Source organism: Mesoplodon bidens (assembly GCF_964165515.1).
Source record: "Mesoplodon bidens genome assembly, chromosome: 11".
Taxonomy (NCBI): domain Eukaryota; kingdom Metazoa; phylum Chordata; class Mammalia; order Artiodactyla; family Ziphiidae; genus Mesoplodon; species Mesoplodon bidens.
Window position 1 is genome coordinate 27,426,312 of NC_138167.1, and position 72,089 is coordinate 27,498,400.

General features: G+C 43.7%; 1 protein-coding gene across 2 annotated transcripts; it reads left to right on the top strand.

The window, feature by feature from the left end:
- Positions 1–20,441: 20,441 nt before the first annotated feature.
- ALG10B (ALG10 alpha-1,2-glucosyltransferase B) lies at positions 20,442–41,323 on the top strand (the record flags this gene model as incomplete). Of its 2 annotated transcripts, none has more annotated exons than XM_081248545.1 (3): positions 20,442–20,741; positions 21,941–22,138; positions 24,051–31,989. In XM_081248545.1, 3 exons carry the CDS (start codon positions 20,442–20,444, stop codon positions 25,104–25,106), a joined length of 1,554 nt encoding a protein of 517 aa, XP_081104671.1. In that variant the 3' UTR covers positions 25,107–31,989. The 2 variants fall into 2 exon arrangements, with proteins under 2 accessions (XP_081104671.1, XP_081104672.1); XM_081248546.1 differs by lacking the exon at positions 24,051–31,989 and adding an exon at positions 40,780–41,323 and having other exon boundaries at positions 20,471–20,741.
- Between the last annotated feature and the right edge of the window lie 30,766 nt (positions 41,324–72,089).

The window sequence follows — 72,089 nt, forward strand, 5'->3', positions numbered from 1 at the left end:
AGTCTCATAGCATTGTGGTCGGAACAGATTCTTGATACAATTTCAATTTCCTTAAATTTACCAAGGCTTGATTTGTGACCCAAGATATGATCTATCCTGGAGAATGTTCCATGAGCACTTGAGAAAAATGTGTATTCTGTTGTTTTTGGATGGAATGTCCTATCAATATCAATTAAGTCCATCTTGTTTAATGTATCATTTAAAGCTTGTGTTTCCTTATTTATTTTCATTTTGGATGATCTGTCCATTGGTGAAAGTGGGGTTTTAAAGTCCCCTACTATGATTGTGTTACTGTCGATTTCTCCTTTTATGGCTGTTAGTATTTGCCTTATGTATTGAGGTGCTCCTATGTTGGGTGCATAAATATTTACAATTGTTATATCTTCTTGGATCGATCCCTTTATCGTTATGTAGTGTCCTTCTTTGTCTCTTCTAATAGTCTCTATTTTAAAGTCTATTTTGTCTGATATAAGAATTGCTACTCCAGCTTTCTTTTGATTTCCATTTGCATGGAATATCTTTTTCCATCCCCTTACTTTCAATCTGTATGTGTCTCTAGGTCTGAAGTGGGGCTCTTGTAGACAGCATATATATGGGTCTTGTTTTTGTATCCATTCAGCCACTCTGTGTCTTTTGGTGGGAGCATTTAGTCCATTTACATTTAAGGTAATTATGGATATGTATGTTCCTATTCCCATTTCCTTAATTGCTTTGGGTTCGTTATTGTAGGTATATTCCTTCTGTTGTGTTTCTTGCCTAGAGAAGTTCCTTTAGCATTTGTTGTAAAGCTGGTTTGGTGGTGCTGAACTCTCTCAGCTTTTGCTTGTCTGTAAACGTTTTAATTTCTCCATCAAATCTGAATGAGATCCTTGCTGGGTAGAGTAATCTTGGTTGCAGGTTTCTCTCCTTCATCACTTTAATTATGTCCTGCCACTCCCTTCTGGCTTGTAGGGTTTCTGCTGAGAGATCAGCTGTTAACCTGATGGGGATTCCCTTGTGTGTTATTTGTTGTTTTTGCCTTGCTGCTTTTAATATGATTTGTTTGTGTTTAATTTTTGACAGTTTGATTAATATGTGTCTTGGTGTATTTCTCCTTGGATTTATTCTGTATGGGACTCTCTGTGCCTCCTGGACTTGATTAACTATTTCCTTTCCCATATTGGGGAAGTTTTCAACTATAATCTCTTCAAATATTTTCTCAGTCCCTTTCTTTTTCTCTTCTTCTTCTGGAACCCCTATAATTCGAATGTTGGTGCGTTTAATGTTGTCCCAGAGGTCTCTGAGACTGTCCTCTGTTCTTTTCATTCTTTTTTCTTTATTTTGCTCTGCATCAGTTATTTCCACTATTTTATCTTCCACCTCACTTATCCGTTCTTCTGCCTCAGTTATTCTGCTATTGATCCCATCTAGAGTATTTTTCATTTCATTTATTGTGTTTTTAAGTGATGCTTGATTCATCTTTAGTTCTTCTAGGTCCTTGTTAACTGTTTCTTGCATGTTGTCTATTCTATTTCCAAGATTATGGATCTTGGATCAGCTTTACTATCATTATTCTGAATTCTTTTTCAGGTAGACTGCCTATTACCTCTTCATTTGTTAGGTCTGGTAGGTTTTTATCTTGCTCCTTCACCTGCTGTGTGTTTTTCTGTCTTCTCATTTTGCTTATGTTACTGTGTTTGGGGTCTCCTTTTTGCAGGCTGCATATTCGTTGTTCCCGTTGTTTTTGGTGTCTGTCCCCAGTGGCCAAGGTTGTTTCAGTAGGTTGTGTAGGCTTCCTGGTGGGGGGGACTAATGCCTGTGTTCTGGTGGTTGAGGCTCGATCTTGTCCACGTCTGGTGGTGTGTTTTGGGGTGCCTGTGGCCTTATTATGTTTTTAGGTAGCCTCTCTGCTCATGGGTGGGGTTGTGTTCCTGCCTTGCTAGTTGCTTGGCATAGGGTGACCCGCACTGTAGCTTGCTGGTCGTTGACTGAAGCTGGGTGCTGGTGTTGAGATGGAGATCTCTGGGAGATTTTCGCTGCTTGATATTATGTGGAGCTGGGAGGTCTCTTGTGGACCCGTGTCCTGAAGTTGGCTCTCCCACTTCAGAGGCACAGCACTGACTCCTGGCTGCAGCACCAAGAGCCTTTCATCCACCCAGCTCAGAATAACAGGGAGAAAAAGTAGAAAGAAAGAATTAGTAGAAGAAAGAAAGAGAGAGGGAAAGAAAGGAAGAAGGGAAGAAAGGAAGGAAGGATGGAAGAAAGAAAGAAAGGAGGGTGGGAAGGAGGAAGGATGGAAAGAAAGAAGGAAAGAAAGGAGGGAGGGAGGGAGGAATGAAAATAAAAGGAAGAGTGAATGGAAGAAGGGAGGGAGGGAGGGAGGAAGGAAGGAAAGAAAGAAAGACTGGAGGGAGGGAGGGAGGAAGGAAAGAAAAAGAAAGTGGAAAGAAGAAGGGTGGGAGGGAGGGAGGGAGGAAAGAAAAAGAAAGAAGGAAAGGAGGAGCGGAGGGAGCGAGGGAGGAAGGGAAGGTAGGAAAAAAACAAAGAGCAGGTAAAGTAAAATAGAATAAAGTATGAAATATAGTAGCGTTATTAAAATTAAAAAGTAATTATTGAAAAAAAAAACGGACCGATAGAACCCTGGGACATATGGTGGAAGCAAAGCTATACAGAGAGAATCTTACACAGAAGATTACACATACACATTCACAAAAAGAGAGCAGGGGGAAAAATCAAAAATCTTGCTCTCCAAGTCCACCTCCTCAATTTGGGATAATTCGTTGTAAAAAGAGGAAAAGGGCGAGAAGTCTGAAATCTTGCTAAGTCCACCTCCTTAATTTGGAGTAATTCGTTGTAAAAAGAGGAAAAGGGGGGAAAGTCTTAAATCTTGTCCTCAAAGTCCACTTCCTCAATTTGGGATGATTCGCTGTCCATTCATGCACTCCACAGACGCAGGGCACATCAAATGGACCGTGGAGCTTTAATCCGCTGCCTCCGAGGCTGCACAGAGAGATTTCCCTGTCTCTGCTCTCACAGCTCCCGGGTCTCAGCCTTGGACCTGGCCCCGCCTCTGCGCGTAGGTCGCCGGAGGGCGTCCGTTCTTCGCTCAGACAGGACGGGTTTAAAGGAGCCGCTGATTCGGGGGCTCTGGCTCACTCAGGCAGAGGGGAGGGAGGGGCGCGCAGTGTGGGGCGGGCCTGCGGCGGCAGAGGCCGGCGTGACGTTGCAGCAGGCCGAGGCGCTCCGTGCGCTTTCCCGGGAAAGCCGTCCCCGGGTCCCGGAACCCCGGCAGTGGTGGGGTGCACAGGCCCCCCGGAAGGCGGGGCGGACAGTGACCCGCGCTCTCACACAGGCCCCACGGCGGCGGCGGCAGCAGCAGCCCCAGCGTCCCACGCCCGTCTCCAAGGTCCGCGCCTGTCTCCGGCGCTTCCCCAAGCAGCCCTATTAATGCCCTCTCCTCGCGCACCAGGAAACAAAAGGGAAAAAAGTCTCTTGCCTCTTCGGCAGCTCCAGACCCTTTCCCCGGACTCCCTCCGGGCTAGCCGTGGTGCACTAACCCCTTCAGTCTCTCTTCCTGCCGCCAGCCCCAGTCCTCTCCCTGCGCTCCGCTCCGACTGAAAGGCGATACCCGAGCCTCAGCTCCCAGCCCCGCCCGCCACGGCGGCCGAGCAGACAAGCCTCTCGGGCTGGTGTGTGCCTGAGGGCACCGGTCCTCTGTGCCCGAATCTCTCCGCTTTGCCCTCCACACCCCTGTTGCTGTGCTCTCCTCCGCTACTCCGAAGCTTTCCCCCTCCGCCACCTGCAGTCTCCGCCCGCGAAGGGGCTTGTAGTGTGTAGAAACCTTCCCTCCTTCACGGCTCCCTCCCACTGGTGCAGGTCCCGTCCTTATCCTATTGTCTCTGTTTATTCTTTTTTTCTTTTGCCCTACCCAGGTATGTGGGGAGTTTCTTGCCTTTTGGGGGGTCTGAGGTCTTCTGTCAGCATTCAGTAGGTGTTCTGTAGGAGTTGTTCCACGTGTAGATGAATTTCTGATGTATCTGTGGGGAGGAAGGTGATCTCTGCGTCTTACTCTTCCGCCATCTTCCTCCGGGGGTCCACACTCCTTTCTTTTACTTCCATATTGTTTGATGAGTTTTTATTGTACTGTGTAGCACAGGGAACTCTACTCAATATTCTCTGATAACCAACATCAGAAAAGAATCTGCTAGTGTTGGAGGGTCTCCTGCAGAGTTGGGGGGTGTCTCTGTCTCACTGTGAGGACAAGGACACTGGCAGCAGAAGTTCTGGGAAGTACCCACAATTATTTTTATTGGCAGCCCAGTCACATGTTTGGCACCTCAAGAAAAAACAATCTTGCAAAATAGGCAGAATATAAGTACTATAGCTAGCATTAATAATAGTATTATAAGTAAATATTTAAGCCAAGAATTTCTATTAGTTATGGCCGAGTATACCTCAAACTCATCTGGCCTTGTCTTATCACTATCTTAAAGGTAATTATATATTGCTATTGTTCATAAGGCACCCAGCCCAATTTCTTAGTGTTATTACGTTGAACTTCTTAATGTTATTAGGTTGATTATCCTTAGTATGATTTAATTGTTCCCAACATAAGGGCCTTTAAACTTAAATGACCTGGTACTAGCCATATGAATCCAACCCCAAGTTGAAGGAAGTTATATTCTTTAACCAAAATTTAGCTCATTGTTCTGATTGAGCTTGAGTAACTTTAAAAGAAAATTCATATTTATGGCATGGTCAGAGCAAGTATGATTCATTGGCTAAGTGAGGGGGTCTCATCTAGTAATATCAGTAGTGGCCTAAACAGAACTGTAACTTCTTTAGTCTAGGATAAATTTCCTAAGACCATCCAGTTAGAGTCTTAAAGAGGAGAAATCCACAAAGGTAGAGAGGTAATGACCATAAATCCAACTACTGAATTAATTTTTAAACTCTGCATAGAATTTGTGCCCATGATAGAAAAACATTGATTTTCTTGCAAGAGTCCAAGATATTAAAAAGACATTAATAATCATACAGTTCAGTTCCGGCATCTTGGCAGGTCTGTTTACTTCTGATGTTTTCTTCTTCTTGTCCTGGTGTGGGTGTAGTTTCTCCTCTGAGCATTGTTTTAAGGGGAGTTTGAGGTCAGCAGTCCTCTCTATAGACCAGTCCAGTGCAGCACCCTATCTAAGTGGTAAATATGAATCTAAAAGTCAATTTCCTTCAGTTCTTCTGTGCGTGAGCTGGTTAAGAGTACCTGATAAGTTTCCTTACATCTATGTTGAAGATAGTCCTTTAAATGATGCTTTTTCCAGTATGCATAATATCCTAATTGTAGGTCATGGGGCATCTGATCTTCATTCAAGGTAGATTACTGTGATAAGCTTCAGAAACAAACTCAAGAGTGTCCTTTTAATAATTCAATTAACATTTACAATAATGTAATGTAATAACAAGGAGCTATCTAAGAAGTGAGTTTTAGGCAGTAAATACAGACCTCAGTTAACAACTAGAATTTAATATCCACTGAAACATAATTTTTCTCTCTAAAATTACCTTCATTTCTATCAAATACAGCCAAATTAAGATTAATTTGTTTGCAGAAATAAATGTGGCTTCAATAAACTTGGCCAGATTATTTACATAAGTGTAATTGAACATATAAGATTTTTTTAATTGGCTTTGCTGGAAATTTTATAAGGAATCTCAGACTGAATTTTTAAAAGGCCTCTCAAGGCCAGAAGGCCACAGCAAGGACTTGCCATCAGATCCCACCTGTGATATCTAAAGATTTAGGTGAGTTCCTCTCTTCTCTAGGTCCAAAAGTATCTTTAGATTCCTGCACCTGTTAGGAGTCTGCTTTCTGGTAACCTGAAAGTTTCCAATTTCTCTTCCAATTAGATAGAGAGAAAAGTTAAATATTTCAGTTCTGCTAACCAAATTGCTGTGTGCCATAATTAGCTTCAGGGAGAAGGTTTCCTTACATCTGGAAAACACAGATTAAAAGCCAGTAATATTTCAAACCAAAAAAGAAAAGAAAACATAAAATTTGTAAGCAAATTCATCAGTTCACTCAGTCCTATGTAACTAATACTTGAACTTTTGTTAACAGTTGTATGAAGCCACCAAGATTCTATTAGAATTCTTTAATTTCTTACCCAGTTTAATGGTATGACCTGAAATTTATCAGAAACCTGTACTTGTCAAAAAGTTCTGTCTATAAACCTTCTTGAAGATAAAGCATTTTTTCAAAGGCATCGGAGTAAAACAATAACTGTCTATGAATGACAAAAGACTTAAAATGACTTAAAAGGTAAAGAAAGTTTACAACCTGTAAAAAAAGCAAATCAATATTCTAGGAAAACTTTGTCCTCTTAACAGGGAGAAAACCCAATTCAGGTTTTGCACCACTTTACTTTTAATGTTGAAATTAATTTGCTCAAATGTATTTTAATATTAGTCCTGACCACACACAGAATTCCTCTCTAAAGATTTTTTTTTCTCACAAATCTTCGACAACATTCTATATCCATATTAATTTGTCCCTTATTTTCTTTCCCATTTAGAAATAACTTGCTTTAGGACAAAATTACCTTCTTTATCCTTAACAAAATGCATTTCTATTTCTTATACCTTCTTTTTTTCTTGAATATAAAAATATTTTGCTTATTAGCTTAGTAGCTTTAATTACATATATTAGTTAGAACTCTCAGCTCTTTAAAAAAACATAACTCCTAGCAACAACTAAGAAGTAAGCAATTATGACCTGTCTCTTACATTAGCATTCTGTAGATTGGCAAACTTATAAATACTACTTATAATTTCTAAAAAGCATGCACTTTCTTAAAGAAAATGGCTTGATGTGGCACCAAACGTATTTATTAATAGTCCTAAATATCTTTAGTTTCCCTGTAAAAGGAAACCTATGTTCAGTAATTAATGTTCCCTATCTTATTTTATTTGGGAATGAACTAGATATTTAATAAACTGCCATCATTTAACTTAATTTAACAAAACTCTAAAGTTTCAAGTTACCAAATATCTGGAGAGACTATTTTTTAAGTAGACATTCCTAAAACATAATTATTCCTAAAGAGTTTACCTAAAAGCCATATCTCAACTACATTTAATTTGCTTATAAAATTTTTATCATTCCAAGTTATTTTTCTTGCTGACAAATTTTACAACTTCTTATTTGACTTCTAGTAAACCTAGGTACAATTAAAGTATTATACTTAATGTTGATGACTTTAAAGACATGTCTGTATTAATTAAACCAACAAACTTAAACTAACTTTCATACCAAATGATAATTTAATACTATATATTTCCCAGATCATTTGAACTTGAAATTCATTTGGGTTCATTTCTTTCATATTTCTGAGTACTTATATAAACACTTGATTTCTTTTAAGTCAATTAAATAGAACTCATTTACAAGTTAATTTTGGTAATACCATCCAGAGGTTGAGATATATCATATCTATAAAGTACACACAGATATATAGACAGACACAACTAGAGATCTCATAGCTTCATTTTTAAAACCTAGTCATGAATCAGGTATTACAATACAGAACTCACTAGTTTATAAATAACAGTTAGAATAAGCTAAGAGTAAAATGATCTCTTTTCCTTTTTTTTTCTCTCAGTCTAAGGAATTGGAGATGGTCTAGATAAGAGTAAGATAAACTCCTGAGAGTCCTGATAGAACACTTACACCTCAAAGATACATGGAGATAAAAGCAAGCTCCTCCTAAGAGGACCTTTTGGGTCAGAATTATGAAAACATTTTTTATCAAGCCAGCTTTCTCTAACTTAAGTGTGTATGCAATAAAAGATCCCCATCTCAGCTAATTTCAGGAGGATATTTCCTTTAATTCCCAAGTAAGTACTTATAAGTATAATTTTTGTACATACATAAATGGGCTTGGGTGTTAGTTGGAGGGTGGCTTTCCCATGCCCCTCATTTAGAAAAGACATAAACCAGCCTCCCACCTAATAACCCAGTCCAGACCTCTCAGTGCCTTTCAACTGAGCAAATCCCAGTGTCTTTCAACTAGGATTCTCCCAGTATCTTTCAACTGTGGGAGTCAGGTACATGTTATACACTGCCAAATAAAACTCAGAATCATCACCAATAATCAGGAAATACAAGAACCAGGAGAGGCTTAATAAAATTCTTCTGGACTCATGAGTAGGCAGATGGGCATAAGGGGCCCTGCTGTTACCAAGGCTCCAGATCCTCGTAGAATTCAGGTGAAGGAGAATAGTCTGCTCTGGGTCCATTCATGGTTTCCAGAAATGTCAGTCAACTGAAATAAAAACACACAAAGTGAGAGCTGTGAGTTTCAATTTTATTTGGGGACTTACTGAAAACTAATAGCCCAGGAGACAGACTCTCAGATAGCTCTGAGGAATTGCTCTGAAGAGGTAAGGGGGAAAGTCAGCATATATGTGATTTTGGAGAAGAAGTATGTGCAATCAAGCACACATCTCCATAGAAGGCTACTGCTGTCACAAGTCACAGATATCTTAGTTCATGCTTTTAATGCTTTTCTAAGTATGGGAAGATGCAAGAAATTGGTTCATAAAATTTTCTTCTGAAAACATCTAACTATCTGAAGGCCTGTTCTGCCAGTTTTCCCAGAGCACAGAGTGCCTCATTCTAGATCTCCACTCTGAATTTCTTTCAGGGTGTGTTCAAGGTCAACAACTGCAGTGGCTATTGACTTAATTCTTGTAGAACCAGATGGTCAGTGACATTCTTTGGTTGGCATTATAATCTGTGAAACAAATGCTGCCTGACACTTGTTTTATAGATAAATTTTTACTGAATATAGCCATGCTTTTTTCTTTAAGTATTGTCTGTGTCTGCTCTCACACTACAATGGCAGAGTTGAGTAGTTACAAAAGAGAGCATATGTCCCACAACATTGAAAATAGTTACTATCTGGATCTTCAAAAAATGTCTGTCTGTCAACCTCTGCCTTATACTCATGGAAGACATGTCAGATAAAAAAGGACAACTAATAGTGAAACTAAGAACAACCAGGTTGGAAAACTAATATCCTTCCACAAAAATTCTCATATTTCCAGAGCTTCTTGTTTAGCTCAGTGGCACTGAATGTAAACTGATTACAAAGTTGCACAAGCAATTGGCACAAACACATTTGTGATAGTTGAACATTTTACATTATGGAAAAAGTGTAATACTTAATAACAATGTTATATTTTATATAAGATTGAGAAATAATATGTTTATGAATATGTTAAGCTGAAGCAAAATATTTTGATCAAACATTTAGCATGTTAATTATCTTTAATTCAACTATCTGAGTTTGGCCAATTAACCAAAGTGACTATTTGGCTATGAAGTGGCTATCTGGGAGACAAGCACGTATGCTCATAAAGGATTATGCATAGACCTATACACTTAAAAGGAGTGAATTTCATTGTGCATAAATTATATCTCAATAAACCTGATTTATTTTCAAAAAAGGATTCTATATTTGCATAAGATTTTTAGATTGTAGTAATTAATGTTAAGTCTTACAAAACAGTTCATTGATTGCCAGTATTATTGTTGTTAAATTAAGTGAATAGTTGGGACTGACATAACTGGTCCCATGGCATTAGAAGTCCAGAATAATGATCCATTAAAAAAAAAATCCTGCCTAACGCACTGGTTACAAGTTTTGCCCATTGTATTGTAAGAATAGCACCATATCTGCTTGTGAATCAGACATGCATGAAAGTGCTGGCCAGGATACCAAATGTCAGAGAGAAGGAACTCCTTCAATCTGCAAACAGATTTTATGGCTGCTTCTGCCTCATTAGAGCTAGTAGATGTGCATTTTCTGAGAAATTTGGTCAGAGTTTGCTTTCAGTGCAATGAACCATCTGATGATGAGTTTGCAGAGGTGGAGAACTAGAACTCTCACCAGCCTCTCCCTACAACTGCAGAGTACCTATATACATGACAGAAAAAAATTCTGCTACTCACCGAAAAGCCAAATTAGTTTAGGCTAGGTTTATAAATAACCTTTTACTCACAGAGCACTAAATTATCAGAAATAAAAGAAAGGGAAAATTTTAGACTGATTGTTGAACATTATATTAAATGATGTTGGACAGATGGAAACACTGTATTTAGATATCTATTACATTAAATTTCTTGATTTACTAGGTTGAAAACAAGTCACCTTATGTATCTTCTGGACATAGCACAAAATTTTTGGTTTTTTAAATTTTTGAGTTAAATAATGATCTGTCAAAATGTAATAGAGTGTTTCTCAAACTACATATGATAAAAATCTGTTTTTAAAAGAATCCCAATCCATCATGAATTGATAATTTTATAACATACAATAAAAATGAAGAACTAGAAAAATGAAATGAAAGAAAAAAAGACATATGTCTTCTTTTTCAGTACTAAATTCCACAGACATACAATTACTCTGTGACACTGCTATAAAATTTCTAAAAATTTATTTCTATTTCTGTACTTATCTGGTCATAATCCAGTTGTATGGGGATCCAGACAGGCATCAGTTGATAGACCACATTTTTAAGTACAAAGAGTTTTTCAAAATAAAATAAATTCAAAGGCTTATAAATTTTCCTTAAAAATGGGCACTATCCTTACCAGCCTGATTCCTGTTCCTCTGATTTAACCATCTTCCACTCTTCAAGCTGCTCCTTTTGACATTTAGCTCTATAAACTGAAATAAAATGCTTATATTACTACTTCTTGATTTTTCAATATTAGACATTCTCAGTTGACTTGATACTATGAAATATGAGGATATAGTTTACTTGCATCCTTCACTTATATATTCTTCCCACATCCTCTAAGTAGAGACCTATCAAGAATTTTTGTTTAAATTTATGGAACTGTTTAAAAACAAGACTCTGAATGATGTACTGAAAAGAGGATGACAACAAATATCAAAAACTAAAAGTGTAATGAAATACTTAACACAGTAAAAATGTCAATTCTTTCCCCAAAATAGCTGAATAGATTCAATACAATACTGATTAAAACAGCAGCTGGCGTTTAAAAATATTTATTTATTTGTTTGTTTGTTTGTTTATTTTTCACTGCGTTGGGTCTTCATTGCTGCGCATGGGCTACTCTTCCTTGCAGTGCACGGGATTCTCATTGCGGTGGTTTCTCTTGTTGCAGAGCACGGGTTCTAGGCATGTGGGTTTCAGTTGTTGTGGCACGTGAGCTCAGTAGCTGTGGCTCGTGAGCTCTAGAGCACAGGCTCAGTAGTTGTGGTGCACAGGCTTAGCTGCTCTGCAGCATGTTGGATCTTTCCAGGTCAGGGCTCTAACCCATGTCCCCTGCATTGGCAGGTGGATTCTTAACCACTGCACCACGAGGGAAGTCCCGAGCAACTAGCTTTTTGTGGGAATTAATAAAATATAAATGGATATGTAATATCCAAGAGTATTCAAAATACTCTCAAAAAAGAAGAACATAGTGGGAAAAAAATACTCTACCAGTTACTAAGATATATTTTAAAGATGTAGTAAAATAGTGTAATATGGGCTTCCGTGGTGGCGCAGTGGTTGAGAGTCCGCCTGCCGATGCAGGGGACACGGGTTCGTGCCCCGGTCTGGGAAGATCCCACATGCCGCGGAGCGGCTGGGCCCGTGAGCCATGGCCACTGAGCCTGCGCGTCCGGAGCCTGTGCTCCGCAATGGGAGAGGCCACTACAGTGAGAGGCCCGCGTACCGCAAAAAAAAAAAAAAAAAAAAAATAGTGTAATATTATAATGACAGACAAATACAGCAATGGAATAGAGTTTAGAAAGAGACACATGCAAATACAGACCTTTCTTTTCTTCATTTGACATAAGTGTCAGTGTAGAGAAGTGGCAATAAAATGGCCTTTTATTTTTATTTACTTATTAACATATTTATTGGAGTATAATTGCTTTACAATGTTGTATTAGTTTCTGCTGTATAACAAAGTGAATCAGCTATATGTATACATATGTCCCCATATCTCCTCCCTCTTGCGTCTCCCTCCCACCCTCCCTATCCCATCCCTCTAGGTGGTCACAAAACATTGAACTGATCTCCCTGTGCTGTGTGGCTGCTTCCCACTAGCTATCTATTTTACATAAAATAGCCTTTTTAAAATGTTGCTAACACAATTTTTTATTATTATGGAAACCAACTAGGTTCACATCTTGCATAATGCACTAGAATCCATTATAGGTGGATTGTAGATCTAAGTTTGAAAGGCAAATAATTGAGATTCTATAAAATATTATAGAAGACCTGACCTCAGAGTATATGGAAACTGCGTAAATGGAAATTACTTTAAAGGAAAAGACTGCTAAATCTGAATACATAATTTAGTAGTTTTGGGACTTCCCTGGTGGTGCAGTGGTTAACACTCAATGCTCCCAATGCAGGGACCCCAAGTTTGATCCCTGGTCAGGGAACTAGATCCCACATGCCACAACTAAGGGTTCTCATGCCACAACTAAGACCTGGTGCAACCAAATAAATAAACAAATAAAGTATTTTTTTCTAATTTAGTAGTTTTCACTATTTTTATAAGCAGTGAAAAAAGTCACAGAAAGTGAGAAAAGACATTTTCAAACCATACAAAGAACAAAGGGTTCACTATAAGTAAAAAATTAAAAGATACACAACTTAGAAAAATGGACAATTGACTTGAGTAAATCTTCATAAATAAGAATATTCAAATGACCAATAAACATATGAAAACATACTCACTTTCATTAGTCATTAGGGAAATGCAAATTTAAACTGCAATGAGATACCATTACATATGCATCACTTGGTAAAATTTTAAAAATACCAAGTTTTGACAAGACTATGAAATAAGAAAAGCTCTTAAATACTGCTTAAAGAAGTATAAATTGGTATGACTACTTTAGAAAACACTTTTTCAATATTTAAACTATAAAATATGCAGATTTATGAACCAACAATTACAATCCTAGTAGAGGTCTGCTTTTACCTTGTGCTAAGTATTGGACCATGGGTGTCAAAGGTTTTCTCTCAATATTCCTGCTCTACCCTCAACTTTCAGCAGTCTTTGCAAACCTGCACTTCAGAGGCTTCTCTCTCCATGCCTTTGCCCCATTGCAGCAGCAGACTGCTTTGTCACTCAGTGCTAGTCTCATGGGGGAAGTGAGGAGGTAAGTTCAGTGTTCCCGATCCATCTTCAGTGTTAAGCAGGCCCTGTATAGCCTTATGGGTGAGCTTTCACATTGTTCCTGTTCCTCCATGTTATGGTAGCCTTGAATCTGTGGTAGCTCTTGAGGGGAGGAGAGTTTCCTGCCTCTCCCTTAGTGGCAACAGACCTCTTCTTTGAATTAGTGAAGGATATTGGTCCCAAAGTCCTTCTTTCCCCTCCATCAGTAACAGGTTTTTCCTTTTCTCCCTTTCCCAGAAGCAAGGGAGCTTTGCCTGGGTTCAGGAATGCAAAAAGCTCCTCACCTTCCCCCCCCACCCCCACCCCAGGACTAAGGCTTTCACTTCACTCGATTGAAGCGCCCAGGAAAGTGTGTGATTTTTTTTGTTTGTCCCCAAGTGGCAGCCAATCAACCTCTGCACACATGCATTTCTGTCAAGCTCTCTCCAGTCTCTCACTTGCCCCCAATATTTCTTGCATGATATGATTATTGTAAGATATCTTCAAAACAAAAATAATAGTAATGAATTAGTATTGAAAATAATGAACTTTAAAAACTACAGACACAGCCGTCCTGAGTGACAGTTTTGTTAGGCATATATTTGAGTGCTAATCAATAAAGAAGGCTAAAACATTACTGGAATCAATTTAGGAAAGGTAACAAATTGGTCCTGATTTTGCTGAAGTTGTCAGCACCCTCTAGTGGAAAGAAGACGTTGAAAAACCACTTCCTTATTGAAATAGGCTTACCTCAAATATGTTTGCACAGATGCATTATCAGTCATCAAAATGTGGCAGTTACAGAAACTAAAATTTTGAGACAGTAATAAACAATGTAGTATTTCATTTTAATGTATTAAATAATTATAAATCCTTTAATATAGTTTTTTGTCTCATTCAGAAAAGCAATACAAAACAAAACAAGAACCAAAAACAAAAAAACAAAAAACCCTGAAAGCAGAACTGGGACCACAGAACAGGAACTACCCCTACCTACAATATCTCTGCTTTTCGTAGTAAAAATGAATTAAATGAGCATTTCTGTATTTAAATTTTCTTAATGAAATTTCAGATTTTTCTATTCTCACTAAATTAATATTATGCAAATAATTGAGGAATAATATATTGAACATATGCCAAACTACCAATTGGTGAAGGGCATCAAATGGTCAGCATAAGGGTGCCCTCATGCCTTTCTCTCGCTCTAATCTAAAACCAATAAACAAAGTGAAACCCTCTTCAATATTTCGCATTAACTTGGATGAGCATCTCTTCAGTAACTACAATTGTATCATAAATCTCAGTCCAAACTCTGAAATTTTAAAATTAGTAAGATCATATTATTGTGTTTATTAAAAGTTTAATATTGGGCTTTACTGGTGGCGCAGTGGTTGAGAGTCCGCCTGCCGATGCAGGGGACATGGGTTCGTGCCCCGGTCCGGGAAGATCCTACATGCCGCGGAGCTGCTAGGCCCGTGAGCCATGGCCGCTGAGCCTGCGTGTTCGGAGCCTGTGCTCCCCAACGGGAGAGGCCACAGAAGTGAGAGGCCCGCGTACCGCCAAAAAAAAAAAAAAAAGTATAATATTATAAATTAAGTGAATGTCTCCCTTTCTAACTTTTCACTTTGGTTGATTTAATGGTACTGCAATTTTATTGATATAATAACCCAATTTCTTTAATAATTAATTTATGATGACCTTAAATTTTATATTTTATGGGCAAAGGCCTTTGTGAAATTTCTTTTCCTTGGAATGTTTCTCATTTAACTGGCATCCAGTTACTCATTTTTTCACAAGAGACAGTTCCTCTTCACATAGAGATTTTTAAAAATAAAAACTAGATGTTTCTGAGTATGAATATATATGATAGAAAAATATTAAATTGTAAATATTTAAATTTATTCACTCCAACTGCTGAGGAGTAAGGAGTCTCTATGTTGCTTGGCAATGAACATTGTGTTTTTCGTAGGGGGAATCCTGGACGTGAAGTATTGGAGAGGCCAAAATTTTCTCCATGAGAAAAAAGGGATGAAAAAATACAAAGAAAAAATCCTAGAGAGGGGATGATGCAGTATGGGTGGACAGAAAAGCAAGGACAATGTAGAGGAGAGGACTGCAGTGTTCTCAAACTTTAATGTGCATCAAGTTCACCTGGGAATTTAAGAGAATCATAAAATGATTATTAAATTAATATTAAAACACAGATTATCTGGCTCCACTCCCCAGAGCTTCTGTTTAAGTAGTCTAAGACAGGTCTTAATAATTTGCACTTCTAACAGGTTCCCAGGTGATGCTATGCTGCTGGTCCAGAGACCACACTTTAAGAACCAGTATTATAAGGAATATTTAGGAAGTTTTGCTTTGGGTTGTGTGGTATAACTTTCCAGATGATGACTCAAACCTGTTTGTCTGAGACCAAAGGATGTCCCGTAACTTGCAAAGCTAAAACTGGGAAATCTCCAGCAAGCCAGGAAGATTGGTCACCTTACAACTTATCTTCAAGATATTTTCAGTAAAGAGCTAAAATACTGGCTAAAGCTTTAGTACCAAAATTTTGTGTGTGTTTTCTTTTTAATTAATTGATGAATTAATTGATGAATTTTAAACATTTTTAAAAATTGGAATGTTGAGATTGACCTCAAGGATACTTGCATTTTGGAGGTTATCATCTATGATTTTGGCCCAAGGTACAGCTATAGCTAGAAAACATTGGCACCAAAAAGTGAGTAAACCATCACTGTGACTATCAAGTGGTCAGTATTTTAGTTCAGTAGAAAGTGGAAAAGTACTATCCTTCTCAATAAGAAGAAGGATAGTCCTTGGACTATCACATCAAAGTGATAGGTACTTACACAAATTTCTCAGTTATCAGAATTACAACATTTGGGGAAACTCACTGTTAGGGAATTTTTATGGCAGTAATAAATGCAAAATCTTAATAGCTTAAACCAACAAAGATTTATTTCTTGTACACTCTACCTATCCTTAGAACTCCAAAAGAAATTGCCCGTTTTGCCATAACTTGTTATATCATAATTCAAGACAAGGACAAAATAAAAGTTTAATTGAGGATCTATGATGATAGGACCACACATTCTAATGATGACTCTTTTCACAAAATAAAGACCTATGGAAAATGGAGAACATAAGGTGAATGTTAATGGTGATCAGTTTTAAAATGTAGATCTACTAAAACATAACTTACTTCATTAAAATCCCTAGAAATGGCTATGTTAATGTGAGGTCTTGATTTAGTGGCAGACCTTGGAAAAGCATTAATAGGTTATGAGAGATGTCATAATCCCAAAGTAGACAAGTGACAACAACTTCATCAATTTGCAGACAGTAAAAGTAATTCACCAACAAACTAGTGGAGTATTCTATGAAGACCTCTATTGGGCCTTTAGTGTTTCTTAGCATTCTTAAGTAATATGTTTTTCACTGATGATTATTATGTGAAAATTATTATTTAGTGGTGTGAGATAGTACCCTGGAATCTAGTTTTTCACAAAGCTCCTCAGCAGATTTTGATGCAATTAGTCTTCACCATGGAAAATTTTTAAAAAATGAAACCTGTATTTTTGACTTGGTGAATGGAAACACAAAGGAATAGAATGTAAATAAAAGGTTATTGGGATCAATGAAACATTCAGTTCAGTAAAAATTGAAGATTATTTTAAGCCATAAGTCTATGATGTTATTTTATTACTTTTGGTCTGATGTTCTAATTTCATGGCTCTGCCACTAACTTCCTACATGATTTCAGTTAAACCACTTATTTTAATTTCAGCTTCTGTTAAATGAAGGCAAGTAAATTATTAATGAAACTAACACTTCTAAAACCCCTTATTTCCTTAAAACTTTCCAATTATCTTAAAGGGATGTGTGGGATATGTATAGGGATCAGATATTTAATGTAAGATCTTGGTGGCAATCATTACAGAGAGAAACGCATGGCATGAATGGCTGGCCTTGTTCTACTACCTTCAAAAACTGTCCACTGTTTCAGGGGAAGGTCAGTAGTCTTTCAGGTATTGACAGGGGATCAGGACACGCTAGTCGAAAATGTGGCACTTTGGCATATTGAATATTTCAAGTGTAAGGAATTTGAGAAATAGATGTGCAGGAAGGACTATCTGACCTTCCAATGAAGCAGATAAAACCTAGGAAGGACATTCTTACCTGCCCCTGAAATAAGTCATAAAACTCTCACATGAGAGGTGACCTTCCTATACCCAGAAGAAAGAAGCATCGTTATTTCTGAAGACGAAGGTGAAACTGCAGAAATGTACCTCGGGGGGCTCTGAGGAACTCCAGTTCTTTATGTCTCAGCACAGAAAGAATTCAGCAAGAGGCAAAGTGATAAATAAGAAGTGATTTATTAGAATAGGACGCTTGTGAGGCTTACAAGTGGGCAGGGGAGAGGGTGCCACGCCCCAAGAACTTAGTGAACTACAGTTTTGTAATCAAAGGAAAAGTGAGGTGGGGGAAAGGACCACGTTCTTTCTCATTCTTGAGTAGGCGTCATGCTTCCATCATCAGTTCCTTCTCCACGTCAGGTGGGGGAGTTTTCTTGTCCCTACATGGTCAAGCCAGGACTGTCCTGGCACAATGGAAATGAACAAAAAGGCAGTAATATACACTAAAAATGGTAAATCATCTCAGGTTTCAGTATAATGTCACCCTTTCCTTATATTTTTGTTTCTAGTTTGCCCGGAGGAGCATGTACTAGGAATCATTAACTTACTGAACTCACTGGGCAGAATATAAGTCTAATGCCACCATTGTTTTATTATTTGGGGGCATGTCTCATGCTTCTGTTGCATGGTTTTGTTGCTAAGCAAGCCTGCTTGGTTTTGTGGTTAAGCAAACCTGCTTTCTCGAGTGATCATTAACTTACAGGGGTATCCCATACTTTTTTCTCTACTTATGATCCTCTAGTGGGATTAACTATTTAATCACCCACTTTGTCCCTTTAGTCTGTCCCTATCAAAGGGATACAGAGGAATCTGAATGAGTTGGCATTGCTGTTTCCTTCAGCTTAATACACTTACTTCATATTTTTTGCCCTATCATATCCTTCCATGATGTTCTGCTCTCCATCAAGTCTAGCACAAAAATGTTCAGATTTAAACTATTCCTTGAGATCTTCACTTCCTTATGAAGGCTCCCATATCACATAAAACTTATATTAAATAAATTTGTATGCTTTTTTCTTCTCAATCTGTCTTGTGTTACAGATGTCCCAGTTGAGAACTTAGAAGAGTGTAAGCAGCTTTTGGCAGGAAGGAGCTCTCTGCAGGAGGCCCCTTTTGTCTTGACACTAACTATAAAGCAGGCACCCCCATGTTTTACTCATCTCTGGCCCTAGCACACCTTTCAAATCTTTTGATCACACAATACCTTGCTAAGATGTTGGTTCTTTCCATAGATCAAAGAAGTGGAAATGAAGAATAAGTAATTAACAGATGACCAGCTCTCTTCCCTAGCTTCCCCTTTAGTAAACTCGTGAACAAACTGTGTGAACAAGATAGCACTTAAAGAAAAATCACAAGAAGTCGACAAGCCTGCACCTTAACCTGCACACAGCGGGGGATGGCGATGACTCTGACCCCCTATCTCAATGATAAATGAGTTTACTTCCTTTTTTCCCTCTAAAAACTTTAATGGCCAAGCAGAATCTTTGGAGATTCTTTTGGGGGGACACTGAGGCCACCATCTCCCCAGACTGCCACCATTCTGATTGAAAACAGCGTTCCTTTCTACCAGCATTTGTCTCTCTCTCAAGTATTGATTTGGGGGCTGCAAGCAGCCAGACCTGAGGTCAGTAACAAGAGTAGAGGAAAAAGATATTTTTCTGCCCCTACAGTAAAGTCATAGGTTCTGGAGTCAGTTACTTGTAGATCACATCAACCTCTTGAAGCCTAGATCATCTGAACATGATTTCAAATAAATTAAGTACAGCATGGACTAAATAATAAAATGGGAGAGAATAGGGGAAACAAAACTATGTATCACAGTAGGATCCTGACATGATTTATTCCAGTGGTTTATACTCGTTCTTATCCCACCACATATTCACTTCATACCCCTCTTATTAATAAGGAAATTGCAGAGACTGAATAGAGAGGCAGTCAGCTTAATTTGAGAAAGTTGCTTAAATTGGAGAGTGTGAATTAGCTTTAACCCAGAGAAACAGTTGAACTGAAAACCCTGAGGTTTGCAGCTCTAAAAATACCCTGACTCATTTTTTTATTCCCACCAAAGACAACAGTGACTGAGGTTATCCAAGAGATCATTTTTCTACAAAACATTGCCTGCTAGCACAAGGTAAAATTACAAAACCTAATTTATCTCCAGCATTCTTCAAATACTTTCTCTCACCTCCAGCCTCCAACCCCCAATACTGGAATTGTGTGAAGTCAACGCAAACTATAAAAGTCTTCGAATTTAAGTGTCTAATATGTGAAAGCCATTCTGGGGACTACAAATATAAACGATACATAGTGCCACCCATTAAGATGCTCATGCTTATTATTTAGTAGGAAAGACAGAACGCTGCAATAGAGATGTTAAGAACAATCAAACTTACAGGCACGGAGACGCCTTCCTTAAATAAAACACCCCAATTTCTAAAATACTGCTTTCCCCAACTCCCGTAGAGTACTGTGATCTGCCTATCCGAATGCACTATGAGTGATGATGTAAATAAATCCTCGTTCAGAGTACCGACATTTTGAAAGAGCTCTCTTTTAATCTAAAAATGACTTAGTAAAGTTCATTCAGCAGTAAAGGGTCTCTCTGGACCTTCAAGTTTTAATCTGAAACTTCCACAACCAACACTCCCCCTCCCACCCTCCAAAGTTGATGAAATCAAATGCCTTGGAACTGAATGTTTTAGTAATTCAGATCACTTGAGAGAAAAAAATAACCTGGGCGGGGGAATGTGCAAATTTTTAGAGCTTGGGGATTGCAAACGTGGGGAAATGGCGCCACCTTCTGGTGAGAAGTGGGAACAGCAGGAAAAAAGCCAACAAAGACCTTCAGGATAAGCCCCTGCTTTCATTTCAAAGCAACAAGCTGCGCAACTCCAGCACCCTCAGATCCCCCGAGGTCTGCCCCTTCCGGCTGCTCTGACCACTCAGTGCGCTCTGCGCAACGTGATTGACAGGGCAACGGTCCGGTGCGTTACCTAAACTCCTCGCTCGGAAAACAGTGACCCGACCCTTCCGGAAGCTCAGGGTCCGCTCTTCCCAGCATCCTTTGCCTTCCGGCTATGCTCAGTTCCCTCCGGCCAGTCCCTCCTTGCGCGGCCGTTTCGAGCCCGAATGTGAAGCTCGACTTTGGGGACCTGAGAATCCCGCACATATTTTCCAGGACTAGATTATTGACTATGCGGGCAGGAATGGCGCAGCTAGAGGGTTACTATTTCTCGGCAGCCCTGAGCTGTACCTTTTTAGTGTCCTGCCTCCTTTTCTCTGCTTTCAGCCGGGCGCTGCGAGAGCCCTACATGGACGAGATCTTCCACCTGCCGCAGGCACAGCGCTACTGTGAGGGCCATTTCTCCCTCTCGCAGGTGGGGTCCCCAACCTGTCTGCACCCTCGGACAGGCTAGAAAGGGAAGGGCTGGCCCCAGTTCTAATTTCTCCTACCTTTATCCTTAGCTCCCTCCACTCCAAACAGGAAAGGAACTGGGTAATCTTTTGTTCCTGTCTCTAAGATCTGTAAAATATTTGCTAAATGAATGAATAAACAGCAGATCTGTCTCCTAGCAAGAAAAGCTCTGGGAGATTAACTAATGGGGAACTGAGTTACTGCCCCTCTTTTTGGCTAATGATGAAAGCTGTCCTAGTTTTTCTTTGCCAATCCCGGGATTAGAGGCATTGGATTGCTCCTAGGAAATGTCAGAAAATTTCACTTTAGCTCACCTGACAAGCATCTCACTGTGTATTTTGGGAGTCTGATAGGAGGGGGAGGGGGGAATCTTCAGCTACTAAGAAGTGACAAGTTACATTAATTCCATCCTTGGTGTTTTTAGCAACCTTCTGTTAACTGGATAAACTGGCAGCCAGTGAAGTGCCAGCATGTTTGAGTATATATTTGGCTACATAGTTGTGTAGATATGGACAAAAACAGACATATTATCCTTCTCTTCTGGTGAAGTCATTGTAGAGTAGTGGTTAGAAATATAAAGTCTATAGTTAGAGAAAGACCTGATTTTAAATCTTGGCACTGTTATTTACTAGTCATGTCGCTTGGAAATTTTCTGAGTTTCAGGTTACTCATCTGAAAATGATAGTAAAATAGTATCTACTATAGGGCTTGTTGCAGGATTATATACAGAGGATTTGGCACAATTCATGGCTCTCTACATTGTAGTTGTCATTATGGATCCTGTGCTTTAATCTCTTTAAACATTTTTTTCTCTAAATCCATCCGAGTTCCAGCGGATGATTCCAGGCTTTTTAAAACTGGAGCATTTGCAATTCAATCACCAAATTACAGGCCCTCCAAAGAGTGTATCTTGGAAAATAGAAACTGAGTTTAAGTTGTTGTTTACTGGTTGCTTGTACCTTAACAATCACAAAGCAGGTACAGGGACAAAACATAAGATAAACTTTTCTTTAGAGGAGGCATCTGATTTGCTCATTTAACTGTGACTTAGGATAACTTAGCAAAATGCCTGATTTTTGGTAAAGATGACATCTCTGTGTCAGTCCTATCAGTCAGTCCTATCCTCTTGCTTTTGCTTCATTGTTGACCTTTTTTTTAAAGTGGGACCCCATGATTACTACATTACCTGGCTTATACCTGCTGTCAGTTGGAGTGGTCAAACCTGCCAGCTGGATCTTTGGATGGTCGGAACACGTTGTCTGCTCCATTGGAATGCTCAGATTTGTTAATCTTCTCTTCAGTGTTGGCAACTTCTATTTACTATATTTGCTTCTCCGCAAGGTGCAACCCAGGCACAAGGTTTGTTTTCAAAATAATTTATTATATTTAAGTTTATGTACAGTCAAGTCCACAATTATGGTGAATTTGTTTTATGAAATTTGGTGAAAAATGTATTTAACATTTAATATTTGTGTATCTTTTGTAAAGATAAAGCAAGTCCCCTACCCCCATTTTCGAAGATATTTGTGTTTAAATACTTCAGTTACTCTTACTTATTTATAAAATCTATAAATTTTCATGAATTAAATCAGTTCAGTAAATATCTCAGTATGCTAAGCACTGAGATTACAGAGGTAAATGACACAGTCTTTTTCTTATAAAACTTATATCTTCATTAGGAGAAACAGACGTTACCAAGCAATTTTTTTTTTTTTTTTTTTTTTTTTTTTTTTGCGGTACGCGGGCCTCTCACTGTTGTGGCCTCTCCCGTCGCGGAGCACAGGCTCCGGACGCGCAGGCTCAGCGGCCATGGCTCACGGGCCCAGCCGCTCCACGGCATGTGGGATCTTCCCGGACCGGGGCCTGAACACGTGTCCCCTGCATTGGCAGGCGGACTGTCAACCACTGCGCCACCAGGGAAGCCCCCACGCAATTTTTTATGATTTAAGAATGCAGACCTTGGTGGTGGATTACCTGGGTTTGAATTCTATCCACTTACTGATTGTGTTACTTTGCAGGTTACCCCTTAGTGACTCCTTGTTTTCGTCTGTTAAATGGGAAAAATATAGACTCTACCTCATAGGACTGTTCTGAAGAGTAGAAGAGCTTAATAAATGGAAGGTGCTTAGAATATTGCCTGGTATATAGTAAGGAATCAATAAATATTCATTATAATAGGTACTTTTAGCTTAAAGAGATGATTTCAATAGTGTAAATTATGAGAAAGCAATAGCTATAAAACGCTATGAGGATACAGAGAAAGAGCAGAGGAGCACTTGTTGCACCCTGACTGGGAGGGAGAGGTGTGGGTAGCATTGGATACGGCTTCACAGAGAAGATGGTACCTGAGCTGAATCTTGATGACAAATAGGACTGTAGGATGGAAATGAATCCTGACAGGATTAACAGCATAAGCAAAAGTAGAAAGGCATTAAACAACAAGACACAGGGAATTGCTATTTGGAATTATAAGATTTTGAAGTACAGGGACTTGAGGCTGCAGAAGGCTGTAGAAGAAGGTAGGGGAGAAGTCACGAATATATTTTTATGTCATGGAAAGCATTTGAAACTTCATCTAATGGGTGATGGACAACCCTTAATTTTAATCAAGGTATGGTCTGTCTTGGTGGTTTAGATTAACTGGATGATAGGATTCAAGGAGATAAGAATACTTTCAAATTCTGCCTGAGACTATCAGCCCAAAAGAAGATGTTTAAAACTTTATAGACTAGGCCCACTATTTTCAGGAAGATCCCTGTAATTTCATCATAAAATACTAAGATCATTGTGTAGGGTGGTATAAATGTTATATATATATTTATATTCTCTCTACTGCACAGTTTTGAAGGGATATCTTTAAAAGAAATTGGTGATGATGGCTAAGTGAATGCTTATGGAAGGCACGAAGATAAGCTCACTGAAATGGAACCACCTGCACTGTGTCCCATTTGTCTCCGTGTTCCCCATAGAACTGAGGTCATTGTCTTGCACACAATAACTCCTTAACTATTTGTTGAGTGATTCAAAGTATTGTAGGCTTTGACACACACATGTATTGTCTTACTAGTTTCCAAACTGCTAGGTGTAACTAAAAAGTATCAGAAAGTGCCCTTATAAATACATACTGTGTTTTTGCAAAGCCAGAAATAACATTAGTGTTGAATAATTTTTTAAAGTAAGTTAACTCAGGCAGTTTTTTGTTTTCTAGTTCGTTAGCTCAGCAGAAACAGCCTATTTGTTTTATTGTGAACTGTGTTTTCTCTTCTTGTAGGCTGCCTCAAGTATCCAGAGAATCTTGTCAACATTAACATTAGCAGTATTTCCCACACTCTATTTTTTTAACTTCCTTTATTATACAGAAGCAGGATCCATGTTTTTTACTCTTTTTGCCTACTTGATGTGTCTTTATGGAAATCATAAAACTTCAGCCTTGCTTGGATTTTGTGGCTTCATGTTTCGTCAAACAAATATCATCTGGGCTATCTTCTGCGCAGGAAACGTCATTGCACAAAAGTTGACTGAAGCTTGGAAAACTGAGCTACTAAAGAAGAAAGAAGAGAGGCTTCCCTCTATTAAAGGACCATTTTCAGAATTCAGGAAAATTCTTCAGTTCCTTTTGGCTTATTCCATGTCCTTTAAGAACTTGAGTATGCTTTTCCTTTTGACTTGGCCCTACATCCTTTTAATGTTTCTGTTTTGTGCTTTTGTGGTAGTTAATGGTGGAATTGTTATTGGTGATCGTAGTAGTCATGAAGCCTGCCTACACTTTCCTCAGCTATTCTACTTTTTCTCTTTTACTCTCTTTTTTTCCTTTCCTCACCTACTGTCTCTTAAGAAAATCAGGTCTTTTCTTTGCTTAGTTTGGAAACGGAGAATTCAGTTTTTTGTGATTACTTTAGTCTCCATATTTTTAGTTTGGAAATTTACTTATGCTCATAAGTACTTGCTAGCAGATAATAGACATTATACATTCTATGTGTGGAAAAGAGTTTTTCAAAGATATGAAATTATGAAATATTTGTTAGTTCCAGTTTATATATTTGCTGGTTGGAGTATCGCTGACTCATTGAAATCAAAGTCCATATTCTGGAATTTAATGTTTTTCATATGCTTATTCACCGTTATAGTACCTCAGAAACTGCTAGAATTTCGTTACTTCATTTTACCCTATGTTATTTATAGGCTTAACATACCTCTGCCACCTACATCCAGACTTGTTTGTGAGCTGGGTTGCTATGCAGTTGTGAATTTCCTAACTTTTTATATCTTTCTGAATAAGACTTTTCAGTGGCCAAATAGTCAGGACATTCAGAGGTTTATGTGGTAATATCAGAAACATCTTGAACTCTAAAAATAGACATTATTTAGACTATTTCCATAATGAAAACTAAGTAGAAATTTTTACATTTCTTTTAGGCACCATGGTGATACACAGATCACATCAGATTTTTTGTGCTTTAAATATCAGAAATATGTATTTTAATATATATATATATGTGAAATATGTATATATATATATATATATACATATATGTATATGTCTATCTATCTATCTATCTATCTATGACCCAAGGAAGTTAAATGGTAAAGAACTGAGAAAAGTTTAAGACTTGCTCCATAAGCCTGAATAATGATGGGAAATTAAAATTATTCATAGCTATCTCATGATATTTCTTTGATACTGTTGGCCACTCAAAAAGCTTGGAAACTTTTTTGTATACAAGTTTATTTATTAATTCTCATCAGAAAAAGTAGCAAAGTCTTTGAAAAATATTTACAAATGATTAGGTTATATTATTGATTGAAAAGTTGTTTAACATTTTAGTAAATATAATTTCAATCATAAGGTAAAATAGACTCACATAGATAGTAAATGTTATAAAATAGAGGCTCTTCTGTGTTTATCTAAGAATCAAGTTGTTGATTTTTGTTAAAAATCTAGAAATGATGAAGTCCTTTCCCTGTTCCTAATATGAAATATATCATGGGCAAAGATAAATTGTGTTGATGATAATACCTTTTAAAAGGGGTTTTCTTTCTGAAATACACTACTCTATCAGTTTCCTTTGGCTGCCGTAACAAATTACCACAAATTTGGCGGCTTAAAAAAAATTTCAGGGCTTCCCTGGTGGCGCAGTGGTTGAGAGTCCGCTTGCCGATGCAGGGGACACGGGTTCGTGTCCTGGTCCGGGAAGATCCCACATGCCGCGGAGCGGCTGGGCCCATGAACCATGGCCGCTGAGCCTGCGCGTCTGGAGCCTGTGCTCCGCAAGGGAGAGGCCACAACAGTGAGAGGCCCGCGTACCGCAAAAAAAAAAAAAAAAAATTTCAGAATTATGGAGGCTAGAAGCCTAAAATTAAGATATCAGCAGTGTTAGTTGCTTTTGGAGGCTGTAAAAGAGAATCCATTCCATGTTTCTCTCCTACCTTCTGCAGTCCATGGTGTTCCTTGGTTTATAGATGTATCACTCCAGTATCTGCCTTTGTCTTCACATGGCCTTCCTCTCATCTTCTTTCTCTTACAAGGACAATGTCTGTGGATTTAGGGCCCACCCTAATCCAGGATAATTGTGTGTCCAGATCTTTAACTTAATTATGTCTACAAAGACTCTTTTTCCATATAAGGTCATATTTACAGGTTCCAAGTTGACCTATCTTTTTGTGGGGCACTTTCTAACCCACCAAAGTTACCAAAGGAGATTTTACAATAAATTTCATAAAACTTGTAGGAAATAAATTTTTGCTGAGATATTTTAAATAAAATTGCATCTTTTCAGAGAGGTTAAAAACAAGTGACTTGCAGGGTCACATAATTATAAAACTAAAAGTAACTGGTATTTGATTCCATTATCCAAAAAATGTTAGAATTTAAAGGAAGTTTAGAAATTATTTGATCTAGTCTTATTTTGTAGATTAGGGAACAAATGCTTGGGTAGGATTTGGGGGGATTAATTTTGGATTTTGTGTTTGCTATTTGGAGTACATTCATTGGGTTGTCATTCCCTTACTGAGAAGTATTATTTGGATATGCTAACATTGACATGTGAACTTAGAACTGTGAGTAGAATTCATTTTTTAATCCAGTTTTACATTTGTAAATTTTTCAATAACTGTGTGAACTGTCTTAAGTGTTGGATTATGCTTTCTCTGGATTTCCAATAATGAGTGGATTTGGAAGGTACTGTTCATTTGCAAATATAAAATTATGCACAGGTAAAAATACAAGTGTAGTCTTGAGTAGTAAATGTAAAGTCTTTGGTTTTACACACTCTTTGGGGCCAAGCTGTACTCTATTTAGTGCTTAGAAAGTAGATTGACTCTTTAGTTATAACAGTGACTGTAGGACAAATGTTTTTACCGAAACTTTTTTTTAATTAGACAAGAAAGCACACTCAAATAGTTATTTTATAATGGAGATATGAAGTCAAAATTCTCCCCAAAATGTGCAATTTAGGAAAAACAAATTTCTTGTCTGATACCATTGGTGCAAGGCTTTTGTTTTTTAGGCATATTTCTGAGACAAAAAAAAAAACCTTTTTCTCTCTAGTCTGACAAGAAGGAGGAAACTATTCTACTCCATGTATTAAAGGAATCATTGTTCTAATTCATTTTTAAGTGTTGAGTCCCTGCCCTTTTAAGAGATCTTTTGGAATGCTGTGAATTAAAAGGTGCTCTACAGAGCTGCTTTTAGAAACATCCTGAAGTTATATATGTTTTGAATATTTTTCAAGAGTTACCAAATAGATATGTTTGATATTATTTTTTAAAAAATTAGACTTAAATGAATCTTGATTAGAAGGTAATTCTTAAAAAAAAAAAAAAAAACAAGTATTGATAAGCTAGAGGCCCTGTGGGGCCTTGCAGTTATTGTTATTAAAGTCTGTAAATGGTTTTTTGTTTTTTGGGTTTTTTTGCGGTACGCGGGCCTTTCACTGTTGTGGCCTCTCCCGTTGCGGAGCACAGGCTCCGGACGCGCAGGCTCAGCAGCCATGGCTCACGGGCCTAGCCGCTTCGTGGCATGTGGGATCTTCCCGAACCAGGGCACGAACCTGTGTCCCCTGCATCGGCAGGCGGACTCTCAACCACTGCGCCACCAGGGAAGCCCTAAATGGGGTTATTTTAAAGAATATCATAAAAAGATTTGGTCCATAAGTTTTTTAGGCCCAGTAATACATCTTTTTGAACTTTTTCTACCTTGTATGAAATTCTGTAGATACAGAGTATTATCTTTATATAGCATTAGGAAGGTTCCAATGTGTTGTGTTTCCTCACATATTATTTATATTTTTCTTTTAGTGGATACCTAGAAATCTTTTCTAATGTATCTATGTATGTAAATTATATGGAAATATTGATACAGTCATTCCTTAGTTTAAGCATAGCATGTCATTTTGGCAAGGGAAATTGTGTTAGCTTTCTGGTCTCTTCCTCCTTCTTCTTAAAGTTATTTCAGGAATGTGCTTAGCCTGTCACAACGTACCTTAATAAAAATGGCTTAATTCCGTTTATTTCTAATAAATAATGTAGTGTATTTCTAGTTTGAATTCAACCACCACTGGGCTTGACATTTTTTTTTTCTTTATAATTGTCTGATGACCAGAAAAGGAAGAAAAGAGATACTCAATTTTTATCTGTACCCTCTAAATAGTGGACTATTACTTTAGGCTCACTTTCAAGTAAAATATTTCTATAAAGAAATCAATTCAAGTTCATTAGGTTAGAGAGCATTTATTATTTTAAAAATAATTAGAATTTCATTAAAAAGTAAAACAAGAAAGAAGCATCATGCAAGTAATATGAATAAGTTTTTTTTTAGTGGAAATTTAAATATGACTTAAGAACCATGGACTAGAAAAAGCATAGGAGTTCTGTATTTGATTGTGGTTTTGGAATCGATAAGGCAAGTGATTTAATCTTTGGTCCTCCCTTCAAATGAGAATAGTATTTGTCTTAAGTCAGTGCTGTCTAGCCTTATTTCAAAAAGAGTTCAACCCCTGCTGTATATCCATAAAGTTCATAAATATGTCATATAATAAATATTGAGTAAATGTATGCTGAATGAAGTTTTTTTAGTATGGAATGAAGTGAACATCCTAGAAGCAGTATGATATATAACCATAAACTAATTTCAGGAAATAAATCACATATTTGATAATGAGACATTCTAACCCTTTTGTGCCTAAGTTTCCTGACCTAGTTTTAAATTTTTTAATTTACTCTAGTGTTTAATACTTACACACGTATTTACTTGAAAATATGTGTTGTTTTTATAATAGGATGTGATTTCAAAACTATTGCTGTTTATTTAAAATAAGAAAAATAACTTACTATCGACCATTATAATAGCAGCAGAATTCTTGATCATTATCAAACTTTTAAGGGCAAAGAGTTTTCAACCAATTATGAATAGTTTATGTTGTTTTACTTCTGGTGAATTTTGCTACTTTAGGGATAACTGTTATTTAGGGTACTTTTTAATGTATTTAAATGTTGACAACAAGACAACATTTCCAATATACTAAAACCTGTATAGCTGAGAAAATTATAAAAAATGGATAAATGGAGGATATATTTGTTAACACGTATTCCTAAATCCAACACTAAATTCTGTACTATTTGGAAATTATTTCTATGATAAGAAATTTTGTCACAGTGAAGTAATCCAAAATATCCTTATATTGTGCTTTGAAAAAAATGAGCATTTGATGAATTTAATATTACTTTATTTGAACTCTGCACCACCATCAGACCAATAGAGATACTGTATTTTTCTGATGAGAAAAATATTATACATTGCATTGATTTTCCACTGAAACTTAAGTCATTTCAGTTCAGTTGAACCATATATGTGTGTGTGTGGCATATGCAAAATGAAGAAGAGGGAGGAAAAATAATAATAATAATTGCTATTATTTATTGAGCACCTATAGTGTGCTAGGCATTATACTGGCTGATTTACAAATACTGTCTTATTTGATCTTATTTATACGAGGCGGATGTTGATTTCTGTTTGACTGCTGGAGAAACTAAAAGTCAAACACATCAGGTAACTTGCATCAGTCAACTACTTAAGAACATAGATTGGTCTGACTTCCGAGCCTGTGAGTTTTTAGCTGCTACTCTGCCTCACCATGAAAGTTTTTCCTTAAAAGAAGTAGAATATGGAGAGAGAGGTGGTAATCTGTCCTTGCTCTGCATTAGCCAGACCACTCATGGCATATTATTTTTTATGTTGGATGCAGTCATTTTTAGAAATGATAGAATTGTTTAAAGGAGCATGAACAGATGATGAGTGTTTATAGTTCTGTTGAAGAGAAATAGCTAAAAGAATATACAGGATGTTTAACTTGGAAGAGCAGAGATTCCATGACTTCATAAGATCTCATAGTTGAGGAATAATTCTTTGGAAGGATTGGACTATTCACACCTGTAAACCAAAGGCCAACAGATTTCAACTCATGAAAAACATACATTTTCTAACTGTTTAGTCTCTGCAGGGGAATGGACCGAGAAAAACAATAAGTTTACCTATACTCTCTGGAGCCAAGATTCTATTTATCAAGGATGCTTCAGAAGAGATTCAGGTAGCAAGTAGATAGAATAAAATGGCTTTTTAAGGTAACTTACAACACTGTGATTTGAAATTCCTAAGTTTTTTATGGGTAATATTTTGTGCATTAATTGCTAAGTCATGGTGAAGTATATCTGGTGGCTTGTATGGTGACTTTGACATTTTAAATTTCTGAAAAAAGAATCTACTTCTAACTCTGTTCCCTTGTTTTAGAAACAAATTCGAGATACAGACCTAGTAGGCGGTATTTTAGCTATAGTGCTGGACAGTACTGCTATTAAAATGATTTATTTTCTATTTTGTAATCCCCATTACATTCGTGAAGAGAATGTGCTTTTATTTGAAAAGCTTTTCGCCTTACAAATAAGTAGGGCAAGCACCATCTGTAAGATTTTTTAATGCAGTATCCACTAGGTGGTGATGCTGTGCTACATTTCCAGGTGTTTTTGTACTTAAACTTATTGTCTGAGTTAACTTTTCTCTATAGTTTGAAGTTTTGGTCCACAAAGTATTTTATAGCATCCATGTCTGTTTATTAAAATATTTTTTTAAATGTTTCCTGAATTGTATGAAGCTAAGGTAAATGTTTAAAAAGTCATTTTTGTGTTTTGTACTCATATATTTGGTGATTTAACCTAATATATCTTCCCATATGACATTCTTTTCTTCATATGGCATAGTCATGATCTCTTCCCATAAGCAGTGAATGATGGTGATGACAAATTTGAAAACTCATGTACTCATGTATCAGTCACTGTTTTAAGTGCTTTACCCACATTATCTTATTTATGCCTCATAACAACTCTGTGGATCAGTACTGTTGTTAATATCCCCACTCTACACATTAGGAAACTGAGTAGAGTTTAAGTATTTTGTCCAAGATCACAAAATAACTGGCTGAGCTGGGACTCAAACCTAGGCAAGCCGACTCCAGAATCCATGTTAATTACTATCAATTGGTGGGGGGATGTAGGGGACGGGAGGAAGGGCACAAAGTCTGCCTTCAAATATGTAGCATTTTAGAAAGAGAAATAATCATGGAGAATGTGGTTATACTCCTTTATAGATCAGGAAAATGAAGTCTACGTTAATTTTGGCTCTTCCAGAGGTAGATAATCTTCCATCTGCTGTTGTGTCTTCCATTTCTGTTTTTGATGGTGCTTCAAAGTGATATGTATGTATACTAGTGAATTTAATGGAGAAAAAAGAAAACAACTCAGGATTGGCGTCTTTAGCCATATTAATTTACATTGAGGTAAAGATCTTTGTTTTAATCAGAATGATTCCAGCAACCAAATAGGGGAGCATAGTTGTTTGAAAATTGATACTTAGTTTCTCCAAGGAGACTCCTATTTGGAAGCAAACTGTTGGTTAAACATGACATACTTCGGAATTTTTCAGAACAATTTGACTGGAAAAGTTTGATCTTTTAAAAAAATCTATAAGGGGTCCTCCCTGGTGGCGCAGTGGTTGAGAGTCCGCCTGCCGATGCAGGGGATACGGGTTCGTGCCCCGGTCTGGGAGGATCCCATATGCCGCGGAGCGGCTGGGCCCGTAAGCCATGGCCGCTGGGCCTGCGCATCCGGACCCTGTGCTCCGCAACGGGAGAGGCCACAGCAGTGAGAGGCCCGCATACCGCAAAAAGAAAAAAAAAATCTATAAGGGCTTCCCTGGTGGCGCAGTGGTTGAGAATCCGCCTGCCGATGCAGGGGACATGGGTTCGTGCCCCGGTCCGGGAAGATCCCACATGCCACGGAGCGGCTGGGCCCGTGAGCCATGGCCGCTGAGCCTGCGTGTCCGGAGCCTGTGATCCGTAACGGGAGAGGCCCCAACAGTGAGAGGCCCGCGTACCGCCAAAAAAAAAAAAAAGTCTATAAATATATATTCTAGATGCTTTTAAGTTTTGTTTTTGTCAGATACCATTATGTAAAATGTTTTTTACTTCTAAAATTATGTTGTGGTTCATGTCATTTAAAACTGATTTTTAAGTAATCCTGTTCTTTATAAGAATGAAAGATAGACCTTTTCAAAAAGTTTGTTCAAATATTATAGTTTCATTTTGTTTCTAAATAAATTCATGTTTTATAATATTTTATAACTTATTATGTCTGTTTAACACATTCTCTTATTCTAGACTGGGTACCAGTGGCTTTTTTCTTTCATTCACTCTGTGCTAGTAGCCATTTTACCCTGTCTACCACCTACCAATTCTACGCTTTATAAGTCTTCTTTTTTTTTTTTAATTGTATTGGTGTATATTTGATTTACCATGTTGTGTTAGTTTCAGGTGTACAGCAAAACGATTCAGTTATACATATATTCATTCTTTTTTAGATTCTTTTCACACTTTATAAGTCTTCTTGAGATAATAGAACTGAATAATATTTTTAAGTATCTATAATAAGTGCCCATCATTAACCTGGATGACTATCTTCATTTTATTCTAATAATAGTGGAAGGCAGTTAAATTACTGGCTGATCATCTTGAACATGTGGAGGCTTGTGTTTCTTCTAGTCCAGGTCTGTAGAAAGCTCAAAGTGTTTGCCAAACACTTTTAACTTGGCAGGACTGAAATCCCAAATTTTGATCCCTTCTGTTAAGGAGAAGAGATCCCTGCTCTGTTTTCAGACTTCCAGCTCTTGCTTTCCACTGGGCTTCTTGGAGTTTCCGCTGCTTATATGCATTGCAGAGATCAGCCGAGGACTTACACACAGATTTGGGAGTTTCTCCTCTTTGACTCCCTCCTTCTTGGGATTTCCCTTCTTAATTTATAACTACTCTAACAGCCCTAAACTGCATTCTCTCACACCTCAAATCAATGATATTGCAGTTTTCTGACTAGGGTGTGTCCTCAGGGGAAAAGTCATTATAAATGTGGATCGCACCAAGTGAGATCTTTCAGTGATCAAATCCTGTCCAGTTCTTGACTCCTTTTGTTTTTTCTTCAGTGCCTTTAAATAGTTTTTTTTTTCTTTTTAAGTTAAACAATCTGTGGAACAGTTAATATCATAAAAGTTCCTCTGCCATTACCTGCCTAGGAATCATCTTGATTATAGATGTATAGTCTCTCTGTTTATGTATAGGAAGTTGGGGTTGTTACTTTTGAAGAGCTAAAAAAGCTTTCCTAAAATAAGTTTAGGTGGGGGCAGTAAGTTTTTAGAATATTGACTTCTAATATGGTCCTCTAATACAGTAAATCACAGTATTTGTAATTAAATCCAATGACCTTTTAAAGGTCTCTTATGTGAAAATTTTATCAAGAAATACAAAAGAAACAGACTTCAGGCAAGAAGAGCTCACCTTCCAACTGAGAAGGCTTTGGGAAAAAAAGCTTTCCCACGTCAATTGGAATGACGGATGGTTGCTCTGTGTTCAACGGCCAAGTAGGAGGGAATGGCCTGTCAGAGTGCATGGAAAGGCTGCTTTCCCTTTTAGGAAATGAAAGTGTTTATCACAAGATGGATGAGAGCACAGGGTTGTTTCCATGTCTGGGACTTAACCCAAGGACCTGAAGCAGGTCGTGGTTCACTTCACAGACTAGAACCACTAGAGTTGGGGTAGGCTACATTGAGTCTTTTTTCAAGAATGAGTCGCTAATGGAGAGTCGTAGCAAAGTCCTCATTAAAATGTATACAACGAGGGGGCTTCCCTGGTGGCACAGTGGTTGAGAGTCCGCCTGCCGATGCAGGGGACACAGGTTCGTGCCCCGGTCCGGGAAGATCCCACATGCCGCGGAGTGGCTAGGCCCGTGAGCCATGACTGCTGAGCCTGCACGTCTGGAGCCTGTGCTCCGCAACGGGAGAGGCCCCAACAGTGAGAAGCCCGCGTACCGCAAAAAAAAAAAAAAAAAAAAAAAAAAAAAAATGTATACAACGAGGGACTTCCCTGGCAGTCCGGTGGTTAAGACTTTGTCTTACAATGCAGGGGGTACAGATTCAATCCCTGGATGGGGAGCTAAGATCTCGCATGCCTCACAGCCAAAAACCCAAAACATAAAAAACAGAAGCAATATTGTAACAAATTCAATAAAGACTTTAAAAATGGTCCACATCAAAAAAAAAAAAAATGTATACAACAGTTTCCCCTTAGTCAGCAGAAGATCTTTCAACATACCACCAACACGAAGTTTCTCTAATAGTGTTCCTTTTGTGAAGGGAATTTAAACATTTTCTATGATGTATGAAGTGATTTGATCCCAAAAGCTGTAAATCTAACACTTGTACTACCAGTGTGCTGTTGAGCTAAATAACGTGAGCCAACAACCACTGGAAGTGGTTTGTTTTATAATATAAATAATATGTTTTATATTATTAATATGTTTAATAATAATAACATTAATTTAACATTAAATTAATAATTTAATAATAATTAATATATTAATAATATTAATATATTACTATGTCTATATAATATAATAATATGTCTTAAAAAATCTTTATAAAAGATTTGTAGGTGGTATTGCTAAGCATGCGTCTCCTGTAAGGAATGTGGCCCTTTGTTTCTTATGGTACATAAGAAAAAACTACTCCACAGTATGTTCATTCACTAAGTGGAAGGTGTCCATGAAGTGTGAAGCAAGAAGTATTACAATATCTTTAAGAGATCTCTGATACTGCATTTTGTAGATGCATTTGAAAGCTAAGTGAAGCTTTGTGTTTGAAAGGTGAATTGGATGTGAAAGCCTTTCAAATACAGGTTAAGGCTTTTTTTCACATAGAGAAAATGTATGTGTGTCCTACAAGCCAGAGGAACAAAGTTTCAAAGAGATTGGGCTTTCAGGGCATGGAACTTGTCACATACCAAAGAGGTGAAGGAGCTCATTAAATGGGGGAGAGACCCACACCCTTACCATTGTATACATTACCAGTAGCTCTGTGGAGCTCTCTCTGGGTTGGAGGATGGAGAGAAGTGAAAGCCTTATCAGAGGACATGGAAAGTCTGGTATCACGTTTAGAAAATGGTTCTGTTTCTCACAAGCTGGGATGAGACAACTTTTAGGCATGGGGTTGTTTCCCTGTCTGGAATGTCTCCCTGTCTTCACCCCGAGCATCTAAGTGGCCCAATAACCATTTCACAGACTAGTACCACTAGTGCTGGCATAGGCTGCTTTGAAACCTGTTGGAGAAACAACCACATGAGAATGGAAGCAATCAGGCCTCTGTCACCTGTATACCATGAAGATTGTCCACATGCACCAGAAGATCTTTTCAACAAGTCACCAGCACACAGCCTTTCGAACAGTGTTCTTTGTGTGACAGGAAGTTCTCACTTGAGTGTCATCTATATAGAGGTAGCGTGACCTGTCCATTAACTTGTAAATCAAGCATGAACCATCCCATGTGGTGTTGAGCTAAACGAGGTGCGCTCCCTTCAACTCGAAGGGAAAGCCTTTGCAATGGCATGGTTAAACGTGTTTCAAGATAAGTAATGGACACCGTTGTTGCTTACCTCAGGAAACGACTCTTATGGCCTGATTTCGCTCAGGGGAAGATGTGCTGGAAGTGACAGCATGGGGTATATTGTTGAGGAGCTCTGACATAGTGCTCTTTCCAGAGGGTCCTGATGGTAGGTTAGCCCCTGTCTTCTAAAGGTGAAAGGGATTCCTGGTCTTTCAGCTAACGATGAGACTTCCTTCCCTGACAGCAAATGTATGTGCTTCTTGCAAGGTAGAGGGATGTGGGTTTCTAGGGACTGATTGTTTGTGCAGCTGGGGAACTTGTCCCGAGGGGTTAGGAGTATCTAGGGTAATGGGGGAGGGACAGGCAAAAGGAATCTTTCTGACAGTTCATGGAAAGTACTCCTGTAGCACTGTGTGCCAAAGCTCAAGATTAGTAAAGCCTCTCAGAGTGTATGGGAAGGCTTGTTTCCCATTTAGGAAACACACGTATCTCACAAGCTACATGGGGGCACTTTTCTCTACAGCAAAGTTGCAATGCCCTGGACTTCACCCTCTGTCTGAACCCCCTAGGGTTTTATTTCTTAGGCTAGTAACACGAGTGTTTGTACAGGTGCCTCTGCGTCGCTCTTCCAAACAGGTACACACGAGTGAATCCAAGCAACGTACTCAGTAATCCCTACAAAATGACGAGTTTCCCCTTTGCCATCAGATCTCTTTGCCACGAAGTAACTGACACACGAGGTTTCTAACAGGGTTCTCTCTGTGAAGGGAAAGGAGGACTGGTGTGTGAACCATAGTCAGTAGCAATGTGTACGGCAAAATTTTAAACCTAGCTCTGGCCGCTCTTACGTGATGGTGACCTTATGCCGAAGGTACTCCGTGGAATTGGGTGGCGAAGGCTTTGAGAGGGCCCATTGAAACATGTTTCTCACCTACGAAATTTAGCCAGTTGTTTATTCACATAAGATAGGACAACGATGGAATCTGTTCTTTCACTGAGTGGAAGAGGTAGGTAGGTACATGAAGGGTGAAGCTTGTGGTATCTTGTTTTAGAGCTCTGTCATACTGCTGTTTCTAGATGTACTTTCCAGGGACGTTAAGCTCTGAGTTGTAAAAGTGAAGCAGATTGAAAGCATTTCAGATACAGGCTAAGGCTTCTTTCCCATAAGGAAAAAGTACATGTTCCTTCTATGCTGGATGAGTCACCTCCCTGATGCTGTCAGGGAATGGGATATTGACAGAGGATTTAGAGTACCTCATGCAGTGTGAGAGAGCCATGAACAAATAAGAGTTCTCATGTCGAGTGGAATGATGGATGGAGGCTCTGTGTTCCACAGCCAAATAGGAGGGAATGGCCGGCCCGACTGCATGGAAAGGCTGGGCTCCCATTTAGGAAATGGTTGTGTTGCTCACAAGCTGGGTGAGAGCACAGGGTGGTTCCCATGCCTGGAACTTAACCGAAGTGCCTGAAGCACGGTGGGGTTTGCTTCACAGACTAGAACCGCTAGACTTGGAGTAGGTGGTGTTGAGTCTTTCTTCAAGAATGCATCCCTCATGGAGAATAGTAGTGTAACAGGGAAGAGCCAAATCTGACTACATGTAGGATCTGTTTATTTTACTTTAAGCTTTGCTTCCCACTGCTGTTGTTCACTAAAAAGACACTGTTTATACATAATGGCCTGCCTTGGGGAACACTGCCCCTCTGCCTGAATGTTAAACCAAAGTGCCTATGTTCAGGTAGACATCCGGACCCTGTCCACCTGTGGATGGCTACAAGAAAGAAATTAACACATCCCCTCCCGGAGGCTGGCCATTCCAGGGGATATTTGCAAAACTTAAGGCCTTTTTACTTTACTTCCTCATTTCCTCCCCCTCTCTGTGCTATAAAAGAAACTGGAATCCAAACCCTGATGAGATGGTTACTTTGAGACATTAGTCTGCAAGCTTCTCACTCTGCCAGCTTTCTGAATAAAGTCGTATTCCTTGCCTCAACGCCTCGTCTACAATTTATTGGCATGTCAGTGCGGTGAGCAAAGCGAGCTTGGACTCTGTAACAGTAGCAAAGTCCTCCCTAAACGTATACAAGGAAAAGTATCCCCTTAGTCAGCAGGCGATCGTTCGCACCAGCACAAATTTTCTCTAACAGTGTTCCTTCTGGGGAGGGAATTTATTCTTTTTGTGTGCCGTATGTAGTGATTGGCTCCCAACACATGTTAATCTAGCCTTTGTATTTCCCATGTTCTGTGAAGCTAAACCAGGTGTGCCCAAATCCATTGGAAGGCAAAGACATGAGGATGGCATCGTTAAGCATGTTTTCTCACGTGAGGAATGTGGCCCATTATTTCTTGCCGTACTCACGAAAGAGCAACTCCACGCTGAGTCCTTTCACTCGGTGGAAGGTATCCTTGAAGTGCAAAGCAGGGAGTATCACTGTGTGTGTAAGAGACCTGTGAGACTGCTCTTTGGGGAGGTATTTTGAAAGCTAAGCAAAGCTCTGTGTTCCAACGGCATACCTGTTGTGAAGGCCTTTCAAATCCAGGTGAAGTTTTCTTTCCCATACAGAAAGTGAATATGAGTCCTACACACCAGAGGAACAAAGTTTCTTAAAGACTGGGCTTTCAGCATATGAGCCCAGAGATAAACCCACGCACATATGGTCACCTTATCTTTGATAAAGGAGGCAAGAATATACAGTGGAGAAAAGACAGCCTCTTCAATAAGTGGTGCTGGGAAAACTGGAAAGCTACATGTAAAAGAATGAAATTAGAACACTCCCTAACACCATACACAAAAATAAACTCAAAATGGATTAAAGACCTAAATGTAAGGCCAGATACTATCAAACTCTTAGAGGAAAACATAGGCAGAACACTCTATGACATAAATCACAGCAAGATCCTTTTTGACCCACCTCCTACAGAAATGGAAATAAAAACAGAAATAAATGGGACCTAATGAAACTTAAAAGCTTTTGAACAGCAAAGGAAACCATAAAGAAGACCAAAAGACAATCCTCAGAATGGGAGAAAATATTTGCAAATGAAGCAACTGACAAAGTACTAATCTCCAAAATTTACAAGCAGCTCATGCAGCTCAATAACAAAAAAAAACAAACAACCCAATCCAAAAATGGGCAGAAGACATAAATAAACATTTCTCCAAAGAAGATATACAGATTGCCAACAAACACAAGAAAGAATGCTCAACATCATTAATCATTAGAGAAATGCAAATCAAAACTACAATGAGATATCATCTCACAGCAGTCAGAATGGCCATCATCAAAAAATCTAGAAACAATAAATGCTGGAGAGGGTGTGGAGAAAAGGGAACCCTCTTGCACTGTTGTTGGGAATGTAAATTGATACAGCCACTATGGAGAACAGTAGGGAAGTTCCTTAAAAACTACAAATAGAACTACCATACGACCCAGCAATCCCACTACTGGGCATATACCCTGAGAAAACCATAATTCAAAAAGAGTCATGTGCCAAAATGTTCATTGCAGCTCTATTTACAATAGCCAGGACATGGAAGCAACCTAAGTGTCCATCAACAGATGAATGGATAAAGAAGATATGGCACATATATACAATGGAATATTACTCAGCCATAAAATGAAATTGAGTTATTTGTAGTGAGGTGGATGGACCTAGAGTCTGTCATACAGAGTGAAGTAAGTCAGAAAGAGAAAAACAAATACCATATGCTAACACATATATATATGGAATCTAAGAAAAAAAAAAGGTCATGAAGAACGTAGGGGTAAGACGGGAATAAAGACACAGACGTACTAGAGCATAGACTTGAGGATATGGGGAGGGGGAAGGGTAAGCTGTGACAAAGTGAGAGAGTGGCATGGACATATATACACCACCAAACGTAAAATAGATAGCTAGTGGGAAGCAGCCGCATAGCACAGGGAGATCAGCTCAGTGCTTTGTGACCACCTGGAAGGGTGGGATAGGCAGGGTGGGAGGGAGAGAGATGCAAGAAGGAAGAGATATGGGAACATATGTATATGTATAACTGATTCACTTTGTTATAAAGCAGAAACTAACACACCATTGTAAAGCAATTATACTCCAATAAAGATGTTAAAATAATCCCCAAAAAATAATTTAAAAGACTGGGCTTTCAGCATATGGAACTTGTCTAATAAAAGAGCTAGTGAAATGGGGGAGAGATAGGCACACCTACCACAGGAAAAGTTACTGGCTTGCTGCATGAAGCTCTCTCAGGCTTGGAGGCAAGATTGGAGAGACAGTCGCCGATCGGAGCAAAACGAAATTCTGGACTCCCATTTAGGAAGTGGATGTGTTTCCTGCAAGCTAGGATAGGAGAACTCTTAGGCAAGGGGTTATTTCCCTGTCTGGAACATCTCCCTGTCTTCAACTGGAGCGGTTGAAAAGGCTCAATAACCATTTCACAGACTAGAACAACTAGTGCTGGCATAAGCTGTTTGAGATATTTTGGAGAAACAACTAAATGTAAAGTTTCTTCATGGAAGGGTCTGGTGTGTCCCATGTGTCTATTTAGATAGTCAAACACTACAGGTAAATATGCTGTGGGATCAAGTTTGAAATTGGGGACTGATGGGAAACCCCCATTTTCCCCATTTGAAGGCTACTTTGTTGCGGCTTCAAAGCTGCCTGCAAGACAGGAATAAAGACACAGATGTAGAGAATGGACTTGAGGACACGGGGAGGGGGAAGGGTAATCTGGGACAAAGTGAGAGAGTGGCATGCACATATATATGCATTACCAAAAGTAAAATAGATAGCTAGTGGGAAGCAGCTGCATAGCACAGGGAGATAAGCTCGGTGCTTTTCACCACCTAGAGGGGTGGGATAAGGAGAATGGGAGGGAGATGCAAGAAGGAGGAGATATATGTATATGTATAGCTGATCCACTTTGTTATAAAGCAGAAGCTAACACAATTGTAAAGCAATTATACTCCAATAAAGATGTTTAAAAAAATAAAAGCTGCCCACAAAACACTGATGTTGCCCATCTTCTATTCACTGCAGGAATGATTCTGTGAAGAAAAGCAAGTTTATTTGAGAGAAACCAAGTGCTTGCAATTCTGTGCTAAGAGCTCATCGAACAACACTCTTAAGCTAATGTACAAATGAAACATGACCTGTAACCTCAAGGTAAGGTGCAGTATTTACCATCAACAAAGTTAGGTGTGCAGCAGTGTCCATGAAGCATTAGGCAATGCAGTGCTTTAGATCTCATATGCCTCTATGGACTCATAAGAGACTCGCGTAGACACTAATTTCCCTGGAACAACACTATGTACTGAAGTTACTTCTGTGGCTTCTGAGCAACATCAAGTGAAATAAACTCTTGGGATCAACTCTTTGTGTGCAGAATGAAGGGCCATGAACTGCTTTCTTCATTAGATAACTCACTTTCTACAGCTCAAAAACAGCCTCAGGAAACCAGTTCTAGCCAGTCTTACATTCAATGCGGGTTTACCTCTGTGATGAAATCTAAGCTGCACCGAATAAAACAATGTGCCTATAATTAATTCTGGGAATTCTTACCTGATTTATCTATAACACAGTCAGAAACCAGACTTTAGGTCCAGCCTGAAAGAAAGTACAGATTTACCCTTAACACTGCTGGGCATTTGGAATATCCAAAGTCACCTAGGCCTACCTAGGGCATTGAGATGGTTAGGCAATTCAACAATGCAGAACTCGCTGCGTCCAAAAGTTTTTTCATGGACGGGCACTGTGTGTACCAAATGTCTCTTTTAGCTAGTCAGGAACTACAGGTAAACAGGCTGCATGAACAGGTTTGAAATTGGGGACTACTGGCAACCAGTATTGTCTCCTTTGGAAAGCCAGTTAGTGGCTACCCAAAGCTGCCTGAAAAAACACTGATGTTGTCCATCTTCTATTCACTGCAGGAATGCCTCTGTGAAGAAAAGTGTGTTTTCTCATAAGAAACAGGGTGGTCTCAATTCCTTGCTAGTAGCTCCTCCCAAAGCACACTTTAGCTAATGGGCAAACTAAACGTGACCTCTACCCTCAAGGTAAGGTCCAGGTTTTCCAATCAGCAAAGTTTGGTGTACAGCTGTTTCCATGAACCCTGAGTCAATGGAGTGCTTTAGTTCTAGTATGCCTCTCAGGACTAAAGACTCTCACCTATTCACTAATTACCATGGAAGAACAGTGTGGACTGGAAGTCGCTTCTGTGGCTTTGCAGCAGCATCAAGTGAAATAGATTGTTGGGAACACTGATATGTAGACTGAAGGGCCATGAACTGCTTTCTTCATTGGATACCTAGTGTTCCACAGCTTTATAACAGCCTCAAGAACACAGTTCTCGCCATTCCTTCCTACAATGTGGGTTTGCCACAGTGAGGAAAACTGAGCAGCACTGAACAAAACAGTGTGCATACAATTCATTCTGGAAACTCATACCTGACGTATCTCTAAGTCAGTTGGAAACTAGTCTTGAGGTCCAGCCTGAATTAATGTACAGATTTACCCTTAACATTGCTAGGCATTTTGAGGATCCAAGTCACCTATGCCTACCTACGACATTGAGACAGTTATCAAATTCACCCCATGCAGAACACCCTGCGTCCAAAAGTTTATTCTTGGAAGGAAACAATGTGTCCCAAGTGTCACTTTTAGCTAGTCAAAAACTACAGATAAATATGCTGGGTGATCCAGTTCGAAATTAGCACCTGCTGGGAAAACCACAATTTTCCCCATTTGAGAGCTAGATAGTTGCGGCCTCCAAGCTACCTGAAAACGCTGAAGTTGCCCATCTTTTATTCAGTGCAAGAATGCCTCTATGACGAAAAGTGAGTTTTCTTGTAAGAAACTGGGTGGCCTCAATTTCTTGCCAGTAGCTCCTCCCTCTGCACTCTTTAGCTAATGGGAAACTAAACGTGATCTATCCTCCAGGTAAGGTCCAGTTTTTCCCATCTGCAAACTTTAGTGTGCAGCTGTTTCCAGGAAGTCTTAGTCAATGGAGTGCTTTAACTCTAGTATGCCTTTCAGGACATATAAGACACTCTCTTATGCACTAATTTCCATGGAAGTGCACTATGTACCAAGAGTCACTTCGGTGGCTTCTGAGCATCAGCAAGCAAAGTAGAAAGTTGGGGTCAACTCTTTATATGAGGAGAGAATGGCAATAAATGGTTTTCTTCAGTGGATAGCTGGATTTCTACAGCCATAAAACAGCCTAAGGAAAACACTTCAAGCCAGTCTTATTCACTGCAGGTTACCATATGAGTGGAACTCTGAGCTGCACTGAAAAAATTCAGTGTACCTAAAAACCAGTCTAGGAACTCATACCTGACATCTATCACTACAAGCGAAAAAACTAGACTTGAGGTCCAGCCCGAAAAAAAGTACAGTTTACCGTTAACATTGCTGAGCATTTGGAAGATCCAAAGTGACCTCTGATTAACTAGGGCATTACGTGGGTAATGAAATTCACCACATACAGAAGTCCCTGCATCAAATGTTTCCTCATGGAAGGGTGCAGTGTGCCGTATGTGTCTCTTTTAGCTAGTCCAAAACTACAGTTATCTATGCTTTGTGATCCAGTTTAAAATGGGGAATGCTAGGAAAACCAGTATTTTCCCCATTTGACAGCTAGATAGTTGTAGCTTCCAAGCTGCCTGAAAAATACTGACGTTGCCCATCTTCTAATCTCTGCAGGAACGCCTCTGCGAAGAAAAGTGGCTATTCTCTTAAGAAACTAGTAGTCTCAATTCCTTGCTAGTAGCTCCTCCCACCACATTCTTTAGATAATGGGCAAAAAATACATGACCTCTAGCTCAAGATAAGGTAAAGTTTTTCCCATCAGCAAAGTTTGGTGTACAGCTCTTTCCGTGAAGCATTAGGCAATGGAGTGCTTTAATTCTAGTCTCAGGACTCAAAAAAACACTTGCATGTGCACTAACTTCCCTGGAAGAAGACTGTGTACCATGAGTCTTTTCTGTGCCTTCTGAGCAACCTCAAGCCCAGTAGAAAGTTGTGGTCAACTCTTTATTTGCAGACCAAAGGGCAAGTACTTGCTATCTTGGTTGGATAGCTCACTTTCTACAGATTTAAAACAGCCTCAGGAACTCAGTTCAAGTCAGTCTTACCTATACGGCAGGTCACCCTCTGTGCAGAGTCTGAGCTGCATTGAAAACAACACTATGCCTAAAATGCAATCTGCATACTCACACCTAACGTCTCCCTACCGCAAGAGAAAACTAGACTTCAGGTCCAGCCCGAAAAAAGTACAGTTATACGGTCAATGTTACTGGTTAACTAGAAGGTCCAAAGTCAACTAGGACTAACTAGGGGTAATTACCTAGTTAGCAATTACTTAATTACCAGGAATTGCATTACCTGGGTAATGCAATTCACCACATGCAGAAATCCCTGGCTCCAAAAGTTTCTTCATGGAAGCGTCCAGTTTGTCCCATGTGTCTATTTAGCTATTCAGGAACTGCAGCCAACTATGCTGTGTGATCAAGTTTGAAACTGGGGACAGTTGGGAAAACCCAGCATTTTCCCCACTTGAAAACTACATGGTTGCAGCTTAAAAGTTGCCTGAAAAACACTGAAGTTGCCCATCTTCTATACACTGCGAGAATGCCTCTGTGAGGAAAAGTTGAGTTTTCTCGAAAGAAACAAGTTGCTTGCAATTCCATGCTGGGAGCTCATCCCACTGCACTCTTTAGCTAAGATGTAAATTAAACATGATCTCTAGCTTCCAGGTAAGGTGCAGTTTTTACATCCACAAAGGTAGGTGGGCAGAAATTTCCATTAAGCCTGAGTCAATGGAGTACTTTAGCTCTAGTAGGGCTCTCAGGACTCAGGACTCTCGTGTATTCACTAATTTCCATGGAAGAACATTGAGAACTGGAAGTCTCTTCTGTGGCTTCAGAGCAACATCAAGCAACATAGATTGTTGGGGACAATAATTATGTAGATTGAAGGGCCATGAACTGTTTTCTTTGTTGAATACCTAGCATTCCACAGCTTTACAACGGCCTCAGGAACACAGTTCTCGACATTCTTTCCTACAAAGCAGGTGTGCCACAGTGAGGACACTTGAGCAGCACTGAACAAAACAGTGTGCTTGCAATTCATTCTGGGAACTCATACCTGATGTATCTCTAACTCAATTGGAAAGTAGACTTCAGGTTCAGCCTTAACTAATGTACAGATTTACCCTTAGCACTACTAGTCATTTTGAGGCTCCAAGTCACCTATGCCTACAAAGGGCATGGAGATAGTTATCCAATGCACTCCATGCAAAACACCATGCAGGGCTTCCCTGGTGGCGCAGTGGTTAAGAGTCCGCCTGCCGATGCAGGGGACACGGGTTCGTGCCCCTGTCTGGGAAGATCCCACATGCCGCGGAGCGGCTGGGCCCGTGAGCCATGGCCGCTGAGCCTGCGCATCCGGAGCCTGTGCTCCACAACGGGAGAGGCCACAACAGTGAGAGGCCCGCGTACCGCAAAAAAAAAAAAACAAAAACAAAAAAACAAAACACCATGCATCCAAAAGTTTCTTCTTGGAAGGGCACAGTGTGACCCATGTGTCCCTTTTAACTACTCAGAAACTACAGATAAATATTCTGGGTGATCCAGTTTCAAATTGGCACCTGCAGGAAACCTAATTTTCCCCATTTGAAAGCTAGATAGTTGCGGCCTCCAAGCAACCTGAAAAACACTGAAGTTGCCCATCTTCTATACACTGAAAGAAAACCTCTGTGAGGAAAAGTGAGTTCTCTCATAAGAAACTGGGTGGCCTCAATTCCTTGCTAGTAGATTCTCCCATTGCCCTCTTTAGCTAATGAGCAAACTAAACGTGATCTAGCCTCAAGGTAAGGTACAGTTATTCCCATCAGCAAAGTTTGGTGTGCAGCTGTTTCCATGAAGCCTTAGTCAATGGAGTGCTTTAACTCTAGTATGCCTTTCAGGACATATAAGACACTCTCCTGTGCACTAATTTCCGTGGAAGATCACTGTGTACCAGGAGTCACTTCTGTGGCTTCTGAGCATCATCAAGTGAAGCAGAAAGTTAGGGTCAACTCTTTATATGCAGAGCAAAGGACAATGAAAACATTCTTGATTGGACAGCTCACTTTCTACAGCCATAAAACATCCTCAGGAAAACACTTCAGACCAGTCTTACATTCACTGAAGGTCATGGTCTGAGCGGAAATCTGAGCTGCACAGAAAAAATTCAGTGTGCCTAAAAAGCAATCTAGGAACTCATTCCTGGCATCTATCACCTCAAGCAAAAACTAGACTTGAGGCCCAGCCTCCAAAAAAGTAGAGTTTACCATTAAAATTGCTGGGTATTTGGAAGATCAATGTAATCTCGGCCTAAATAGGGCATTACATTGGTAATGCAGTTCACCACATGCAGAAATCCCTGCATCAAATGTTTCTTCATGGGAGGGTTCAATGTGTCCCACATTTCTCTTTAGTCCAAAACTACAGGTAACTATGCTCTGTGATTCTATTTAAAATTGGGGTATGCTGGGAAAACAAGTATTTTCCCCATTGGACATCTAGATAGTTGTAGCTTCCAAGCTGCCTAAAAATATTGATGTTATCCAGCCTCTGATCTCTGCAGGAATGCCTTTATGAAGACAGTGACTATACTCATAAGAAACCAGGTGGTCTCAACTCCTTGTTAGTATCCCTTTTCACTGCATTCTTTAGCTAATGGGAAAACTAAATGTGACCTCTAACTCAAAGTAAGGTCCAGTTTTTCCCATCAGAAAAGTTTGCTGTGTGGCTGTTTCCATGAAGCCTTAGTCAGTGCAGTGCTTTAACTCTAGTATGCCTTTTAGGACTCAAAGAATCACTTGCATATGCAATAATTTCCCTGGAAGAAGACTGTGTACTATGAGTCTTTTTTGTGGCCTCTGAGCCACATCAAGCACATTAGAAAGTTGTGGTCAACTCTTTATATGGACCGAAGGACAAGGATTTGCTATCTTCGTTGGATACCTCTCTTTCCTCATATTTAAAACAGCCTCAGGAAAACAGTTCAAGCCAGTCTTACCTTCACTGCAGCTCACCCTCTGTGCGGAATCTGAGCTACATTGAAGAAAATCACTATACCAAAATGTAATCTGCGTACTCATACCTGACGTCTATCTACAGCAAGTGAAAACAAGACTTCAGGTCCAGGCCAAAAAAACCTAGAGTAATACTGTTAATATTACACATCAGCTAGAAGATCCAAAGTCACGTAGGCCAAACTAGGGCATTATCTGGGTAATGAAATTCACCACATGCAGAAATCCCTGCATCAAAATGTTTCTTCACTGAAAAGCCCAGTGGGTCCATGTGTTTATTTAGCTAGTCAGAAACTGCAGCCAACTATATTGTGTGATCATGTTTGAAATTGAGGACTGCTGGGAAGATCCAGCATTTTCCCCATTTGAAAGCTACATTGTTGCTGCTTCCAAGCTGCCTAAGAAACACACTGCCCATCTACTATTCACTCCACAAATGCTACTGTGTTTCTTTTGCACAAAAGGAACCAGATGCCTGCAATTCCTTTCTGGGAGCTTACCCCACAGCATTGTGTAGCTAAAATGCCAACTAAATATGACCTCTAGTCTCGAGGTAAGGTGCACGTTAACTCGTAACCAAAGATAGGGGTGCTACAGTCTCCAGGAAGCCTTAGTCAATGGATGGTATTAGCTCTAGTATCCCTCACAGTACTCAGGACACTCGTGTCGGCACTTTGTTTGGTTCAAGTACACTGTGTACCAAAAGCCTTCTGAGCACCATCAAGGGAAACACAGCTCTAGGAACAACCCTTTCTATGCAGTTGGAAGGGCCAGGAACTGCTTGCTTCTTTGAATGGCTAGCATTCCACAGCTTTGAAACAGACTCAGGAACACGGTTCTTGGCAGGCTTTCTTTCCATGCGGGTCTGCCACGTTGAGGAAACCTAAGCTGCCCTGAAAAACACCACCGGGGCTCCAATTCATTTTGTGGACTCCTGCTCGACATCGCTCTAATTGATACGGAAACTAGACTTTAGGTCCAGCCCGAAATAAAGTAGAGATTTGCCCTGGGCATTGCTAGGCATTTGGAACATCCAAAGTCACCTAGGCCTACTGAGGGCATTTAGAGGATTATGCCATTCAGCACATGCAGAACACACTGCATCCCAAAGTTTCATCGCAGAAGGCCGCATTGTGTTCCAAGGGTCTCCTTTAGCTTGTCAGAGAAGATAGGTATATGTGCTGTGTGGTCCAGTTTGTAATTGAGAAGCCTGGAAAAAGGCAGTATTTTCCCCATTTGAAAAGTAGATAGTGGCGGCCTCAAGGCTGACTGAAAGACAGTGCTGTTACCTGTCTTCTAGTCACTGCTAGGAATGCCTCAGTGAAGAAAGTGAGTTTTCTCCTACGAATCCAGGTGGTCGCCAGTGCCTTGCTAGGAGCTCATCCCACGGCTTGCCCTAGCTAAAGTGCGAAGTAAACATGACCCCTAGCCTCAAGGTAAGCATGAGTGTTTCCTATCAGCAAAGTTTGGTGTGCAGCCTTCTCCATGAACTGAGTCAATAAAGTGCTCTAACTCCTTTATGGCTCTCCGTAGTCCTAAGAGAGCTGTGTTCACTTCCGAGGGAAGTGACTCACTTCCTGTGAGTCCCTTGTGTGTCTTACAAGGAAGATAACAGGAAACAGGTTGTTGGGATCAACTCTTTCTTTGCAGACGGAAGGGCAATGAAATGCTTTCTTGTTTGCATAGCTTGATTTCTACAGCTTTAAAACAGCTCCCAGGACACAGTCCTAGCCAGTCTTATGTTCAACATGGCTCTCCCTCTGTGAGGGCCTCTGAGCTGTACTAAGAAAAATCCCTGTAGGTGCTTCCCTGGTGGTGCAGTGGTTGAGAGTCCGCCTGCCTATGCAGGGGACACGGGTTCGTGTCCTGCTCCGGGAAGATCCCACATGCCGCCGAGCGGCTGGGCCCGTGAGCCATGGCTGCTGAGCCTGTGCATCCAGAAGTCTGTGCTCCACAACGGGAGAAACCACAACAGTGAGAGACCCACGTACCACAAACATACACACAGAGACACACAAAAAAATCCCTGTGGATAAAGTGCATTCTGGGAACTCTTACGTGTCATCTCTCTACCGCGACTGAAAAGTAGACTTTAGGTCCAGGCTGAAAGAAACTACCGAAATGCCTTGCAAGGCCTTTGGATGATCCAAAGTTACCTGGGCCTAACTACGTCATTAAATGGGTAATGCTATTAACTGCAGGCAGAACTCCTCGCGTCCAAAGTGTCACCTTGGAAGGGTCCGGTATGTCACAAAAGTCTAAAGTAGTCAGTCAGAGACTGCCTGTAAATGCACTGTGGGGTCAAGCTGATAATTGGAGGATGCGGGAAAGCCCGTATTTCCCCATTTTGAAAGTGACTGGTTGCAGCTTCCAAACTGCCTGAAAAACACACCACGAGGATACTATTCACGCCACAGATGCCTCTGAGGAGCAGTGAGTTTTTCCAAAAAAACAAGGTGTTTGCGATTCCTTGCTGGGAACTCATCCCAGAGCATTCTGAAGCTAAAGTGCCAACTAAATGTGACCTCTGGTCTCCAGGTAAGGTGCACTTTTTCCCGTCACAGAAGATAAAGGTGCAGCAGGTACTAGTAGGCCTTGTCAATCGACTGCTTTAGCTCTAGTATTCCTCACAGAGCTAAAGACGCTGGCATGTGCACTATTTCCATACAAGTACACTGTGTACCACAATCCTTCAGAGCACCATCAAAGGAAACACAGCTCTCGGAAAATCCCTCACTATGCACGGGAAAGGGCCGGGAACTAATTTGTTCTCCATGGCTAGCATTCCACAGCTTTGAAACACACCCAGGAACACGGTTCTTGGGCAGGCTTTCTTTCCATGCGGGTCTGCCACGTGGAGGAAACCTAAGCTGCCCTGAAAGCAACCACCGGGGCTCCAAATCACTTTGGGGACTCGTGCTCGACGTCTCTCTAAGAGATGTGAAAATTAGACTTTAGGTCCAGCCCGAAATAAAGGAGAGATTTACCCTGAGCCTACCTAGGCATTTGGAACATGCAAAGTCACCTAGGCCTCCTGAGGGCATTTAGAGGATTATGCCATTCAGCACATGCAGAACACACTGCATCCCAAAGTTTCATCGCAGAAGGCCGAATTGTGTTGCAAGGGCCTCCTTTGGCTTGTCAGAGAAGAGAGGTATATGTGCTGGGTGATCTGGTGTGTAATTGAGAAGCCTGAAGAAAGGCAGTATTTCCCCCCATTTGAAAGGCAGATAGTGGCGGCCTCAAGGCTGACTGAAAGGCAGTGCTGTTACCCGTCTTCTAGTCACTGCTAGGAATGCCTCAGTGAAGAAAGGGAGTTTTCTCCTACGAATCCAGGTGGTCACCAGTGCCTTGCTAGGAGCTCATCCCACGGCTTACCCTAGCTAAAGTGCGAAGTAAAAGTGACCCCAGGCCTCAAGATAAGCACGAGTGTTTGCTATCAGCAAAGTTTGCTGTGCAGCCATCTCCATGAACCCTTACTCAATAGAGTGCTTTTACTCCTCTACGGCTTTCCAGAGGCCTCAGAGAGTCGCGTATGAATTCCCTTCTGAGGGAGAGCATGTGTGCCGTGAGACCCCTTTTTGTTTTCTGAGCAACACAACACAGAACAGACTGTTGGGGTCAACCCTTTCTATGCAGAGGGAAGGGCAATGAACTGATCCTCGCTTGCATAGCTTGATTTCTACCATGGTAAAGCAGCCCCAAAACGACGTTTTTGTCAGTATTACATTCACAGTGGCTCTACTTCTGTGGAGGCCCTCTGAACTGCACTGAAAGAATCCCTGAGCCTAAAGTGCCTCCTGGCAACTCTTACCTGTCATCTCTCTATTGTGACACAAGGTACACTGTAGGTCCAGCCTGACAGAAAGAACAGAAAAACCGGTAAAATTGTGAGACATTTGGACGATCCAAAGTCACCTAAGCCTGACTAAGTCATTAAGCGCGTAATGCTATTCACGGCATGCAAAACACCTCGTATCCAACGAAGTGTGATCATAGAAAGGCCCTGTGGCCGAAAGTCTCCAGTAGTCAGTCAGAGAGGGCCGGTAAATGCGCTGTGGGGTCAAGTACGAAACTGGAGAATGTGGGAGAAGCCCGACTCTCCCCCTTTGGAAATGAACTTCGTTGCAGCTTCCAAGCTGCCTGAACATGACACCACCAGGACACTATTCACTCCACAGATGCCTCTGAGGAGCAGTGAGCTTTTCCAAAACAACCCGGGTGATTGCGGTTCCTTCAGGCATGTGCTGAATGGCATAATCCTCTAAATGCCCTCAGGAGGCCTAGGTGACTTTGCATGTTCCAAATGCCTAGCAAGGCTCAGGGTAAATCTCTACTTTATTTCGGGATGGACCTAAAGTCTACTTTCCGCCTCACTTAGAGAGACGTCGAGCACGAGTCCCGAAAGTGGATTGGAGCCCCGGTGGTTTCTTTCAGGGCAGCTTAGGTGTCCTCCACGTGGCACACCCGCATGGAAAGAAAGCCTGCCCAAGAACCGTGCTCCTGGGTCTGTTTCAAAGCTGTGGAACGCTAGCCATAGAGAACAGATTAGTTCCCGGCCCTTTCACCTGCATAGTGAGGGATGGTCCCAGAGCCGTGTATCCGTTGATTGTGCTCAGAAGGCTTTTGGTACACGGTGCACATCCTCGGAAAGAAGTGCACCCGTGATAGGCTTCAGTGCTGTGAGGCATACTAAAGCTAAAGCCGTCCATTGACTGAGACTTCCTGGAAACTGGTGCACCCCTGCCTCTGCTAATGGGAAAATGTGCACCTTATTTCGTGACTAGAGGTCACATTTAGTTGGCACTTTAGCTACAGTATGCTCTGGGCTGAGCTCCCAGGAAGGAACCGCAAGCACCCGGTTCCTTTTGCAAAAGCTCACTGCTCCTCAGAGGCATGTGTGGAGTGAACAGTGTCCTGGTGGTGTGGTGTTCAGGCAGCTTGGAAGCTGCACCGTAGTTGGTTTCCAAAGGGGGAGAGTCGGGCTTCTCCCCCATGCTCCAGTTTCCAACTTGACCCAACAGCGCTTTTACCGGCAGTCTCTGACTGACTACTGGAGACTTTTGGCCACATGGGGCCTTTCTCTGATCACACTTCGTTGCAGGCGGGGTCTTTTGCATGCCGTGCATAGCATTACCCGCTTAATGACTTAGTCAGGCCTAGGTGACTTTGGATCGTGCAAATGTCTCACAACTTGACCGGTTTTTCTGTTCTTTCTGTCAGGCTGGACCTACAGTGTACCTTGTGTCACAATAGAGAGATGACAGGTAAGAGTCGCCAGGGGGCTCTGTAGGCTCAGGGATTCTTTCAGTGCAGCTCAGAGAGCCTCCACAGAGGGAGAGCCACGTTGATTGTAATACTGGCAAAAACGTTGTCCTGGGGCTGCTTTACAGCGGTAGAAATCAAGCTATGCAAGCGAGGAGCAGTTCATTGCCCTTCCCTCTGCATAGAAAGGGTTGACCCCAACAGCCTGTTCTGCGCTGTGTTGCTCGGAAAACAAACAGGGGACTCACGGCGCACACGCTCTCCCTCAGAAGGGAATTCATACGCGACTCTCTGAGGCCTCCGGAGAGCCGTAGAGGAGTTAAAGCACTCTATCGAGTCAGGGTTCATGGAGATGGCTGCACAGCAAACTTTGCTGATAGGAAACACTCGTGCTCACCTTGAGGCCTGGGGTCACGTTTACTTCGCACTTTAGCTAGGGCAAGCCGTGGGATGAGCTCCTGGCAAGGCACTGGCGACCACCTGGATTCGTAGGAGAAAACTCCCTTTCTTCACTGAGGCATTCCTAGCAGTGACTAGAAGACGGGTAACAGCACTGCCTTTCAGTCAGCCTTGAGGCCGCCACTATCTGCCTTTCAAAAGGGGGGAAATACTGCCTTTCGCCAGGCTTCTCAATTACACACCAGATCACCCAGCACATATACCTCTCTTCTCTGACAAGCCAAAGGAGGCCCTTGGAACACAATTCGGCCTTCTGCGATGAAACTTTGGGATGCAGTGTGTTCTGCATGTGCTGAGTGGCATAATCCTCTAAATGCCCTCAGGAGGCCTAGGTGACTTTGCATGTTCCAAATGCCTAGCAAGGCTCAGGGTAAATCTCTATTTTCTTTCGGGCTGGACCTAAAGTCTACTTTCCGCCTCACTTAGAGAGACGTCGAGCATGAGTCCCCAAAGTGGATTGGAGCCCCGGTGGTTTCTTTCAGAGCAGCTTAGGTGTCCTCCACGTGGCACACCCGCATGGAAAGAAAGCCTGCCCAAGAACCGTGCTCCTGGGTCTGTTTCAAAGCTGTGGAACGCTAGCCATAGAGAACAGATTAGTTCCCGGCCCTTTCACCTGCATAGTGAGGGATGGTCCCAGAGCCGTGTATCCCTTGTTTGTGCTCAGAAGGCTTTTGCTACACGGTGCACATCCTCGGAAAGAAGTGCCCCCGTGAGAGGCTTGAGCGCTGTGAGGCATACTAAAGCTAAAGCCGTCCATTGACTGAGACTTCCTGGAAAATGGTGCACCCCTGCCTCTGCTAATGGGAAAATGTGCACCTTACTTCGTGACTAGAGGTCACCTTTAGTTGGCACTTTAGCTACAGTATGCTCTGGGCTGAGCTCCCAGGAAGGAACCGCAAGCGCCCGGTTTCTTTTGCAAAAGCTCACTGCTCCTCAGAGGCATCTGTGGAGTGAACAGTGTCCTGGTGGTGTGGTGTTCAGGCAGCTTGGAAGCTGCACCGTAGTTGCTTTCCAAAGGGGGAGAGTCGGGCTTCTCCCCCATGCTCCAGTTTCCAACTTGACCCCACAGCGCATTTACCGGCACTCTCTGACTGACTACTGGAGACTTTTGGCCACACGGGGCCTTTCTCTGATCACACTTCGTTGCCGGCAGGGTCTTTTGCATGCCGTGCATAGCATTACCCGCTTAATGACTTAGTCAGGCCTAGGTGACTTTGGATCGTCCAAATGTCTCACAACTTGACCGGTTTTTCTCTTCTTTCTGTCAGGCTGGACCTACAGTGTACCTTGTGTCACAATAGAGAGATGACAGGTAAGAGTCGCCAGGGGGCTCTGTAGGCTCAGGGATTCTTTCATTGCGGCTCAGAGGGCCTCCACAGAGGGAGAGCCACGTTGATTGTAATACTGGCAAAAACGTCGTCCTGGGGCTGCTTTACAGCGGTAGAAATCAAGCTATGCAAGCGAGGAGCAGTTCATTGCCCTTCCCTCTGCATAGAAAGGGTTGACCCCAACAGCCTGTTCTGCGCTGTGTTGCTCGGAAAACAAACAGGGGACTCACGGCACACACGCTCTCCCTCAGAAGGGAATTCATACGCGACTCTCTGAGGCCTCCGGAGAGCCGTAGAGGAGTTAAAGCACTCTATCGAGTCAGGGTTCATGGAGATGGCTGCACAGCAAACTTTGCTGATAGGAAACACTCGTGCTCACCTTGAGGCCTGGGGTCACGTTTACTTCGCACTTTAGCTAGGGCAAGCCGTGGGATGAGCTCCTGGCAAGGCACTGGCGACCACCTGGATTCGTAGGAGAAAACTCCCTTTCTTCACTGAGGCATTCCTAGCAGTGACTAGAAGACGGGTAACAGCACTGCCTTTCAGTCAGCCTTGAGGCCGCCTCTATCTGCCTTTCAAATGGGGGGAAATACTGCCTTTCGCCAGGCTTCTCAATTACACACCGGATCACCCAGCACATATACCTCTCTTCTCTGACAAGCCAAAGGAGGCCCTTGCAACACAATTCGGCCTTCTGCGATGAAACTTTGGGATGCAGTGTGTTCTGCATGTGCTGAGTGGCATAATCCTCTAAATGCCCTCAGGAGGCCTAGGTGACTTTGCATGTTCCAAATGCCTAGCAAGGCTCAGGGTAAATCTCTACTTTCTTTCGGTCTGGACCTAAAGTCTACTTTCCGCCTCACTTAGAGAGACGTCGAGCACGAGTCCCCAAAGTGGATTGGAGCCCCGGTGGTTTCTTTCAGGGCAGCTTAGGTGTCCTCCACGTGGCACACCCGCATGGAAAGAAAGCCTGCCCAAGAACCGTGCTCCTGGGTCTGTTTCAAAGCTGTGGAACGCTAGCCATAGAGAACAGATTAGTTCCCGGCCCTTTCACCTGCATAGTGAGGGATGGTCCCAGAGCCGTGTATCCCTTGTTTGTGCTCAGAAGGCTTTTGCTACACGGTGCACATCCTCGGAAAGAAGTGCCCCCGTGAGAGGCTTGAGCGCTGTGAGGCATACTAAAGCTAAAGCCGTCCATTGACTGAGACTTCCTGGAAACTGGTGCACCCCTGCCTCTGCTAATGGGAAAATGTGCACCTTACTTCGTGACTAGAGGTCACCTTTAGTTGGCACTTTAGCTACAGTATGCTCTGGGCTGAGCTCCCAGGAAGGAACCGCAAGCGCCCGGTTTCTTTTGCAAAAGCTCACTGCTCCTCAGAGGCATCTGTGGAGTGAACAGTGTCCTGGTGGTGTGGTGTTCAGGCAGCTTGGAAGCTGCACCGTAGTTGCTTTCCAAAGGGGGAGAGTCGGGCTTCTCCCCCATGGTCCAGGTTCCAACTTGACCCCACAGCGCATTTACCGGCACTCTCTGACTGACTACTGGAGACTTTTGGCCACACGGGGCCTTTCTCTGATCACACTTCGTTGCAGGCGGGGTCTTTTGCATGCCGTGCATAGCATTACCCGCTTAATGACTTAGTCAGGCCTAGGTGACTTTGGATCGTCCAAATGTCTCACAAGTTGACCGTTTTTTCTCTTCTTTCTGTCAGGCTGGACCTACAGTGTACCTTGTGTCACAATAGAGAGATGACAGGTAAGAGTCGCCAGGGGGCTCTGTAGGCTCAGGGATTCTTTCAGTGCGGCTCAGAGGGCCTCCACAGAGGGAGAGCCACGTTGATTGTAATACTGGCAAAAACGTTGTCCTGGGGCTGCTTTACAGCGGTAGAAATCAAGCTATGCAAGCGAGGAGCAGTTCATTGCCCTTCCCTCTGCATAGAAAGGGTTGACCCCAACAGCCTGTTCTGCGCTGTGTTGCTCGGAAAACAAACAGGGGACTCACGGCACACACGCTCTCCCTCAGAAGGGAATTCATACGCGACTCTCTGAGGCCTCCGGAGAGCCGTAGAGGAGGTAAAGCACTCTATCGAGTCAGGGTTCATGGAGATGGCTGCACAGCAAACTTTGCTGATAGGAAACACTCGTGCTCACCTTGAGGCCTGGGGTCACGTTTACTTCGCACTTTAGCTAGGGCAAGCCGTGGGATGAGCTCCTGGCAAGGCACTGGCGACCACCTGGATTCGTAGGAGAAAACTCCCTTTCTTCACTGAGGCATTCCTAGCAGTGACTAGAAGACGGGTAACAGCACTGCCTTTCAGTCAGCCTTGAGGCCGCCACTATCTGCCTTTCAAATGGGGGGAATTACTGCCTTTCTCCAGGCTTCTCAATTACACACCGGATCACCCAGCACATATACCTCTCTTCTCTGACAAGCCAAAGGAGGCCCTTGGAACACAATTCGGCCTTCTGCGATGAAACTTTGGGATGCAGTGTGTTCTGCATGTGCTGAGTGGCATAATCCTCTAAATGCCCTCAGGAGGCCTAGGTGACTTTGCATGTTCCAAATGCCTAGCAAGGCTCAGGGTAAATCTCTACTTTCTTTCGGGCTGGACCTAAAGTCTACTTTCCGCCTCACTTAGAGAGACGTCGAGCACGAGTCCCGAAAGTGGATTGGAGCCCCGGTGGTTTCTTTCAGGGCAGCTTAGGTGTCCTCCACGTGGCACACCCGCATGGAAAGAAAGCCTGCCCAAGAACCGTGCTCCTGGGTCTGTTTCAAAGCTGTGGAACGCTAGCCGTAGAGAACAGATTAGTTCCCGGCCCTTTCACCTGCATAGTGAGGGATGGTCCCAGAGCCGTGTATCCCTTGTTTGTGCTCAGAAGGCTTTTGCTACACGGTGCACATCCTCGGAAAGAAGTGCCCCCGTGAGAGGCTTGAGCGCTGTGAGGCATACTAAAGCTAAAGCCGTCCATTGACTGAGACTTCCTGGAAACTGGTGCACCCCTGCCTCTGCTAATGGGAAAATGTGCACCTTACTTCGTGACTAGAGGTCACCTTTAGTTGGCACTTTAGCTACAGTATGCTCTGGGCTGAGCTCCCAGGAAGGAACCGCAAGCGCCCGGTTTCTTTTGCAAAAGCTCACTGCTCCTCAGAGGCATCTGTGGAGTGAACAGTGTCCTGGTGGTGTGGTGTTCAGGCAGCTTGGAAGCTGCACCGTAGTTGCTTTCCAAAGGGGGAGAGTCGGGCTTCTCCCCCATGCTCCAGTTTCCAACTTGACCCCACAGCGCATTTACCGGCACTCTCTGACTGACTACTGGAGACTTTCGGCCACACGGGGCCTTTCTCTGATCACACTTCGTTGCAGGCGGGGTCTTTTGCATGCCGTGCATAGCATTACCCGCTTAATGACTTAGTCAGGCCTAGGTGACTTTGGATCGTCCAAATGTCTCACAAGTTGACCGTTTTTTCTCTTCTTTCTGTCAGGCTGGACCTACAGTGTACCTTGTGTCACAATAGAGAGATGACAGGTAAGAGTCGCCAGGGGGCTCTGTAGGCTCAGGGATTCTTTCAGTGCGGCTCAGAGGGCCTCCACAGAGGGAGAGCCACGTTGATTGTAATACTGGCAAAAACGTTGTCCTGGGGCTGCTTTACAGCGGTAGAACTCAAGCTATGCAAGCGAGGAGCAGTTCATTGCCCTTCCCTCTGCATAGAAAGGGTTGACCCCAACAGCCTGTTCTGCGCTGTGTTGCTCGGAAAACAAACAGGGGACTCACGGCACACACGCTCTCCCTCAGAAGGGAATTCATACGCGACTCTCTGAGGCCTCCGGAGAGCCGTAGAGGAGTTAAAGCACTCTATCGAGTCAGGGTTCATGGAGATGGCTGCACAGCAAACTTTGCTGATAGGAAACACTCGTGCTCACCTTGAGGCCTGGGGTCACGTTTACTTCGCACTTTAGCTAGGGCAAGCCGTGGCATGAGCTCCTGGCAAGGCACTGGCGACCACCTGGATTCGTAGGAGAAAACTCCCTTTCTTCACTGAGGCATTCCTAGCAGTGACTAGAAGACGGGTAACAGCACTGCCTTTCAGTCAGCCTTGAGGCCGCCACTATCTGCCTTTCAAATGGGGGGAAATACTGCCTTTCGCCAGGCTTCTCAATTACACACCGGATCACCCAGCACATATACCTCTCTTCTCTGACAAGCCAAAGGAGGCCCTTGGAACGCAATTCGGCCTTCTGCGATGAAACTTTGGGATGCAGTGTGTTCTGCATGTGCTGAGTGGCATAATCCTCTAAATGCCCTCAGGAGGCCTAGGTGACTTTGCATGTTCCAAATGCCTAGCAAGGCTCAGGGTAAATCTCTACTTTCTTTCGGGCTGGACCTAAAGTCTACTTTCCGCCTCACTTAGAGAGACGTCGAGCACGAGTCCCCAAATTGGATTGGAGCCCCGGTGGTTTCTTTCAGGGCAGCTTAGGTGTCCCCAACGTGGCAGACCCGCATGGAAAGAAAGCCTGCCCAAGAACCGTGCTCCTGGGTCTGTTTCAAAGCTGTGGAACGCTAGCCATAGAGAACAGATTAGTTCCCGGCCCTTTCACCTGCATAGTGAGGGATGGTCCCAGAGCCGTGTATCCCTTGTTTGTGCTCAGAAGGCTTTTGCTACACGGTGCACATCCTCGGAAAGAAGTGCCCCCGTGAGAGGCTTGAGCGCTGTGAGGCATACTAAAGCTAAAGCCGTCCATTGACTGAGACTTCCTGGAAACTGGTGCACCCCTGCCTCTGCTAATGGGAAAATGTGCACCTTACTTCGTGACTAGAGGTCACCTTTAGTTGGCACTTTAGCTACAGTATGCTCTGGGCTGAGCTCCCAGGAAGGAACCGCAAGCGCCCGGTTTCTTTTGCAAAAGCTCACTGCTCCTCAGAGGCATCTGTGGAGTGAACAGTGTCCTGGTGGTGTGGTGTTCAGGCAGCTTGGAAGCTGCACCGTAGTTGCTTTCCAAAGGGGGAGAGTCGGGCTTCTCCCCCATGCTCCAGTTTCCAACTTGACCCCACAGCGCATTTACCGGCACTCTCTGACTGACTACTGGAGACTTTTGGCCACACGGGGCCTTTTTCTGATCACACTTCGTTGCAGGCGGGGTCTTTTGCATGCCGTGCATAGCATTACCCGCTTAATGACTTAGTCAGGCCTAGGTGACTTTGGATCGTCCAAATGTCTCACAAGTTGACCGTTTTTTCTCTTCTTTCTGTCAGGCTGGACCTACAGTGTACCTTGTGTCACAATAGAGAGATGACAGGTAAGAGTCGCCAGGGGGCTCTGTAGGCTCAGGGATTCTTTCAGTGCGGCTCAGAGGGCCTGCACAGAGGGAGAGCCACGTTGATTGTAATACTGGCAAAAACGTTGTCCTGGGGCTGCTTTACAGCGGTAGAACTCAAGCTATGCAAGCGAGGAGCAGTTCATTGCCCTTCCCTCTGCATAGAAAGGGTTGACCCCAACAGCCTGTTCTGCGCTGTGTTGCTCGGAAAACAAACAGGGGCCTCACGGCACACACGCTCTCCCTCAGAAGGGAATTCATACGCGACTCTCTGAGGCCTCCGGAGATCCGTAGAGGAGTTAAAGCACTCTATCGAGTCAGGGTTCATGGAGATGGCTGCACAGCAAACTTTGCTGATAGGAAACACTCGTGCTCACCTTGAGGCCTGGGGTCACGTTTACTTCGCACTTTAGCTAGGGCAAGCCGTGGGATGAGCTCCTAGCAAGGCACTGGCGACCACCTGGATTCGTAGGAGAAAACTCCCTTTCTTCACTGAGGCATTCCTAGCAGTGACTAGAAGACGGGTAACAGCACTGCCTTTCAGTCAGCCTTGAGGCCGCCACTATCTGCCTTTCAAATGGGGGGAAATACTGCCTTTCTCCAGGCTTCTCAATTACACACCGGATCACCCAGCACATATACCTCTCTTCTCTGACAAGCCAAAGGAGGCCCTTGCAACACAATTCGGCCTTCTGCGATGAAACTTTGGGATGCAGTGTGTTCTGCATGTGCTGAGTGGCATAATCCTCTAAATGCCCTCAGGAGGCCTAGGTGACTTTGCATGTTCCAAAGGCCTAGCAAGGCTCAGGGTAAATCTCTACTTTCTTTCGGTCTGGACCTAAAGTCTACTTTCCGCCTCACTTAGAGAGACGTCGAGCACGAGTCCCGAAAGTGGATTGGAGCCCCGGTGGTTTCTTTCAGGGCAGCTTAGGTGTCCTCCACGTGGCACACCCGCATGGAAAGAAAGCCTGCCCAAGAACCGTGCTCCTGGGTCTGTTTCAAAGCTGTGGAACGCTAGCCGTAGAGAACAGATTAGTTCCCGGCCCTTTCACCTGCATAGTGAGGGATGGTCCCAGAGCCGTGTATCCCTTGTTTGTGCTCAGAAGGCTTTTGCTACACGGTGCACATCCTCGGAAAGAAGTGCCCCCGTGAGAGGCTTGAGCGCTGTGAGGCATACTAAAGCTAAAGCCGTCCATTGACTGAGACTTCCTGGAAACTGGTGCACCCCTGCCTCTGCTAATGGGAAAATGTGCACCTTACTTCGTGACTAGAGGTCACCTTTAGTTGGCACTTTAGCTACAGTATGCTCTGGGCTGAGCTCCCAGGAAGGAACCGCAAGCGCCCGGTTTCTTTTGCAAAAGCTCACTGCTCCTCAGAGGCATCTGTGGAGTGAACAGTGTCCTGGTGGTGTGGTGTTCAGGCAGCTTGGAAGCTGCACCGTAGTTGCTTTCCAAAGGGGGAGAGTCGGGCTTCTCCCCCATGCTCCAGTTTCCAACTTGACCCCACAGCGCATTTACCGGCACTCTCTGACTGACTACTGGAGACTTTTGGCCACACGGGGCCTTTCTCTGATCACACTTCGTTGCAGGCGGGGTCTTTTGCATGCCGTGCATAGCATTACCCGCTTAATGACTTAGTCAGGCCTAGGTGACTTTGGATCGTCCAAATGTCTCACAACTTGACCGGTTTTTCTGTTCTTTCTGTCAGGCTGGACCTACAGTGTACCTTGTGTCACAATAGAGAGATGACAGGTAAGAGTCGCCAGGGGGCTCTGTAGGCTCAGGGATTCTTTCAGTGCAGCTCAGAGGGCCTCCACAGAGGGAGAGCCACGTTGATTGTAATACTGGCAAAAACGTTGTCCTGGGGCTGCTTTACAGCGGTAGAACTCAAGCTATGCAAGCGAGGAGCAGTTCATTGCCCTTCCCTCTGCATAGAAAGGGTTGACCCCAACAGCCTGTTCTGCGCTGTGTTGCTCGGAAAACAAACAGGGGCCTCACGGCGCACACGCTCTCCCTCAGAAGGGAATTCATACGCGACTCTCTGAGGCCTCCGGAGAGCCGTAGAGGAGTTAAAGCACTCTATCGAGTCAGGGATCATGGAGATGGCTGCACAGCAAACTTTGCTGATAGGAAACACTCGTGCTCACCTTGAGGCCTGGGGTCACGTTTACTTCGCACTTTAGCTAGGGCAAGCCGTGGGATGAGCTCCTAGCAAGGCACTGGCGACCACCTGGATTCGTAGGAGAAAACTCCCTTTCTTCACTGAGGCATTCCTAGCAGTGACTAGAAGACGGGTAACAACACTGCCTTTCAGTCAGCCTTGAGGCCGCCACTATCTGCCTTTCAAAAGGGGGGAAATACTGCCTTTCGCCAGGCTTCTCAATTACACACCAGATCACCCAGCACATATACCTCTCTTCTCTGACAAGCCAAAGGAGGCCCTTGCAACACAATTCGGCCTTCTGCGATGAAACTTTGGGATGCAGTGTGTTCTGCATGTGCTGAGTGGCATAATCCTCTAAATGCCCTCAGGAGGCCTAGGTGACTTTGCATGTTCCAAATGCCTAGCAAGGCTCAGGGTAAATCTCTACTTTCTTTCGGGCTGGACCTAAAGTCTACTTTCCGCCTCACTTAGAGAGACGTCGAGCACGAGTCCCGAAAGTGGATTGGAGCCCCGGTGGTTTCTTTCAGGGCAGCTTAGGTGTCCTCCACGTGGCACACCCGCATGGAAAGAAAGCCTGCCCAAGAACCGTGCTCCTGGGTCTGTTTCAAAGCTGTGGAACGCTAGCCGTAGAGAACAGATTAGTTCCCGGCCCTTTCACCTGCATAGTGAGGGATGGTCCCAGAGCCGTGTATCCCTTGTTTGTGCTCAGAAGGCTTTTGCTACACGGTGCACATCCTCGGAAAGAAGTGCCCCCGTGAGAGGCTTGAGCGCTGTGAGGCATACTAAAGCTAAAGCCGTCCATTGACTGAGACTTCCTGGAAACTGGTGCACCCCTGCCTCTGCTAATGGGAAAATGTGCACCTTACTTCGTGACTAGAGGTCACCTTTAGTTGGCACTTTAGCTACAGTATGCTCTGGGCTGAGCTCCCAGGAAGGAACCGCAAGCGCCCGGTTTCTTTTGCAAAAGCTCACTGCTCCTCAGAGGCATCTGTGGAGTGAACAGTGTCCTGGTGGTGTGGTGTTCAGGCAGCTTGGAAGCTGCACCGTAGTTGCTTTCCAAAGGGGGAGAGTCGGGCTTCTCCCCCATGCTCCAGTTTCCAACTTGACCCCACAGCGCATTTACCGGCACTCTCTGACTGACTACTGGAGACTTTTGGCCACACGGGGCCTTTCTCTGATCACACTTCGTTGCAGGCGGGGTCTTTTGCATGCCGTGCATAGCATTACCCGCTTAATGACTTAGTCAGGCCTAGGTGACTTTGGATCGTCCAAATGTCTCACAAGTTGACCGTTTTTTCTCTTCTTTCTGTCAGGCTGGACCTACAGTGTACCTTGTGTCACAATAGAGAGATGACAGGTAAGAGTCGCCAGGGGGCTCTGTAGGCTCAGGGATTCTTTCAGTGCGGCTCAGAGGGCCTCCACAGAGGGAGAGCCACGTTGATTGTAATACTGGCAAAAACGTTGTCCTGGGGCTGCTTTACAGCGGTAGAAATCAAGCTATGCAAGCGAGGAGCAGTTCATTGCCCTTCCCTCTGCATAGAAAGGGTTGACCCCAACAGCCTGTTCTGCGCTGTGTTGCTCGGAAAACAAACAGGGGACTCACGGCACACACGCTCTCCCTCAGAAGGGAATTCATACGCGACTCTCTGAGGCCTCCGGAGAGCCGTAGAGGAGTTAAAGCACTCTATCGAGTCAGGGTTCATGGAGATGGCTGCACAGCAAACTTTGCTGATAGGAAACACTCGTGCTCACCTTGAGGCCTGGGGTCACGTTTACTTCGCACTTTAGCTAGGGCAAGCCGTGGGATGAGCTCCTGGCAAGGCACTGGCGACCACCTGGATTCGTAGGAGAAAACTCCCTTTCTTCACTGAGGCATTCCTAGCAGTGACTAGAAGACGGGTAACAGCACTGCCTTTCAGTCAGCCTTGAGGCCGCCACTATCTGCCTTTCAAATGGGGGGAAATACTGCCTTTCGCCAGGCTTCTCAATTACACACCGGATCACCCAGCACATATACCTCTCTTCTCTGACAAGCCAAAGGAGGCCCTTGCAACGCAATTCGGCCTTCTGCGATGAAACTTTGGGATGCAGTGTGTTCTGCATGTGCTGAGTGGCATAATCCTCTAAATGCCCTCAGGAGGCCTAGGTGACTTTGCATGTTCCAAATGCCTAGCAAGGCTCAGGGTAAATCTCTACTTTCTTTCGGGCTGGACCTAAAGTCTACTTTCCGCCTCACTTAGAGAGACGTCGAGCACGAGTCCCCAAAGTGGATTGGAGCCCCGGTGGTTTCTTTCAGGGCAGCTTAGGTGTCCCCAACGTGGCAGACCCGCATGGAAAGAAAGCCTGCCCAAGAACCGTGCTCCTGGGTCTGTTTCAAAGCTGTGGAACGCTAGCCATAGAGAACAGATTAGTTCCCGGCCCTTTCACCTGCATAGTGAGGGATGGTCCCAGAGCCGTGTATCCCTTGTTTGTGCTCAGAAGGCTTTTGCTACACGGTGCACATCCTCGGAAAGAAGTGCCCCCGTGAGAGGCTTGAGCGCTGTGAGGCATACTAAAGCTAAAGCCGTCCATTGACTGAGACTTCCTGGAAACTGGTGCACCCCTGCCTCTGCTAATGGGAAAATGTGCACCTTACTTCGTGACTAGAGGTCACCTTTAGTTGGCACTTTAGCTACAGTATGCTCTGGGCTGAGCTCCCAGGAAGGAACCGCAAGCGCCCGGTTTCTTTTGCAAAAGCTCACTGCTCCTCAGAGGCATCTGTGGAGTGAACAGTGTCCTGGTGGTGTGGTGTTCAGGCAGCTTGGAAGCTGCACCGTAGTTGCTTTCCAAAGGGGGAGAGTCGGGCTTCTCCCCCATGCTCCAGTTTCCAACTTGACCCCACAGCGCATTTACCGGCACTCTCTGACTGACTACTGGAGACTTTTGGCCACACGGGGCCTTTCTCTGATCACACTTCGTTGCAGGCGGGGTCTTTTGCATGCCGTGCATAGCATTACCCGCTTAATGACTTAGTCAGGCCTAGGTGACTTTGGATCGTCCAAATGTCTCACAAGTTGACCGTTTTTTCTCTTCTTTCTGTCAGGCTGGACCTACAGTGTACCTTGTGTCACAATAGAGAGATGACAGGTAAGAGTCGCCAGGGGGCTCTGTAGGCTCAGGGATTCTTTCAGTGCGGCTCAGAGGGCCTGCACAGAGGGAGAGCCACGTTGATTGTAATACTGGCAAAAACGTTGTCCTGGGGCTGCTTTACAGCGGTAGAACTCAAGCTATGCAAGCGAGGAGCAGTTCATTGCCCTTCCCTCTGCATAGAAAGGGTTGACCCCAACAGCCTGTTCTGCGCTGTGTTGCTCGGAAAACAAACAGGGGCCTCACGGCACACACGCTCTCCCTCAGAAGGGAATTCATACGCGACTCTCTGAGGCCTCCGGAGAGCCGTAGAGGAGTTAAAGCACTCTATCGAGTCAGGGTTCATGGAGATGGCTGCACAGCAAACTTTGCTGATAGGAAACACTCGTGCTCACCTTGAGGCCTGGGGTCACGTTTACTTCGCACTTTAGCTAGGGCAAGCCGTGGGATGAGCTCCTGGCAAGGCACTGGCGACCACCTGGATTCGTAGGAGAAAACTCCCTTTCTTCACTGAGGCATTCCTAGCAGTGACTAGAAGACGGGTAACAGCACTGCCTTTCAGTCAGCCTTGAGGCCGCCACTATCTGCCTTTCAAATGGGGGGAAATACTGCCTTTCGCCAGGCTTCTCAATTACACACCGGATCACCCAGCACATATACCTCTCTTCTCTGACAAGCCAAAGGAGGCCCTTGGAACGCAATTCGGCCTTCTGCGATGAAACTTTGGGATGCAGTGTGTTCTGCATGTGCTGAGTGGCATAATCCTCTAAATGCCCTCAGGAGGCCTAGGTGACTTTGCATGTTCCAAAGGCCTAGCAAGGCTCAGGGTAAATCTCTACTTTCTTTCGGTCTGGGCCTAAAGTCTACTTTCCGCCTCACTTAGAGAGACGTCGAGCACGAGTCCCGAAAGTGGATTGGAGCCCCGGTGGTTTCTTTCAGGGCAGCTTAGGTGTCCTCCACGTGGCACACCCGCATGGAAAGAAAGCCTGCCCAAGAACCGTGCTCCTGGGTCTGTTTCAAAGCTGTGGAACGCTAGCCGTAGAGAACAGATTAGTTCCCGGCCCTTTCACCTGCATAGTGAGGGATGGTCCCAGAGCCGTGTATCCCTTGTTTGTGCTCAGAAGGCTTTTGCTACACGGTGCACATCCTCGGAAAGAAGTGCCCCCGTGAGAGGCTTGAGCGCTGTGAGGCATACTAAAGCTAAAGCCGTCCATTGACTGAGACTTCCTGGAAACTGGTGCACCCCTGCCTCTGCTAATGGGAAAATGTGCACCTTACTTCGTGACTAGAGGTCACCTTTAGTTGGCACTTTAGCTACAGTATGCTCTGGGCTGAGCTCCCAGGAAGGAACCGCAAGCGCCCGGTTTCTTTTGCAAAAGCTCACTGCTCCTCAGAGGCATCTGTGGAGTGAACAGTGTCCTGGTGGTGTGGTGTTCAGGCAGCTTGGAAGCTGCACCGTAGTTGCTTTCCAAAGGGGGAGAGTCGGGCTTCTCCCCCATGCTCCAGTTTCCAACTTGACCCCACAGCGCATTTACCGGCACTCTCTGACTGACTACTGGAGACTTTTGGCCACACGGGGCCTTTCTCTGATCACACTTCGTTGCAGGCGGGGTCTTTTGCATGCCGTGCATAGCATTACCCGCTTAATGACTTAGTCAGGCCTAGGTGACTTTGGATCGTCCAAATGTCTCACAACTTGACCGGTTTTTCTGTTCTTTCTGTCAGGCTGGACCTACAGTGTACCTTGTGTCACAATAGAGAGATGACAGGTAAGAGTCGCCAGGGGGCTCTGTAGGCTCAGGGATTCTTTCAGTGCGGCTCAGAGGGCCTCCACAGAGGGAGAGCCACGTTGATTGTAATACTGGCAAAAACGTTGTCCTGGGGCTGCTTTACAGCGGTAGAAATCAAGCTATGCAAGCGAGGAGCAGTTCATTGCCCTTCCCTCTGCATAGAAAGGGTTGACCCCAACAGCCTGTTCTGCGCTGTGTTGCTCGGAAAACAAACAGGGGACTCACGGCACACACGCTCTCCCTCAGAAGGGAATTCATACGCGACTCTCTGAGGCCTCCGGAGAGCCGTAGAGGAGTTAAAGCACTCTATCGAGTCAGGGTTCATGGAGATGGCTGCACAGCAAACTTTGCTGATAGGAAACACTCGTGCTCACCTTGAGGCCTGGGGTCACGTTTACTTCGCACTTTAGCTAGGGCAAGCCGTGGGATGAGCTCCTGGCAAGGCACTGGCGACCACCTGGATTCGTAGGAGAAAACTCCCTTTCTTCACTGAGGCATTCCTAGCAGTGACTAGAAGACGGGTAACAGCACTGCCTTTCAGTCAGCCTTGAGGCCGCCACTATCTGCCTTTCAAATGGGGGGAAATACTGCCTTTCGCCAGGCTTCTCAATTACACACCGGATCACCCAGCACATATACCTCTCTTCTCTGACAAGCCAAAGGAGGCCCTTGCAACGCAATTCGGCCTTCTGCGATGAAACTTTGGGATGCAGTGTGTTCTGCATGTGCTGAGTGGCATAATCCTCTAAATGCCCTCAGGAGGCCTAGGTGACTTTGCATGTTCCAAATGCCTAGCAAGGCTCAGGGTAAATCTCTACTTTCTTTCGGGCTGGACCTAAAGTCTACTTTCCGCCTCACTTAGAGAGACGTCGAGCACGAGTCCCCAAATTGGATTGGAGCCCCGGTGGTTTCTTTCAGGGCAGCTTAGGTGTCCCCAACGTGGCAGACCCGCATGGAAAGAAAGCCTGCCCAAGAACCGTGCTCCTGGGTCTGTTTCAAAGCTGTGGAACGCTAGCCATAGAGAACAGATTAGTTCCCGGCCCTTTCACCTGCATAGTGAGGGATGGTCCCAGAGCCGTGTATCCCTTGTTTGTGCTCAGAAGGCTTTTGCTACACGGTGCACATCCTCGGAAAGAAGTGCCCCCGTGAGAGGCTTGAGCGCTGTGAGGCATACTAAAGCTAAAGCCGTCCATTGACTGAGACTTCCTGGAAACTGGTGCACCCCTGCCTCTGCTAATGGGAAAATGTGCACCTTACTTCGTGACTAGAGGTCACCTTTAGTTGGCACTTTAGCTACAGTATGCTCTGGGCTGAGCTCCCAGGAAGGAACCGCAAGCGCCCGGTTTCTTTTGCAAAAGCTCACTGCTCCTCAGAGGCATCTGTGGAGTGAACAGTGTCCTGGTGGTGTGGTGTTCAGGCAGCTTGGAAGCTGCACCGTAGTTGCTTTCCAAAGGGGGAGAGTCGGGCTTCTCCCCCATGCTCCAGTTTCCAACTTGACCCCACAGCGCATTTACCGGCACTCTCTGACTGACTACTGGAGACTTTTGGCCACACGGGGCCTTTCTCTGATCACACTTCGTTGCAGGCGGGGTCTTTTGCATGCCGTGCATAGCATTACCCGCTTAATGACTTAGTCAGGCCTAGGTGACTTTGGATCGTCCAAATGTCTCACAACTTGACCGGTTTTTCTCTTCTTTCTGTCAGGCTGGACCTACAGTGTACCTTGTGTCACAATAGAGAGATGACAGGTAAGAGTCGCCAGGGGGCTCTGTAGGCTCAGGGATTCTTTCAGTGCGGCTCAGAGGGCCTGCACAGAGGGAGAGCCACGTTGATTGTAATACTGGCAAAAACGTTGTCCTGGGGCTGCTTTACAGCGGTAGAACTCAAGCTATGCAAGCGAGGAGCAGTTCATTGCCCTTCCCTCTGCATAGAAAGGGTTGACCCCAACAGCCTGTTCTGCGCTGTGTTGCTCGGAAAACAAACAGGGGCCTCACGGCACACACGCTCTCCCTCAGAAGGGAATTCATACGCGACTCTCTGAGGCCTCCGGAGATCCGTAGAGGAGTTAAAGCACTCTATCGAGTCAGGGTTCATGGAGATGGCTGCACAGCAAACTTTGCTGATAGGAAACACTCGTGCTCACCTTGAGGCCTGGGGTCACGTTTACTTCGCACTTTAGCTAGGGCAAGCCGTGGGATGAGCTCCTGGCAAGGCACTGGCGACCACCTGGATTCGTAGGAGAAAACTCCCTTTCTTCACTGAGGCATTCCTAGCAGTGACTAGAAGACGGGTAACAGCACTGCCTTTCAGTCAGCCTTGAGGCCGCCACTATCTGCCTTTCAAATGGGGGGAAATACTGCCTTTCGCCAGGCTTCTCAATTACACACCGGATCACCCAGCACATATACCTCTCTTCTCTGACAAGCCAAAGGAGGCCCTTGGAACGCAATTCGGCCTTCTGCGATGAAACTTTGGGATGCAGTGTGTTCTGCATGTGCTGAGTGGCATAATCCTCTAAATGCCCTCAGGAGGCCTAGGTGACTTTGCATGTTCCAAAGGCCTAGCAAGGCTCAGGGTAAATCTCTACTTTCTTTCGGTCTGGGCCTAAAGTCTACTTTCCGCCTCACTTAGAGAGACGTCGAGCACGAGTCCCGAAAGTGGATTGGAGCCCCGGTGGTTTCTTTCAGGGCAGCTTAGGTGTCCTCCACGTGGCACACCCGCATGGAAAGAAAGCCTGCCCAAGAACCGTGCTCCTGGGTCTGTTTCAAAGCTGTGGAACGCTAGCCGTAGAGAACAGATTAGTTCCCGGCCCTTTCACCTGCATAGTGAGGGATGGTCCCAGAGCCGTGTATCCCTTGTTTGTGCTCAGAAGGCTTTTGCTACACGGTGCACATCCTCGGAAAGAAGTGCCCCCGTGAGAGGCTTGAGCGCTGTGAGGCATACTAAAGCTAAAGCCGTCCATTGACTGAGACTTCCTGGAAACTGGTGCACCCCTGCCTCTGCTAATGGGAAAATGTGCACCTTACTTCGTGACTAGAGGTCACCTTTAGTTGGCACTTTAGCTACAGTATGCTCTGGGCTGAGCTCCCAGGAAGGAACCGCAAGCGCCCGGTTTCTTTTGCAAAAGCTCACTGCTCCTCAGAGGCATCTGTGGAGTGAACAGTGTCCTGGTGGTGTGGTGTTCAGGCAGCTTGGAAGCTGCACCGTAGTTGCTTTCCAAAGGGGGAGAGTCGGGCTTCTCCCCCATGCTCCAGTTTCCAACTTGACCCCACAGCGCATTTACCGGCACTCTCTGACTGACTACTGGAGACTTTTGGCCACACGGGGCCTTTCTCTGATCACACTTCGTTGCAGGCGGGGTCTTTTGCATGCCGTGCATAGCATTACCCGCTTAATGACTTAGTCAGGCCTAGGTGACTTTGGATCGTCCAAATGTCTCACAACTTGACCGGTTTTTCTGTTCTTTCTGTCAGGCTGGACCTACAGTGTACCTTGTGTCACAATAGAGAGATGACAGGTAAGAGTCGCCAGGGGGCTCTGTAGGCTCAGGGATTCTTTCAGTGCGGCTCAGAGGGCCTCCACAGAGGGAGAGCCACGTTGATTGTAATACTGGCAAAAACGTTGTCCTGGGGCTGCTTTACAGCGGTAGAAATCAAGCTATGCAAGCGAGGAGCAGTTCATTGCCCTTCCCTCTGCATAGAAAGGGTTGACCCCAACAGCCTGTTCTGCGCTGTGTTGCTCGGAAAACAAACAGGGGCCTCACGGCGCACACGCTCTCCCTCAGAAGGGAATTCATACGCGACTCTCTGAGGCCTCCGGAGAGCCGTAGAGGAGTTAAAGCACTCTATCGAGTCAGGGATCATGGAGATGGCTGCACAGCAAACTTTGCTGATAGGAAACACTCGTGCTCACCTTGAGGCCTGGGGTCACGTTTACTTCGCACTTTAGCTAGGGCAAGCCGTGGGATGAGCTCCTGGCAAGGCACTGGCGACCACCTGGATTCGTAGGAGAAAACTCCCTTTCTTCACTGAGGCATTCCTAGCAGTGACTAGAAGACGGGTAACAGCACTGCCTTTCAGTCAGCCTTGAGGCCGCCACTATCTGCCTTTCAAATGGGGGGAAATACTGCCTTTCTCCAGGCTTCTCAATTACACACCGAATCACCCAGCACATATACCTCTCTTCTCTGACAAGCCAAAGGAGGCCCTTGGAACACAATTCGGCCTTCTGCGATGAAACTTTGGGATGCAGTGTGTTCTGCATGTGCTGAGTGGCATAATCCTCTAAATGCCCTCAGGAGGCCTAGGTGACTTTGCATGCTCCAAATGCCTAGCAAGGCTCAGGGTAAATCTCTACTTTCTTTCGGGCTGGACCTAAAGTCTACTTTCCGCCTCACTTAGAGAGACGTCGAGCACGAGTCCCCAAAGTGGATTGGAGCCCCGGTGGTTTCTTTCAGGGCAGCTTAGGTGTCCCCAACGTGGCAGACCCGCATGGAAAGAAAGCCTGCCCAAGAACCGTGCTCCTGGGTCTGTTTCAAAGCTGTGGAACGCTAGCCATAGAGAACAGATTAGTTCCCGGCCCTTTCACCTGCATAGTGAGGGATGGTCCCAGAGCCGTGTATCCCTTGTTTGTGCTCAGAAGGCTTTTGCTACACGGTGCACATCCTCGGAAAGAAGTGCCCCCGTGAGAGGCTTGAGCGCTGTGAGGCATACTAAAGCTAAAGCCGTCCATTGACTGAGACTTCCTGGAAACTGGTGCACCCCTGCCTCTGCTAATGGGAAAATGTGCACCTTACTTCGTGACTAGAGGTCACCTTTAGTTGGCACTTTAGCTACAGTATGCTCTGGGCTGAGCTCCCAGGAAGGAACCGCAAGCGCCCGGTTTCTTTTGCAAAAGCTCACTGCTCCTCAGAGGCATCTGTGGAGTGAACAGTGTCCTGGTGGTGTGGTGTTCAGGCAGCTTGGAAGCTGCACCGTAGTTGCTTTCCAAAGGGGGAGAGTCGGGCTTCTCCCCCATGGTCCAGTTTCCAACTTGACCCCACAGCGCATTTACCGGCACTCTCTGACTGACTACTGGAGACTTTTGGCCACACGGGGCCTTTCTCTGATCACACTTCGTTGCAGGCAGGGTCTTTTGCATGCCGTGCATAGCATTACCCGCTTAATGACTTAGTCAGCCCTAGGTGACTTTGGATCGTCCAAATGTCTCACAACTTGACCGGTTTTTCTCTTCTTTCTGTCAGGCTGGACCTACAGTGTACCTTGTGTCACAATAGAGAGATGACAGGTAAGAGTCGCCAGGGGGCTCTGTAGGCTCAGGGATTCTTTCATTGCGGCTCAGAGGGCCTCCACAGAGGGAGAGCCACGTTGATTGTAATACTGGCAAAAACGTCGTCCTGGGGCTGCTTTACAGCGGTAGAAATCAAGCTATGCAAGCGAGGAGCAGTTCATTGCCCTTCCCTCTGCATAGAAAGGGTTGACCCCAACAGCCTGTTCTGCGCTGTGTTGCTCGGAAAACAAACAGGGGACTCACGGCACACACGCTCTCCCTCAGAAGGGAATTCATACGCGACTCTCTGAGGCCTCCGGAGAGCCGTAGAGGAGTTAAAGCACTCTATCGAGTCAGGGTTCATGGAGATGGCTGCACAGCAAACTTTGCTGATAGGAAACACTCGTGCTCACCTTGAGGCCTGGGGTCACGTTTACTTCGCACTTTAGCTAGGGCAAGCCGTGGCATGAGCTCCTGGCAAGGCACTGGCGACCACCTGGATTCGTAGGAGAAAACTCCCTTTCTTCACTGAGGCATTCCTAGCAGTGACTAGAAGACGGGT